The sequence below is a fragment of the Macrobrachium nipponense genome, chromosome 15, assembly GCF_015104395.2.
Source record: "Macrobrachium nipponense isolate FS-2020 chromosome 15, ASM1510439v2, whole genome shotgun sequence".
NCBI classification, from domain to species: domain Eukaryota; kingdom Metazoa; phylum Arthropoda; class Malacostraca; order Decapoda; family Palaemonidae; genus Macrobrachium; species Macrobrachium nipponense.
The window spans coordinates 54206499-54273392 of NC_087208.1; the positions used below are offsets into that span (position 1 = coordinate 54206499).

The 66894-nt window shown below is 43.4% G+C and overlaps 1 protein-coding gene across 1 annotated transcript; it reads right to left on the reverse strand.

The window, feature by feature from the left end:
* Positions 1-18580: 18580 nt before the first annotated feature.
* On the reverse strand, positions 18581-60412 carry LOC135194942 (uncharacterized; the record flags this gene model as incomplete). The annotated part of the gene is given in 3 exon segments (XM_064221165.1): positions 18581-22050; positions 27504-27585; positions 59803-60412. Coding segments are annotated over 3 exon segments (3741 nt in total), but the record flags the coding sequence as incomplete, so codon positions are not given.
* Positions 60413-66894: the final 6482 nt, after the last annotated feature.

Genomic DNA, 66894 nt, shown 5'->3' on the forward strand with positions numbered 1-66894 from the left:
GGTGCGTGTGTACTATCCTGGATTTATATTTGTGCACAATCATCTGATTATAATATATATATATATATATATATATATATATATATATATATATATATATATCATATATATATATATATATATATATATCTTTATCTGGTAACAACTATTCTTAAACGGTTACCTATTATCATATCTGAATTATATATCTTTATCTGGTAACAACTATTCTTAAACAGTTACCTATTATAACCATTCATGTATACATGCTAACCTTTTATTTTATATGGTACCATTCATTCATTTAATCACATATGCATTTTAGAATGTAATTCTTATGTCATGCAATTATCAGCTGAACTATAGTACTTCTGTTGTGTATGTATCTCATGACTAACAGTATATATAACATATTCCATATGCCATTTATCTTGAACACGGATCTGTATTTTCCATGCATTATTCTTTACTTATGAGTATTTCTATTATGTATGTATTTTTTTACATATAATTATTTGCATATTATTCCTTAATCACTTGATTATGGCTAGGACTAATTATATACTATCACACTCCTATGAAACATATTTAACGTAAGCTTTAATGTTCAGTGCTTGGCTGGTAGCTGACCGAGCTAATGTAATGAATACATTATCAAATACAGATATTTTCCATATCTGTAAATAAACCCATGACCTAAGGGGTCACTGGTGAGGTAGGAGTGTGATATGTAGTCACAACAGGACGTAAACTAGACCATGCCATACAATATTCATCTCTTGTAAACAGGTCACAGCACCTTCCATGAGAAGCTGGTGACCTATCACCTGTAGATGAAACACGTGACTTCTGAGTCATATGCCCATGTATCTGTTATTTGTATATGCTGAGATAGCTATCGTCAGCTATCGATGTGACACTCTTTTAAGATGAGTTCTCTCCTCATCTTCCAAGAAGGCAGTCATCTGACTAACCCTTCCTATACTCCTGTGATGGATAGGTTATAACTAAAGTTGTTGAAGTTAAACTCAGGAAATAAGTTGAAGTCATATCCCCTTACTCTGAAGAAGAAACAAAATCTACTTGATGTCACTCAGACGAGAAAGGGAAAAGGAACCACAATGCTTGCGTATCACAGTCGCGAGATCTAACATACAACTGGTCGCCGTCCTATACCATTATAAATGGTGGACAGCAGACAGTTATATATACTGTGTCATAAGCAGAGTGGAATATCTTAACTCTTATCTACCACAGCCTACATAAAATACAACTTGGGAAGTTGCGAAATATAGTAAAAAGAGTGGTAAGGGTAATAACTGGTCTTGCAATGCTGTACCTATCGCTTGAGCTGCAATGTCTCCCTATATATTGAAGCTAAAATAATGCTTAAAATATGTGTAATGACAGATCTGAGTACTAATTAAATGGCGTGAACACATGAATAGCTACTGCAGATGGACTCAACTTTCAAGCCAAGATGCTATTCTAATGTGGGCTTTAGCTAGACTCAACTTTCAAGCCAAGATGCTATTCTAATGTGGGCTTTAGCTAGAGTCCTTTTATATTTTCTTCTAAGAGATTATTATTATATATAATAATAAATTAGCTCCCATCCGATAGCAGGAGGACTGAAAGTGTCAAGTCGCTCAAGGAAAGTTTTAGATAATTATTTCTGAGTGCTATAAATATAATATGGACTACTCCGTATAATAAAAATAAACCCAAAAATGCCTGTGATGAATTGAGAGAGAGAGAGAGAATTTGACTTAATTGTCTCTGATGCTAGTGCTATGACTATTAATATGGACTACTCTGCATAATAAAAATAAACCAAAAAATGCCTGTGATGAATTTGAGAGAGAGAGAGAGAGAGATAATTTGACTTAATTCTCTCTGATGCTACCGTTTTCTTTTTCTCGTTCCTTACAGAAAACGTAAAAAATGTTATTTGGTAAACTTAAATAATTTTACCGGAGATGTTTTGAATCATTTCTCTTCTATCTTATCGCACACATTCCAATTTTTTTTTTCTTTTTTTTTAACTTCTTAGTGTACTTTCTTCCTAGAATAATTTTATGAAACGTATTTTTAAACCATGGGTAGCAAATATGATTAAGAAAGAAATACGAAAATTTTTAGGACAGGGCTGACAAAAGTGAGATGGGGACAACAGGATGCTGCAAAGAACCTCAAGTACTACTGACTACAGTGCAATGCCTGAGATGCACTGATGGGTTATTTGGCAATAACCCCCAATAGGGAAAAGTAATCTTACAGCTAACTTTAAATGCTCGTCAGATAAGAAGCAACTAGGATACGGCCTCTCTGGTTTTGGCTCTCTGACAAATGGCCCATAGTCCTCCCCAAATTCATCCTATTCTTCCACTCTTGTCAGAAAAGGCATAACAAGCACATACAGCACACAGGCATTTAAGGAAACACGTCCATGGTTATCGTCTGGTTATCCCTCTGAATAGTCCAGAACAAGGGATGACCTACGAATTCCTACAAGTCTGGTATCCTCCTGGGTCTCAGCTCACCTGTGCACTTTGCATCAACGACCTGTCATCAGATTGGATGACATCATTGCTGGGGGTAATCAACCTGAAAAAATACAATGAAACTTGTATGTGAGAAGCTTATGAATAAGGGAATCAAATGCAAATTCTAGCTTTGTCAAGAAATGAAACAGTTACTTGACAAAACTAAGGACAAAAACTAAACAATGCAATCATTAACTCATCCTGCAGTTGACTAAGTGGACAAAAAGTGAAAAGAGCCACCGTTCAAAGAACCACAAGCATCACATTTACATTTATTGCTGACAGGTCCAACTTACATGTTTTCCACTCTGGGAAAATTACTATTTACAAATATGTGCAAAAAGCAAAAAATAAGGGAAAACTCCAGCACCAATCTATGAGAAATGAATTAATCATATAAAATAAGCAAGGGGATACGAAAATAAAGAGAATGTCAACAAAACTCTTGCAAGTCAGATTACAGGTCTTGAAGACTTTGGACATGCACATAATGACCAATTCCACTAGGTAGCAGAAGAGTTTAGATGCACAATCAAGAGAGATGAAACCATAACCTAGTTTAACCTTTACATAATAGTTTACCTGTATTTCAATTTTTTACTTATAAAATTATGCTATTAAAGAAGCACTAGGGCACTTCCAGCCATTCAGCAATCAAGACAGCAAAAAATTTAAATTGGAAGATAAAAGAAAAGAAGTGGGGATGTTGGTAAAGTAAAAGGCTAACAGTGAGTGAAGCTTTGGGCTGAAGGGAAGCTGCATACAACCTTTAGTAAGGTAGTACAGTGGCACCTCGACATACGAAAGGCTCAACTTATGAAAAATTCGAGCTACGAAAACAAATACAGGCGGTCCCCGGGTTACGACGGGGGTTCCGTTCTTGAGACGCGTCGTAAGCCGAAAATTGTTGTAAGCCGGAACATCGTCAAAAATCCTAAGAAAATCTTACTTTTAATGCTTTGGGTGCATTGAAAACTATGTAAACTGCATTCTTATGGCATTTTTCATCAAAAAAAAACCTTCAAATATTGATTATTTTGCATTTTTGGTGTAATATTTCATCTCCCAGATGTGCATTGTAGGCGTCGTAACCCTGGAACATGCGTCGTAACCCTGGAAATAACGTCTATTGACAAGCCTCGTAACCTCGGAACGTAGTAAGCCGACACCGTCGTAACCTGGGGACTGCCTGTACGAAGATTTTTTTGGCTCTACATACAAAAATAGTTCAGGATACAAAAGATTGTTGTTGTAAAGTCCCAAGATTCGCCCGGACCACTGATAACAATTTTAAAACTTGCGCGCCGCCAACTGAGTAGACTTGCCACCATCCTCCCGCTCTCCCATTGGTTTCTGATGCTAGTCACCGCCATAAGATCCTGCTCTCCTATAGGTCAGCATCTCTCCCATGATCCCATCATGCATCTACGTAGCGGCATGCTTTTACGGCCACTCGGTAGCAGCATTGTTTCTGTATGCATGCCGAATTCGTTCGTTCTATATGATTTTGTTCACGGAAAGAAGAGGATGCTTTCTTTGGAGACAAAGATGGAGATTATCAAGAAGCATGAAGCTGGCATGCAATTGAGTGTGATCGCTAAGGAATATGGCCAAAATCCATTGACGATAGGCACCATCCTTAAGCAGAAGGAAGCCATCAAAGCAGCTACACCTTCCAAGGGTGTGACTATTTTGTCTAGCAAGAGGAGCCACGTGCACGACGAGATGGAAAGGCTGCTTCTTGTCTGGATAAAAGACAAAGAAATCGCTGGTGATATGATATCCGAGACAGCAATCTCCCACGAGGCCAGCGCTATTTTCGGCGACTTGACTGCCCAGGCCGAAGACGACGGAGGAGAAGGGACAACGATGCCAACCCCAGACTTCAAGGCTTCTCATGGGTGGTTCCAAAGATTCCGTAAACGGACTGGCATCCATTCGGTGGTGCTGCAGGGGTAGGTTGCCTGCTCGGACACAAAAGCGGCCGAAGCCTTTATTAAGACATTCAACGAGATGACGATCAAGGAGGGCTACAGTTCTCAGCAAGTCTTCAACTGTGATGAGACTGGCCTTTTTTGGAAAAAATGCCTCGTCAGACGTACATCACGCAGGAAGAGAAGAAGCTACCTGGGCATAAGCCTATGAAAGACAGACTTACGCTCGCACTTTGTTCGAACGCCAGTGGGGATTGCAAGGTGAAGCCGAAAGCCTGGGTAATGAGACTTTTGTTCACCGAGGGGATAAATCTGTGTTTCGGCCTGACAGTGAAGAAATTCTTGGAAGAGAAGCGCCTCCCTCTGAAATGTCTGCTGTTGTTGGACAATGCCCCTCCTCACCCTCCTGGCCTTGAGGAAGATATCCTAGCGAAGTATTCTTTTATCAAGGTTCTTTATCTTCCACCTAACACTACCCCTCTCCTCCAGCCCATGGACCAGCAAGTGATATCGAACTTCAAGAAGCTGTATACAAAACATCTTTTCAAGAGATGTTTCAACTTGCATGAATTTTGGAAGGAGCATTTCGATGTTGTCATATTCATCCGACTCATCGATCAAGCTTGGCAGGAGGTTTCAAGGCGAACCTTGAATTCTTCATGGAGGAAACTCTGGCCTGATGCCATATCCGCTCGAGACTTCGAGGGATTCGACGTGGGCGAAGCTGGTGCAGATTCAGAAACAGTTGACGATCCTGAAACTGTTTCGCAACCAGATCTAGACGAGATCATTGCACTCGGCAAGTCCATGGGGCTGGTCGTTGATGAGGACATCGTCAATGACCTTCTCAAGGAGCACCAAGAGTAGCTTGAGACGGATTACCTGAAGGAGTTGGAGGCCATGCAACATAACGTCGTTCAAGAAGAGTTCTCTAGCAGCGGCGAGGAGGAGGAGGACAACCCTATGACAACGGCAGAAATTAAGGATGCTCTAGCTGCTTTGCATAAGGTGCAATCATTTGTAGAAAAGAGACACCCCGAAAAGGCTTAAACAGGTCGTATGCTTGCGCAGTTCAATGACATTTGCCTGAGTCGCTTAAGGAACATTGTGAAAAGTAGGCAGAGGCAATCTTCCTTGGATCGTTACTTTTTAAAGAGGCCTTTAGTAGGAGTAAGCAAAAAGGAGATCCAATTGATACTACAGAAAGTTGAAATTGTTGAAGAAATGGAAATTTTGTAAAAAATTAATAATATATATATAATATATATATCTTATTATATATATATATATATATATATATATATATATATAGATATTATATATATATATATATATATATATATATATATATATATTATATATATATATAGATAATATATAATTATATTATATATTTATATATATATATATATATATCTATATATATATATATAAAATGTAAAAAATAAAAAAAAATAAAAAAAAAAATTTAATTTTAAAGTTTTTTTTGTAAAGTTAAGTGTTACGGCTTTGTTAATGTGTTTCGTAAAGTTTAGTTTGTTTCCTGACATTTTTAATGTGTTTCGTTACGTTAAGTGTACGTACTACATAATAAATTTTCTGCCGTTTGTCCTCCTCCTCTGTCGCCACTTTCGGAGATAGCCTCACTCGAAAGGTAAGGTTCCACATTTTACTACATATGTACGTACAGTACTTCTTGTATACCATGTACACTAATACACTTTATATACAGGTACATAGAAGTAGTACGTATTAAGTTAGGTATTGAATGGTCCAAATTGTTGTATTTTATTGTTTATTGGTCAATTTAGCTTTATAGTAAAATTTACGGGGGTGTTTTTGTAGGGCTTGGAATGAATTAGGCAATTTACATGTAAAATGCGGCTCAAGATACGAAAAGCTCAGGTTACGAAGGCCGCCTCGGAACAGATTAATTTTGTAGGTCAAGGTACCACTGTATTACCCTTCTGCGGGGACATTTCCCTTTCCAAGCCCAGAAATTTATTGCTCAAGGACTTGTACTGTTGCTGGAAATTTACATTTACTTACACAAATTTGCTTGCCTCCGCTTTTATTTCATCAGCACAATGGTAAATAATCACACTGTGCACTTCCATATTTATAAGAAAGCTGTTCATACAGTTTATGTTATTTAAAACACAGGAGTAAATGACTAAATTGCACAAAACCTAGTTCTACCTTTACCTAAAAATTTAACAAACTTTTCAAAAGGATATAAAAGATAGTCATGAATAAAAAAACTTTAAATTGTATGTATAGCATTTATTATAAAATTCAGCATGTGCAAAAAATGAATACTACTAGTTTTAACAGAGAATTCAAACAAATATGGATGGAATAGTTTTTGATACAATACAGAGCACAAAACAGTTAGTCATGAAATCTATTTAAAATATAACAATTCACTTATTGTAAAAGTATGTACTGTATATCATTGAATTTATAAACTACAGTACATCCTGCTACATGTGACTAAAAGCCATATGAACACTGTAAAAACATTTCAAGCATCCTATCTTTAATATTTGTGCACTACTGAAATTTGTGATATTTTGTTGAAATGATTAATCTCAGTTTGCCCACACAATGGTGATAATACACATACATACATAATACACACAACTAATCTGCTTTTGTTGGCGGTTATCAGCACTATTCCCCTACATCATTCTAATTTAGTGGAATATGGTGAATAAACAATTATTATCCACTGTATGAGCAAATAATTCAGTCAAAAACAACTGTGAGAAACAGGAATTTTTAGTTTAGCAGTCTGGTCAAACTACCTTACTTCCATCAGCTTAGCATCTTGAGGAAAACAATCAATATGTACTGGTGTCAAAAGATTCATTTTGCAATATTGTGAGACAGCAGAAGATAAGTTCACAACAAAATGCAAGATAATCTTGCTTTGGATTTCCCAATATTACTATAGTTCTTGGAAATCCATTCATAAGTAGTTAATATTGTTTAGCCAAAGAACTCCTTGGCATAGAATCCCCTCAAGGCTAAATTATTATTGTTTTGTTGGATATTTTAACTGTAAAAGTGAGTTGAAATTATTATTATTTTGTTAGGTATTTTAACCACAAATGTGAGTTGAACTGCTCGATTCGAGCTGGAGTAATGCCTGAGGAAGAATATATTTGAGAACTGAAAACAGTGATGGCAACTATGGTTGTCTATGAATTAACTACACAATATCACCTTACTTGTCTTGATTAGATAATATGAATAATGTACCTAGTGTACTTTAAATCTTTATATGTACAATAAAATATAATAATGAAACAATCTTCTTATACAAGTCCAAGAAGGCTATATAAGACTCACAGGTCTGTAAAAATAAATCCTTCAATTATTTATTTTAATAATCTTCTAAACTCGACACATCAACCTTTACTTGTTTCTACAGACCTTTTACTGTACTCTTGTACCCACCGAGGAAAGTACAGTATGTACACACACACACAAATAGAAGCAAGCAAAATTATATCTTTATCATATGTTTTCAAATATATACTCTACATACTCGACTGCTGATATTTTTGGTAACAAAAAACCCGTGAAAAAGAATATGGAACTTGCCTTCACTTCTACTGATTATTAACATAAAGTAAATCTAACCATACTAAAGTGCAATTTTAGTGCCTTCAAAGTTCCTACTACATATATAAAAAATTTTTAAAAGGTATTTTTGTACTTTTCCAATTTTTTCATTCACTTTGTAGTTACTAACAATGCTCTTGGAAAACCATTTTTAATTCTTGACTCCTTACAGATCATGGAAATAAAGATTATAGAGGATTATTCTGTATGTAAGTAAGTCCTGCATGTATGGGAGGGAGAGTGATTCCAACCTACTCCAACACATTGCTCCTCCAATCTCATACATAATGCATTTTGTCCTGTCGCAAAAGTAAGACTCATGTAACTAATGGATTTCACAAAATGAAAAACAATTCAAGGTGAAAGGTTTTTCTCTCTCTCTCTCTCTCTCTCTCTTTTTCCTTTCGCTCTCTTCTCTCTCTCTCTCTCTCTCTCCTCTCTCTCTCTCCTCTCTCTCTTCATCTCTTCGGCCTGGATTTAGTGCAAATGGTAGCATACTACCTCCATGGGAAGGCCTCCGTGAGGTAAATTTCACCTCACAAAGGTGTAAAAGCTCATAAGAATTTTATTATCATTACTCACAATATGAACTTTATTCATATCGTACAAGTCTCATAGGCCACTAACTCGAAATTCAAGGTTCCAAATAATATAGTTCATTTGAAAGAAGTTACAGAAGGTATACATATTTTCTTAATATGAAAATGTAGACCTAAAACAACGTAACCATAAGTCCAGCTTTAAAATCTAGCTGAAACAACCTGGCATAACAGAGTAAGTTTTACCTATGAAATCAACCCTAGCCTCTTAACTTATAGGAACTCATTCTCCCTAAACTGGGAAGAGGACAAGGTTACAATACTAGCCAAAAGAGTCATCATGAAATTATGGGATTGATCTATCCAAAAAGCTTTCCTTAATCTCTTCTTAGTAAATTGCATAACAAGTTAGACACAAAACCATTCTATTTGAGATTACAGGGAAAGTATGACTTTTTTATGATAAAATAAGATTTTATGTATACTTACCAAGTAGTTACATAGCTATAATTTCTAAAACCGTCAGCAGCTAGAATTTTTGAAATTCGCGGAAGTGTTACTTTGTTTTGGTCAGGTGATACCGCCCGCCCACTATTGGGGGAGTGAGGAACCAACACCGTCCAAAAATCAGTTGTTTATGCCCTATTATCCATGTGAGGGGAGGATGGCAGGCTTTGATCATGTAACTACTTGGTAAGTATACATAAAATCTTATTTTATCATAAAAAAGTCTTTTTTATGTATGCAAAAAACTTACAAAGTAGTTACATAGCTGAATCCCACATTGAAGGAGGTGGGATCCAAGGATATGCTCATAACTTTTTTAAAATTTAATAAATACAACATATATATATTTAGTGCTAGCATCCATGCAGATGCTTGTTGGTTCCTTACCTGTTAAGAGAGCTAAACAGTTAATTATTGCCTCTGGAAGTTGCTCGTCTTAACTCATAGGGACGTGGCGGTATAGCCATGGTTCGTCCTCTAAACAGTGGGACCCATGCAACTTAGGAATGTCTGTGGCTAGCATGGTCAACCAAAGGATGCCCCCGCCCAGGGCGCAGTACCAAATAACCAAATATTACCAGAGTAAAAAATATATCACCTCAACCATAACATTCATACCAAACTCTATACTTAACTGAAGGGTACTCCTAGTACATCCATAGTACCTCCAGGCTCCCCTAAAAAACTCAACAACCTCGTTCAAGGCGAAGAGATAGGCTAGGAAGGTATGACTTCCTACACACCCTTACCCAATGCTGTGCCCGCCGCTAAATACAGACCCAGGGTACTGCAATTTTCATATACTGTTTCAATATTACACAAGTAATGCGAGGCAAACACTGATTTACATTTCCAATAAGTTGCTTGAATAATCGAGTCCAATGAGAGATTGTGTTTAAACGAGAGAGAGGTTGCCACTGCTCTTACCTTGTGAGCTTTCATTTTAATTTATTAAGGTCGGTTTCTTTCACTTGTGAATGAGCATCTACAATCACGCTACGTAAGAACGCCAGGGCGTTTTTAGACATCGGGCGCGCCGGATTCCTTACTGAACACCACAAACGATCGGACGGGCCCCGAACTTTCTCTGTCCTTTGTAAATAACATTTCAGAGCTCTGACCGGGCAGAGCAACCTCTTCTTCTTCCGGTCCTACCAAGTCCGTGAGGTTTTTGATACTGAACAAACAAGGCCACGGTTTGGACGGGATCTTGTTTTTTGCCAAAAACCCCAAGATTAATGCGCAAACTGCATTACCCTGTGCAAAGCCTATTCTCTTGTCCATGGCATTTATTTCACTCACTCTTTTAGCTGTAGCCAGGGCTACTAGGAATAAGGTCATTCTCGTCAAATCTCTCAACGATGCTCTTTGCAACGGCTCACACGGAGTTTCCGACAACCACTCAAATACTACATCTATGTTCCAAGATAATATCTTCGAACCTTTGGGTTTTTCTAATTTGAGGACACTTCCAATCCTCTGTGCTTGAAAACAGATCCCAACATCACCTTACAGCCTTTGATAGTCGCAGTAGACAGATTTCTATCTGTTCTCAAATATAAAAGAAAATCTGCTATTTCTGTTATAGTTGTTTTAGAAGACGAAACATTATGCTCTTTACACCAGGCTCTAAACACAGCCCACTTTGCCGGATAGGATAGACTTTGCTTGAAGTTTCCCTTCTGCACTGCGCAATAGCTCTCGCCGCTTGTCTTGAAAACTCCTTTGCTCGTAAGAGTTGTCAGACAGTCTGTAAGCGGTTAGAGACAGAGTGGATAGTCCTTGATGGAACCTCCTGAAGTGGGGTTGTCTGAGTAGATCTGTCCTCTGAGGAAGTAACCTTGGCCAATCCACTAGAAGATCTAAAAGATCTGGAAACCATTCCTGCGCTGGCCAGAATGGAGCAATGAGAGTCATCGAAACGTTGTGATGCGTTCCGAATTTGTTGATGACTTCTCTCACCATCTTGAATGGAGGAAAAGCGTACAAGTCTTTGTTCGACCAGTCCAAAAGCATCGCATCTGTCGACCATGCTTTCAGGTCCAGGGCTGGTGAACAGTAAAGGGGGAGACGATGGTTTCTTGCTGTGGCAAACAGATCCATCATAGGTTTCCCCCAGAGTTTCCACAATTCGAGACATACCACTGGATTCATCGTCCATTCCATGTGAAGTACTTGCCTCCTGCGGCTCAGTTTGTCAGCGAGAACATTGAGTTTCCCCTGAACGAACCTCAGAATTATTGTGGTTTGATTCCAATTCGCCCATACCAGCAGGCTCCTTGCCGTCTCGCAAAGAGAAAACAAGTGTGTCCCTCCTTGTTTCTTAATGTAGGAGAGCGCTGTCGTGCTGTCCAAGTGTATCGCCACTACTTTGTTGCGAACTTCGTCCGCGAACTTCAGCAATCCCCAGTGGATGGCGGTGAGTTCCTTTTGATTTATACGCCACCGTTTTTGTTCTGCATTCCAAACGCCTGATACTTCTTTTTCCCCCAGAATTGCTCCCAACCTTGATCTGATGCTTCTAAAAAGAACACTAGGTTGGGGCTCTGCGGGAGGAGGGATCTCCCTTCCGCAAGTCTGTCTCTCAACTTCCACCATTGCAGGTCCTCTTTTATTTCCTGTGTGATAGGGAACACAAAAGAATCTGGAAACTTCTTTCTGTTCCAATTCACTCTGAGGAAGAACAGTAGGTTCCTCATATGCAGTCTCCCTAGTGTCACGAACTGTTCTATTGAGGATAGAGTGCCCAAAAGACATCCATTCCTTTGCAGAGCATTCCTGGAGAACTAAAAATTTCACAACCTTCTGTAGGCACACTCGTTTCACTACCTTCTGTAGGCACGACTCGATTCTTTGTGGGGATGGAAAAGCCCGAAAACTCACTGAGTTGATCCTCATCCCCAAATAGACTAATTCCTGACTGGGGAGTAACTGCGACTTTCGTCTGTTTATTAACAGTCCTAGATCCTGAGCTAAAGTCGGGGTTTTCTGAAGGTCCTCCATGCACCTCTCCTTTGTTTGTGACCGGAGAGGCCAATCGTCCAAGTAAAGGGATATCCTTATTCCGACTAGATGTAACCATTTCGCAATGGGAGCTAGGACTCGGGTGAACACTTGTGGTGCGGTCGAAAGCCCGAAACACAGCGCTCTGAACTGGTATATTTTGTCCCTGTAGACAAAACGCAGAAACCTCTTTGAGTTTTGGTGTATTGGGATGTGAAAATATAAGTCCTCCATATCGATGGAGATCATCCACTCCCCTTGTCGGATTGATGAAAGGACAGACTGATTCGTCTCCATCTTGAACTTTTGCACATAAAGGTTCAGAGTGCTTACATCCAATATGGGTCTCCATCCCACTGATGACTCGGGGACAACGAACAGACGATTGTAAAACCTTGGTGTTATTGGCTCCTCTACTAACTCTATTGCTTTCTTTTGCAAGAGACACGAAACCTCTTCCGAAAGGGCAATGAACTTCTTTGAATTTTCTGAGTAAGCTGTCAAAGCTATGAGAGCCTGATAACGGTGGCTTTCTCTTGAACGCAATATCGTATCCTACTCTTAAAACCTTGCTTCCCATTCTTCCCAAAACTGATGAAGCCTCACTCCTATTGGCGCACGAAGGACTGATACACTACTTCTTGGTCGAGGGGTTGGTTGAGGATTTATTAATAGATTTAAGGGTGAAATATGCTCTGCCCCTTGATCTTGGGAAATATCTACCAAATCCCCTGCCCCGAAAGGGTTGTCCTCGGCTGGCTGGCAAGGGGGGTACACTAGGGATATTTTCTCTAGTCCGTTTAGTGGAATGCGAGAGAGGATCCTGTGTTGCTTTCTTCTGCAATTCGGAGGCAACTAGCACTACTGTCTCTTCTGGAAACAGGTTCTTAGCCAAGGGCAAATATAACAAGGCAGACTTTTGGGTACGAGATACTCCCTTGGATGTAAAAGAACACCATAGTTCTCTCTTCTTTAGGATAACTAACATGAAGAGAGATCACTCCCGAAATGTCTGTAAAAGCTTCCTCACTCAACATTGAATAGCTCTTCAGTTTACGTCCCAAGGCTCTTACTGTCCAGTCCAGGAAACTAAAAACTTCGAATACCTTAACCCTTAAACGCCAATTGGTCGTATTTTACGTCTAGATAAATGGTCTGTCGGGTGCCGATTGGACGTATTTTACGTCGACATAGAAAAGTTTTTTTTTTAAATTTGCGGAAAAATACTTATAGGCCTACCAGCCGAAAACTTTTGAATCACGCGCCTTGGGGGATGCTGGGAGTTCACGGATCAAGGTGTTGTTTTGTTTACAATCGTTACACAGGCGCGCAAGCACGAATTTCTTTCTTATTGCACTAAAAAGTATCAGTGACACATCTCAGAAATTATTTAGTCACTTTGACATAATTTTTGCACCATTTCAAATTAGCTGTTACATGGAGTAATTATATATGAAAATGTGCGCAATTTCATGTAGAATACAACAAAAAAATACTCATGATTTTAGCTTTTATCAGTTTTGAAATATTTTCATATAAATAACGATAAGTGCCAAAATTTCAACCTTCGGTCAACTTTGACTACCGAAATGGTCGAAAAACGCAATTGTAAGCTAAAACTCTTATATTTTAGTAATATTCAATCATTTACCTTCATTTTGCAACAAATTGGAAGTCTCTAGCACAATATTTTGATTTATTGTGAATTTATGAAAAAAACTTTTTCCTTACGTCCGCGCGGTAACTCTTCTGAAAAAAACATACGTGCGATTGTCGTAATGTTTGCACCATTTTAAATTAGCCGTTACATAAAGTTTTATATATTGAAATGTGCAAATTTTCATGCACAATACAACTAAAAACAACCCATGGTTGTAGCTTTTATCAGTTTTGAAATATTTTCATATAAATAACGATAAGTGCCAAAATTTCAACCTTCTGTCAACTTTGACTCTACCGAAATGGTCAAAAAACGCAATTATAAGCTAAAACTCTTATATTCTAGTAATATTCAATCATTTACCTTAATTTTGCAACAAATTGGAAGTCTCTAGCACAATATTTTGATTTATGGTGAATTTATGAAAAAAAAAAAAAATTCCTTACGTCCGCACGGTAACTCTTCCGAAAAAATCATACGTGCGATTGTCGTAATGTTTGCACCATTTTAAAGTAGCCGTTACATAAAGTTTTAATGAAAATGTGCGCAATTTCATGTAGAATACAACGAAAAATAATTGAAGATTGTAGCTTTTCTCATTTTTGAAATATTTGCATATAAATCACGATAAATAGAAAAAAACCACGTTCGGTCAACTTTGATTCTACCGAAATGGTCGAAAAACGCAATTGTAAGCTAAAACTCTTACAGTCTAGTAATATTCAGTCATTTATCTTCATTTTGAAATACATTCCAAGTCTCTAGCACAATATTTAGATTTATGGTGAATTAAAAAAAAAAACTTTCCTTCCCTCCGCGAGCGGATTCTCCGCCGCAAATCTCCGAAATGCGTACTTCGCATTCTCGGAATATTTGCTCCATTTCATATTAGGTGTTTTATAGAGTTTTATATATGAAAATGTGTGCAATTTCATGTAGAATACAAAAAAAAAATAATTGAAGGTTGTAGCCTTTCTCATACTCCGAAATGGTCAAAAACTGCAATTGTAAGCTAAAAATCTTACAGTATAGTAATATTCAATAACTTATCTTCATTTTGAAACAAATTGGAAGTCTCTAGAACAATATTTAGATTTATGGTGAATTTTTGAAAAAAAAAAATTTTTACGTCTGCACGTTACTAATTCATGCATCATTTTGTGATAATATTTTCTCTGTGTTGCTTTGATTGTTTTACAGTGTGTTATATATCAAAATGATAGCAATTTAGTGTACAATACAACAAAAAATTAACTCATTAGCTTTAACCGTTTTGCTCACAGCCTGATTTGAGTACAATTATATATGAAATTTTGTTTTCGCGCTATCATATATCGCATTATTTATATATGATAATGATATTTTTTTTCATTTCTGATGGTTGCATACTAAACTTCAGGCAATGACAAAAAAGGAGCCAAAAATGAACTCTTAATCTTGAAAACTAAGCAAGCTGTGATTTTTTGAACAAAATATTTTTTCCGCTTCGGCGCTCACTCCGAGGACCCCTAGGCATACGGGAGATGATTTTTATGATACCCCTTAGGCGTTTAAGGGTTGAAGATATTCTTAATGAGGTGGTCTAATTCTGACTCCGTAAACATTATCTAAGCCGAGTTGAAAGCCGATCTTCTTGCCGAGTCAATAAGCGCGGAGAAGTCTCCCTGGGCGGAGGCAGACACACCCAAAGAGAGAGCTTCTTCAGTAATTTCCTGGAGTCTTCCTGGTTGTCCCTCATGTAAGAAGACACTAGAGACATGGGGGTTACTGGCGAGAATGAATCTGAAAAATTGTCTACAAAGTAAAAAAGCAAGGCTTTGTAGGCCGTGAGAGAAGACTCTTTATCCTCCTCTCCTTCTTTCTTTTCTTATTCGGCTGAAGAAATAGGTGATAAGTCTCGAAAGGTTGGATAGGGGCGCCGCAGATTGAATAAAGCCCAAAATGCTGTCTAACTTATTCTGGATGGCTGACAGAGAATGATCGGGGGCAGCCATCATCTGAAGTCCTGTCGGTAGGCCCAAAGCTGAAATTGATGACATAGGCTGTCCGGGCGCTTCAGACTGGTCCCTCTGTGCACTTGGTTGCATATATACCTGTGGATGCTCAGGCGCTAGCGGGCGCTCGGGCGCTAGTGGGTGTTCTTGGACGCTCGGGTGCTCATGGATTCCCGGGAGCTAGTGGACGCTCGGGAGCCAAAGGTTGTTCTAGCGTCGCTGCGGAAGTTCCGGGCGTCAAAAGCTACTCTGGCGAGTGGGCAAACTGTGGCGCCGATGGGCGCTCGGGAATTGTCGGGTTCTCATGCTCCGAACGCTGAAGATGTCTCCCAGGAGTCTCAGAAATTACAGGAGGGACTGATGGCGGTCTTACCTGTCCTTCAGTATTACATGTGCGGACCGGTGCTGAAGACATCTCCGAAAGTCTACTCTTCCCCGTACTCTTCACCTCTGAGCGTCTGCTAGAGGAAGACTTTCTCGACGACGACTTTGACTTAGAGGATGTGATCCTCTCACTACGACGTCCCTCTCCTGCCGTAACCTGAGAGAATCCCTCCAGAGAGTCCCAAAAACTAAAGGAAAGCTGATCCTTCCGTAAAGGGCTTGCCTTTTTACAGGGGACTGGAGAGGGAGGCAACTTATGAGCCCTCCTTTTCAATGGACGGGACTCGTCATGGAATCGCTACTGGCGCCTCTGAGAGGACTCCCCTTAGCTGGAAGCACTAGACGACAGCGGTACTCCTTTAGAGACGCCTTTCGAATGGCGCTCTGTTGCAATCTGGGATTTGTCAACAGAATCGCCTGAGGGGGCGACTGCTCGTGGGCAGACCCCACTAACCTCCCTTGGGCTACCAGTATGCCTCCTCCCAGGTTCTGGGGAGCTTGACAGGGACCTTTGCCTAGGATAATCAGTGGGCCGAACAGCCACCTCCTCCACCACACTTACACTTGTGCTCACTTCACCACTTACCTTGTCCATTAGGGTTTTCACGGACGCTCCTAATTTCTCCATTGCTTGGAGCATGATCAAAAATTTCTGATCGACTCTTGCCTCTAAATTGGTCACAGCATCGGGTATGGGTGTGAGGAAGCCAAGATTAGGACTGGGAATCACAGGTGGAGGGGAAGGTTCAGAAGAGACTAATTATCATTAGACAATTCCTGACTAATTAAGTTTTTTGCTTTAGGTCTAGAAGCCGCTTTTCTCTTTTTATCTCTCTCTAACTTGTTCGTGTAACTAGTCAAGATCTTCCAAGTCCTTTGATCCCAATTAATACACTCCCCACAAGTTTGATCTGGTGTACAAGTCTGTCCCCTTACAACCTGTGCAAATTGAATGTGGATCATTACCCACTTTAGCGATCCTAGTATTGCAGCCTTTACTACAATACCTAATCCCAGATGAACTAGTGTCTGACATTATGTAGACCAATTCAAACCATGTGAATTTCGGTGCAAAACTATTTAAAACTATTATCAATTCCTAAATAGCTATCACCGAAAACAAAACTTCCAATGTTCAGAGTACTTTACCAAATAACTCCAACAAAGAGCGATGGCAAAGAATTCCAAAAATTCCGCTGCTACTGAAACTGTGTTGACAGTACCAGCCGGCAGAAACAACTGATTTTTGGACGGTGTTGGTTCCTCACTCCCCCGATAGAGGGCGGGGGGTATCACCTGACCAAAACAAACTTGCGCTTCCGCGAATTTCAAAAATTCTAGCTGCCGACGGTTTTAGAAACTACGTACGTATAGCTATGTAACTACTTGGTAAGTTGCATACATAAAATTACCATGTTATCATCATCTCAAAGAAAATCCAAGTGCTCCACCAGGGCAACCAAGAACTTACCCATGTTTAAACCTTCAGCAGCTGACTCCCAGCAACTCCCTTATACAGTTGGCAAAGCAGGATCAGGGATACAAAAACAGAAGGGTAGGTAACTGAAGTGGGAACACTATCCCATCCTGGGCGGCGAGCTGTTCAGTCACCCTCCAACCCTTCCCATCTCCCTTGGACTGAGGGGCATCTGCATATAAGTACCAATCCTGAGGCAGAAGCACGGGGCCCCAGCAAGAGATCCTTGAAGGATTCCAAAAGAATGGAGGGTGTTACCTCCTGAACCATGCAATCAACACAGGTAACAGCAAAGTTCCCACCACTGTTATACCCTGAACATCCATGCTAATAATATTTGAGACACTCAGCCATAATCATTTTAATAACAATCACACTCATATCCAACAAAAAGCCAGTACAGCAAAAGCCAAATCTTTAACATAAAACACCCATGTTAAGGAATTCTTGCAACAGTGGAGATATCTTACCAAATGCACAACCACAGAAAAAGTGACCATCCACGGTCAAGTAATTGGGGAGTACTCCAACCTTCCCAATTATCTAGCAATTTACCAAACTAAAAACGAATGGATCAGCTTTACAAAAGGTAAAGCCATACAAATTACAGAGATCCATATCCTCACTTATGTGCCAGTGAGAACATGAATCTCTATCTTCACAGGTACAAATATCATATCATACATAATTTCCTCGTTGGACGAGTGGTTTGCGTGCTTGGCTACCAATCCGATGGTCCAAAGTTCGATTCTCGGCTTGGCCAGCGCATTATCAGAGGAATTTATTTCTGGTGATAGAAATTCATTTCTTGATATAATGTGGTTCGGATTCCACAATAAGCTGTAGGTCCCGTTGCTAAGTGACTAATTGGTTCCTAGCCACATAAAAATATCTAATCCTTTGGGCCAGCCCTAGGAGAGGTGTTAATCACCTCAGTGGTCTGGTAAAACTATGATATACTTAACTTAATATCATACATAAATACTAACATGAAGGCCACTAGTATTACAATTTGGAAAATTCATGTAGTATTTTGGAAGGCAGAAACCCCCATACATGCTAAAATTTACAGTTACAGTAACTTGTGTCAAATTTTAAATAAATGGTATTTATATCAATGTGGTCAAAGTCTCATATATTGTACAAAATTAAACAGTTAACAAATGAGAAGTAAATGAATGTAGGCAACAACATAACTAGTAAGATGAACAATACATTTGTGGGAATATTTTCTAAATATCACTACATAAAAGTTCCTCCACTAAAAAAGGATAGCTCTCACTAAAAATCCAGAAGGTGCATACCACTTTCACTACATAATCAAATCACCCGGTGTAAAACTATATTCTCAGCCATTTTGCAAACGGTCATTATACATCATCTTACCATTGAATGTTTTCTTTATTTTAAGGCACTTGTTTTCACATGAACATAAAAAATTGAATGTTGAAAACACACTTTCCATCCTGATCATTTCTATAAATGGATGTATGACCTCATCGTCAAAAGGATGATAAGAAGATATAATTGTCAGAGAAAAACGCTCTGTGCATGACTTCTTTACCTGTTTAAGATAATCAACAATATTCAACACACCTTGAAAGGAGAGATGAGTTTGTTCTAAAGAAATACTCTGTGCCAAAGCTAATGTTTTAAAGAACCTGTAGAATAAAGATTGATCTGAGCTAAGATTATGAGAGGTTTCATCCTTTAACCCAGGCAAGGCACAGTGTACTCTCAAGTCTCCACACACATCCTTCCTGATAGTTACAAATTTGCTTGAGTAATTAAAACTTACGATGTCATACAAATAAACATCCTTAAGCAAATTTGCTAGATCATCAAAGTTCTCCTTCCTACTCAATTCAACACTGGCACATACACAAGGGAACAGACTACAAGACGTACAAATGTCTATCTCGGACGTAATTACAATCTCCTTGCCTTTTGGTTTGTCAATCTTTTTTAGCTCACGTTCATCAACGCTCAGTCTTGGCCTTTTCAGCAATTTCTCGTCACTGTCCATTTCCAACTGGTTATTCTTTAGTTTCTTGGTCACAAAGTTTATGTCGTCGCCATCACTTGTGTGGGAGCTTAAAACCTTTCTAACTCCTTTCAGAGAGAGTTGGGAATCCAATATGATTAACTTCTGTATTCTGTATAGTTTCAAAATATTTAGTAACAAATTATTGTTGGAATCACCATAAAAATCCATATTTCTTAAAAGCAACCTCTCTAGTTTTGGTGGCTGGTTTATTTTAACAGTAATAGAGAGCATCCACCCTTGTCTAGGGATTGTGTAATTCTTGCCAGCTGCAATAGTATTGCTATCAATATCCATGTCTTCATGGGCTGATTTCTGATGGAAATATTCATCTATAAAACGATTCTGGGCGTGAGACTGATCGGAGTCAGAAGGCTGAAATCTTAAACTCAGGTTTTCCATTTCTTCAAAAGCCATCAGATTTAAACTGAACTCAACAGTGATATATATATCATAAATACTTAATGACCTGACATGACCAGGAAACCGTACCATATCTAGAAATTTCTGGATATTGTCAAAATATTTGATCCTTAATTTAAGTGAATGATGATCTGGAACACTGAATGGCTTTACTGATGTAAGGAGTTGTTCTTCCATTGTTAATTCAATTGTTACAGAGATATACTTGAGGTCTGGTAAGTGGTCACATTTCAAAATCTCGATAAGAGAAGAAACATCATAGACAGTAACATCAATAGTGTCCAAAGTCTTCAGTGAGAACCCTTTTAAGAATTCAAGAGTTGTAGAACATAATAAAGGACCAGTATAAGACGTGATATATATAGGGCAACAAGCACTCACTAATGTTCTGCAAAGATCTCTAAGAGAATCTTGATAAGCGTATGGGAAACAACTATCTCCAGCAACATAAAACTTTACTTTGGTGCAATTTTGTAAACTTTCTATGTTCTTCAATTTATTCCACATCATTATGAGCATCCTGACATCCAGAGTACTTTCTAACTTGATAGTCACTGGATGATCCCTATCCAATTTCACTTTTTTCAGCAAAATAGCCAATCTTCTTAATTTTCTATCATCAAATTTCTCTGTATTTATTATCCAACAAGGTGTTGAAGAAAGCAACTCAACAAGTAAGTTTATCACTTTTGTTTGTTTACAAACATCGTCCAGTGCCATTATAAAGTCCCAGTTTGACATGGCATTTCTTAATGGATTTCCAGATTTTTTTTTTCCTTGTTCACTGCTGCACATCTTGCTCTTTGATCCTTCAACTTCCATTGGCTCTATTACTCTATTTTCCTTACATTTTGTCAGGCTTTTAATATCAAGAAGACAAGTTAAATAACCTTCCATGTAAGTCACTACTTGGTCTGAAGGCCTGCTATCCTCACCCCAAAAGCCAGAGTTACACCACATGCCACAAACAAATTTAAATACTCTCATGAAACTTGGAGCACTTGACAACCAATCTCTGCAAGCTTTGGCTGGGTTGTGAAAAACATACAATGCAGCTATAAAATCCTGAACAGAAGAATGCCTAAATTTTGTTTTTCCATGTTCATGGCACAAGAACACATCTTTTACCTCCTCACCTATTTCATTAAGTTCCTTTTCACTGTGAGCATTGCTATTTCCCATTTTTAATGCAAATGCAACCTCTCCTAACTTTAACACATCTGACTGTTTATCATTCCAAAACCAACCCCTGCTTTTGAACTTACCATCAACAAAAGCTGCAATTAAGTCAAAATCAGTGTCGAAATTGACTGCACTCCCATGTGTAAAAAATACCTGTACCATGTCAGGAGATGTAATTAAATCCTGGTATTCACACTCTTCATACAGATCACTTGTCGAACCCCTACGTCCACCACTGTACTTTTCTAAAAGCTGAAGAACATGATGGCGTGTAAATGGTTGTATTTCTAACAACACCCAGTCATTTGTATGTGACAAGACCTCTCGATGAGCAGTAATCCAAGTGCCACACTGCATTTCTTTGAAAAGATTTCCTAAGGACTTCATATTCCAGTCTACAATAAATAATATGTTATCCTTATGTTCCCTGATAACTGCTGCCACTGTCTCCAGTCCATAGTTTCTCACTGTTCTTGCAGCTAAAGATTCAACACAGTGGTGTACTTGGTCCCAAAAATCTGAACTTGAAGTGACAACAGGAGGTATTTTCTGCTTTGGTTTCCTGTATATATCTTCAAGGTACAGCACAAGGACAAATGTATTCATTTCCTTGGCTGAGGCTGCAAGACTCCTAAGCACTGTTGACTTACCCATTCCAGCTGAGCCACAGAGTAGCATGGGATGCCGTTTGCAACTTTTCCAGTCATCAATAATATATTTTGGAAGGTTCTCAATAACCTTTCTTTTCCTGAAATTAAAAGCAAATGAAAATAACACTCATCAAATACAGTAGGTACAGCAATAAAAGATTAATTTTATCCACATGGACAGAATGACAGAATGAATGAGTACACGAAATATGGGTTGTATGGACCAGCGCTGGAGCCAAGGAAGCCATTCACATCTGCTGCCTCAATTGGAAAGTGGAGTATTGAGCTACATCTACCTAGCTGTCCAGAAGCAAGTAAGAAATTTTTCTGCAGCCTATAATTTTCTCAACATGTCTGCAGGTTTGGTGGTTCTTATGAGAAAACAAATTTACAAGACTAAAAAATAATTTTTAACCTTTCACAAGGGAAATATATTTATATGAGGTACAAATCATTGCCTTATTAGTTTTACCTCAGAACTCAAAAGGATACACTAACAATTTATTAGGTATAATTATGTTCACTCCAAGTAGGTCATAACTTTTCTCTGATTCCCTTTGTAAGTTTGCAGTTTCAGTCAAATTGAAAAGAAGCACTGCCTTGCATCATGTACATATTATTTTCCATAGATTTTATTTTCCTTTCTGAAGCACAAGTGTGTTTTCACTTTCCTCATCACTGCTTTCTTATGTAGGAGTACGTATTCCAAAGCATAAGCTAGAAACAGTTGTCCTTTCTCTTCATATGGAATAACCTAAACTCATCCATGAAACTGGTATAAGCATTACTTCACTTATACAAAATAAACCTTTTAACTAATGCAATAGAATTGGATAGACTTATTTTCTATTTACACAGCATTTTACAGTTCACATTTTTGGGTGCTATTATAGTAGGCAGTCCACCTTGCAAAACTCGAGATCCACTGCAGTCTACTGCCTTTGTTACTTTTTAAAAGGGGCTGCTCACTTGTTAATTGTTTCTTTTTTACCACCACCTTATTACTTGCTAAAACAGGCTGTTTACTTATTAAAGCAGGCTGCTTACTTGTTTATTAACCCTCTTACGCCGGAGCGGTAAATAAAAAATTGTCTCCCGTGTGCCAGAGGGGTTTCGGAGTGAGCGCGGAAGCGGAAAAAATATTTTTTTCAAAAAATCACAGCACGCTTAGTTTTCCAGATTAAGAGTTCATTTTTGGCTCCTTTTTTTGTCATTGTCTGAAGTTTAGTATGCAACCATCAGAAATGAAAAACATTATCATTATCATATATAAATAATGCGATATATGATAGCGCAAAAACGAAATTTCATATATAATTGTATTCAAATCGCGCTGTGCGCAAAACGGTTAAAGGTAACAAGTTACTTTTTTTCGTTGTAATGTACACTAAATTGCGATCATTTTGGTATATAACACATTGTAAAACGATAAAAGCAACACAGAGAAAATATTATCACAAAATAATGCATGAATTCGTAACGCGCGGACGTAAACAAATATTTTTTTCAAAAATTCACCATAAATCTAAATATTGTCCTAGAGACTTCCAATTTCTTTCAAAATGAAGACAAATGATTGAATATTACTATACTGTAAGAGTATTAGCTTACAATTGCAGTTTTCGACCATATCTGACGAGTTAAAGTTGACCGAATGTTGAATTTTTTTATATATATATTATTTTTATGCAATTATTTCGGAAATAAGAAAAGCAACAACCTTCAAATATTTTTTGTTTTATTCTACATGAAATTGCACACATTTTCATATATAAAACTCTATGAAATGCCTAATATGAAACAGAGCAAATATTCCGAGAATGGGACGTACGTATTTCGGAGATTTGTGGCAGAGAATCCGCGCGCGGAGGGGAGGAAAGATTTTTTTTTAAATTCACCATAAATCTAAATATTTTGCTAGAGACTTCGAATTTATTTCAAGATGAAGATAAATGACTGAATATTACTAGACTGTAAGAGTTTTAGCTTACAATTGCGTTTTTTTTTCGACCATTCGGTAGAGTCAAAGTTGACCGAACGTGGTTTTTTTCTATTTATCGTGATTTATATGCAAATATTTCAAAAAGGAGAAAAGCTACAACCTTCAATTATTTTTTGTTGTATTCTACATGAAATTGCGCACATTTTCATATGTAAAACTTTATGTAACGGCTAATTTAAAATGGTGCAAACATTACCACAATCGCACATATGATTTTTTTGGAAGAGTTACCGCGCGGACGTAAAGAAAATTTTATTTTTTTCATAAATTCACCATAAATCGAAATATTGTGCTAGAGACTTCCAATTTGTTGCAAAATTAAGGTAAATGCTTGAATATTACTAGAATATAAGCATTTTAGCTTACAATTGCGTTTTTCGACCATTTCGGTAGAGTCAAAGTTGACCGAAGGTTGAAATTTTGGCAATTATCGTTATTTATATGAAAATATCTCAAAACTGATAAAAGCTACACCCATGGGTTGTTTTTAGTTGTATTGTTGCATGAAATTGCACACATTCCATATATAAAACTTTATATAATGGCTAATTTTAAAATGGTGCAAACATTACCACAATCGCATGTATGATTTTTTTCGGAAGAGTTTTACCGCGCGGACGTAAAGGGAAGGAACAAAGGGTTTTTCATAAATTCACCATAAATCAAAATATTGTGCTAGAGACTTCCAATTAGTTGCAAAATTAAGGTAAATGATTGAATATTACTAGAATATAAGCGTTTTAGCTTACAATTGCGTTTTTGACCATTTCGGTAGAGGCAAAGTTGACCGAAGGTTGAAATTTTGGCAATTATCGTTATTTATATGAAAATATCTCAAAACTAATAAAAGCTACAATCATGAGTATTTTATTGTTGTATTCTACATAAAAATGCGCACATTTTCATATATAATACTTCATGTAACGGCTAATTTACAATGGTACAAAAATTATGTCAAAGTGACGAAATAATTTCAGAGATGTGTCACAGATTCTTTTTAGTGCGGCAAAAAAGAAATTCGCGCTTGCGCGCCTGCGTAACGATTGTAAACAAAACATCACCTTGATCCGTGAACTCCCAGCATCCCCCAAGGCGCGTGATTCAAAAATTTTAGGCTGGTAGGCCTATAAGTATTTTTCCGCGAATTTTAAAAAAAACTTTTGTAAGTCGACGTAAAATACGTCCACTCGGCACACGGGAGACAAAAAATGTTGACGTAAAATACGTCCAGTCGGCGTAAGAGGGTTAACTAAGGAGTAACTTCCCTCATAAATTCTCATTTTATTTAGATACAGTCAAACCCCTCAACCCAAGTTGTTCAAGGAATTCTATTCCTCGGTGACTGCTCCAGAAGATAGTGCTATCTCTTTCTTTCATCAGCATAACCTATTAGACACTGTGCAAGATGCTGAGCCATGCTATAGATGTGGCTGTGTAATGCAAGAAAAGAGGAAGCGCGGATGGAATGGTGAATTTAAGACTATACTTCAATGTCCAAAAAAAGGATGTCAGATTTCACAATTTTACAATCAGTAAGAACCAATATGTAACCCATTTTTTCAACATACAGATGGCCATAATCGAGTGAATTCCAAACTGAGTTTGTGTGAAATCCTGGAATTGGTTTTCCCTTTTGTGGTGGAGATTCCCATGTGTATAATGGGTAAATCCCCAAACACAGTCACGGGCAGGTTCAACATGTGCGGGGAAGTGTGTAGTGCAGTTGTATGTGTATCATAAAGTTTTAGATGTCAAATGGAAGGCATGCCTGAAGTGCCAATTCAAATCGACAAGGCAAGATTTGCAGGCTGTAGAAAGTATATTTGAGGATGGATGTTTGATGGTGACTGTGGACCTCTCTTGGTTAAAAACAATCAAAGATTGTAAAGCAAGGAATCTGTGGCATCTGGCAACACATACATATACGTACTACGAGGTGAAAGCTGATCACTGGCCAAGCTTGGGACCTCTTTGTACTGTCTCTAATCCATGCCCACAGTGTTGTTCCTGGCCTAAAATCTCGGTGGAGGACTTTCTATAAGAAGGTTTTTCACCACCCCAAGCAGACATTTCGGCATCTCCTTCTTCCAGCAGTCTTCCTCCTGTATCTTTTGTTTCCGTGTCCCCCGTCCTTTTCTTCCATTGATTCGTCTTTGGAAGTATCGGGCAGTGCACAAGATAATTTTATGTTTAATGAGGATCCCTCTCTTGTGGGAGATGATCACACTCCCTCAGGGGAGGAAGCTCCTCCTCCAGCTTCACCTTGTTTTAGATTTGGAGTCCAACGAAATGTCAGCGGTTTGGGCGTCCCTAGGCCTACGGGGTTCACCCTCTTTGGATAGTTTGCTGGCGCATTTCTTGTCTGCTCGCCAGCCTACCCCAGTCCCACTGGCAGTCCCCCCCTCCTCCTGGCCTACACTACATTAGTACAGTACACGTGTGATGCCTTCAAGGGGGCCGGAGCCGTCAACAACATCATCTGCTGGGTCACTGCTTATCTTAAGACTATGACTTCGACTGTGGTGTCGGTTCTCTCTCCGTCTCAGGCAGTGACGTCATTACCATCCACATCTCTGTCGTCTGCTCGGCCTCCCTCAGAGACTTTCTTTCAGCGATGTTTGATAAACTGGACTCCGTTTTTTGTGAAAGATATGCAGTTCCCCCTACAGAGAGATGGTGTAGAAGGAGAGAGCCTTCCACATCCTCCTCTCCACCTAGCAAGCAGCATCGAAATAGGAGAGAGCCTTCCCCTACTCCATCTCCTTCGCCTCCTACTGTACAAGAGTCAGACGTTAAAGGATTCAGGACTTTGTTTCTTCTTCCGAGAATTAGAGGAGTGTTTCGCTGTCTTCTCCACACGGAGGTGTCTCTCCATTGCACGTACATGTACGTGTTCCAGTTTGTGATGGCTTCCCATCTGTACAGCCTATTTGAAGACAGGCACCAACCAAAAAGACTTCACTTTTAAAGCTCATTGGGAACTAGTCTGGTAGTCCTGTAGAAAAATGAAAGATAGAGGCATTTTTTGGCACAGCAGTTGAATGCATACTCCATAAAATCTTAACCCATAATCAAAGAGCGGTCTTTCTTAGATGCTACATGGTAGGTTAGAGCATCTTGGATACTGGAACCCACCTTTCTGCCAAGCTCTGACAACAATTTCCAGCTTGTGCCAGGAATATTCCTATATAAAAGGTGATGGTATTTTATTTCTGTAAAAATTAATAAAAATACATCTACGTATTGACCTAAGAAAATGTGCAGAATATTATGTAATTAGTCATCTGCAATATCAACAGCAAACATTGTAGCAAAAAGTGTGCTACATCAACTAAAGAGAGAAAGGGAGGTTCCCTACCTCAGGTAGGTAATCAGAGATAACTATCAAGCTATAGTTTGCAACTTTGTATAAAAAAAAAGATTATTATTATTTTGCAATCAGTTACATGAATACCTAACTACATTGTAACTTTGGCCTGGCATAAAATCAAAATACAATGCAGGAATAACATACGTATGAGAGAAATTCATCAATCAATCCATACTTACGAAGTGTCCGAGATGACAGGGTGAACAAAGGTTGGCTCAGCAGCATACATGTACTTTGTATAAATTTCTTGTCGTAGATTTTCTGTAACAAAAGAAAAAAGGATTAATATAAAAATGTTAATAAAGTATAATACTTTAACAAACTTTGAGTAAAACAAGGTTTTGAACTTTCCAACTGTAGTCATGTTAACAAAATATGCTTCATTGGAAAATTGCCATGAGTCATTGATACAGTTCACTTCTTTGGGTATTTTTTTTTCTGTTAGATAAATTCCAGACTTCAAACTAGTATACGTAGAGTGAGATAAACCCCTTGATGGAGTCTCTTACAAAGACTTTCTGCTACAAAGGCTCAAACTAAACATGTGAAATGTTCATAGATACAATTATAGTACAGCTCTACAGGTGGGAGCAAATACTGGCTACCAAGATTCTGCTACTTTACATATAACTGGATCAATTCCAAGTCCTCTACCAATTTGTTTATCTAATATCTAACCAAATGTCTTACTGCATACACAATGTCAACAAAAAACACCTAACAACAACAAGGTGAACCTGAAGTTTCATGATACATGTTGTCACTGAAGAAACAAAAATATTTGCTACCATGATATATGGAACACCCATTAAAACCAAAACCTCTCAAGATATTATTATTATACAGGCGGTCCCCGGGTTACGACGGGGGTTCCGTTCTTGAGACACGTCATAAGCCGAAAATCGTCGTAAGCCGGAACATCGTCAAAAATCCTAAGAAAACCTTACTATTAATGCTTTGGGCGCATTGAAAACTATGTAAACTGCATTCTTATGGCATTTTTCATCAAAAAAACCTTCAAATATGATATTGTTATGATACAATAAAGTTTGTTCATACTTACCTGGCAGATATATATAGCTGTATTCTCCGAAGTCTGACAGAATTTCAAAACTCCCGGCACACGCAGTGGGCGGCCAGGGGGTTAGTACCCATTCCCACCGCTGGGAGGCGGATATCAGGAACCATTCCCATCTTCTATTCAGATTTTTCATACCACTGTCCCCTGAGGGGAGGTGGGTGGGTACTTAATTATATATATCTGCCAGGTAAGTATGAACAAACTTTATTGTATCATAACAATATCATTTTGTTCATGAAACTTACCTGACAGATATATATATACTATAGCTGAATCCCACCATTGGAGGTGGGAAGGGACAGAATAGAAGGATTTTAGGAAACAAATTACATGCAGATGATTGACATCTTGGTTCCTTACCTGTTAGCATAGCTGACTTCGTGATTACTGTCACCCAAGTCTGCTTCTGCTTTACTAGAGTCTCCAGCAAGGTAGTGACCTATATAGCTGGAGAGTTCTAGATGATCTGTCAACAGGAGCGTGATCACAATGTGACTAGACCATATTGACCATACTGTGGGGGCAACGAAGCTAAAAACCACCACCTGACCTAACCTATCAAAGTTAGTCCCATAACTTCTAGGCTAAAGAAAGGGAAAGCGCCTCAAGCAACCGACCCTTCAACTGTAAATCAATACAATAAAATTAAAAGCACACCTATCCCTTTTCTATAGGATAGGATTCGTGCTGCTTCCTGCCCCCAATAATATTTCTGCGGATATGTATGGTCCTAGCGACTCGCAGATCTCATATGTCGTCTTCACATCCCGCCAGGAGTGTGAAGCAAACAGAGTTGCTTCGCTCAAACGTGGCACTCAGGATGTTACTGAGTGTCATGCTCTGTTGAAATGCTTCCGAGGCCGCGCCCTCACCTCGTAAGCATTCAGTTTAAAAGATTTCAAATCTTTGTTCAAACATAATGAATGAGCCTCTTTAAAAGAACTCCTTAACCATAACGCCAGGGCGTTCTTCGACATGGGCAAGTCTGGTCTTTTTTTAATTTTTACGGAGCACCAGCAGATTGTGAGAATGACCTCAACTTTCTTTAGTTTTATCAAGATAAAACTTGAGAGCCCCGACAGGGCACAGGACTCTCTGTGGCTCTTGCCCAATAATTTGTGCCATCCCCTTGATCTCCAGGCCTCTGGGCCAAGGGTTAGACGGGTTTTCGTTCTTAGCAAGAACGGAAGGCTTAGAGGACGCACCGAATTATGTCCTCTAAAGCCAAAACCTCTGATGATGGCTAAAACCTCACTAACCCTCTTTGCCGTAGCTAGAGTGGTTAGAAAATTAGCCTTTCTGGTCACGTGTATTAAGTTTACAGAAAGGAGAGGTTCGAAATGCTTTGACATCAGGAACTTCAGACTACGTCTAAGTTCCATGCCGGAAGCTTCGATCTAGACCATTTCAAGATTTCCACAGACCTCAAAGATCGCTGAAGGGCTTGTTGTTTGACCAGATCCGAATCTCTGAGCCTAGAGGCCGTCAACAAACATATTTCCGTATTCTACAATCGTTGGACTGCTAGCTTATCCCATACTTCAGACGGAAAGGGAAGACGGTAAAGTAATTCACAGAGGTCGAGGTGGAGGAACAGTCATTCTTCCTGCACTATCTCCAGAAACGGCCCACTCCGATTGGTACACTGCAAAATATGCAGCACTGCTTTGCTTTGGCAATGAGACTTGCAATTAATCTTGAAGATCCTATCGCTTCTCGACAGTCTGAACGCATTCAGACTCAGAGCGGAGAGGTTTTAGGTACCTCTCGAAGTGAGGCTGTTAGAGTAGACCGATTCTCTCGGGAAGGGTCCTTGGAAAGTGCTCTCTGAAGGACGTGACCTCTGTGAATCCAGCCTCTCGAAGGCCAACATGGGGCGATCAGCGTCTTTCTCGCTCCCTCTTATGCCAGCGATTATCTTATTATATTTACTAAGCTTTTGATTAGGGGAAAAAGAGACTAACCAACTATCCCCATTGCATACTATAGGATGGCGCCTATTGCTACTGCTCTCGGATCGAGAATAAGGGAGCAACGTAGAGGAAGCTTCTTCGTCTTCAATATTACGAAGAAATCTACGAAAGGACGTCCCCAAAGTCTCCACAACTCTCGACATACTTCTAAGCGAGGATTACTCAGACGTCAGTAGTTGCTGCCGTCGATCGAGAAAATCCGCACAGATGTGCAATCGTGTAACGAACCTCTTGAGGATCGTTACGTTCCGTGCCTATGCTGATAACCATCTCTCTCTTCTTGGGATATGAGAGAGCTGCGGAATTATCTGAGATGATTTGGACCACTCGACCAAAAACTCACTCTTCGAGGAACTGGAGAGCCAACCAAATTGCTTCCAATTCTTTTAGATTATGTGCCAGGACCTCTGTACCTCTGTCCGGATGCCTGGCACCCTCTCGGTATCACCTGAGGTGATCCTCAACCCATTGAAAGATGTTTTAATTATTTCTAGATCTTTGATGTTATTTCAGTTCTCCTGTAGGAAAAACTGTAGAGGTCTGAATTGCAGTCTATTCAGGGAAACAAGCTTCTCCAGCGAGGAAATGGTCCCCAGCAGACTCGTCCATTCCCTCACTAAGCATGCTTCCTTCCCTAATAAGGCTGCGCTTTGCATAAGCAGGAGAGCATTATTATAGTGCTATGCCGCTGTAGACTCGTACAGAATTCTGTTACAGTGTTTATTCATGATTACTAGAAATCCCCTCAACCCGAGGCTAAAGTCCATGATTGTAGGGCAGAGATGCGGTTCGTCAATCAATCCCGCGGGAGAGAGAGATGTAACCGACGGCGCATAACAGCGAGCTACCTGATACTGAGTTGGTGACAGTTACAGCAGCTTACGTTCACCTTCTTGCAGTATTATGCCGAGTTGCCAGCTACTCTATTCTACTAAGGAATAGATTTTCCATTTGAACAGAAACTCTCAAGTTGGCATATTTAAGTGAAACAGAATTCGCTAAATACAGAAGCTGATTTTGTGTTGTCGTAACACTACGCTAAATTAACCAAATGTTAAATCGGAAACTCCTGGAAAGTTGCCGGGAGTACCGATTAAATATACTGCGTCATCCACAATGACAGCAGCCTTCTATCGTCGTCTCGAACTATTCTGCCTGAGTTACCAGCTACTCTATTCTACGAAGGAATAGGTTTGTTACTATTATCGATCAGAAGGAAATTCTCAAGCAGGCATATTTAAGTGAAACATAATTCGCTAGATGCAGAAGCTGAGTTGGTGTTGTTGTAACAATACCTTTTAGCGTTGGCCTTACACCGGAAACTCCTGGAAGTTTGCAGGAAGGACCGATTAAATACACTTAAAATAACAGTCCTTTCGGTTGCCATCTGTAGAGGTAACTACGATATGCGTATATGACTTGAACCCTACATTAGTAATACAGTGGTACCTCGAGATACGAAATTAGTCCGTTCCGAGGCGGCCTTCGTATAATGAGTTTTTCGTATCTTGGAACAAATTTTACTAGTAAAATGGCTAATCCGTTCCAAGCCCTCCAAAAACACCCCATTAAATTTCATAATTAAGCTAAATTGACCTATAAACAATGAAATACTACAACAATTTGGAACATTCAATACCTAAATTAAGAATAAAAATCGAAAAGCTGTAAATAAAGTGTATATTAGTGTACAAGAAATATTATTACTGTAACGTAAAATGTGGAAGCTTACCTTTCGAGTGAGGCTATCTCCGATAGTGGCGGCAGAGGAGGAGGAGGACAAACGGCAGATAACGTACGTACGTACGTACGTACACTTAACTTTACGAAAACACACAAAAAATTTAAGGAAAACCATAAAACTAAAATTTACGAAACACCTTAACAAAACTGTAACACTTAACTTACAAAAATCTAGAAATTACGTAAAAAAAAAAAAATTCTTTTTTTTTATTTTTAACTTTTTTTACTTTTACGTTTTTTTTTTTTTTTTTTTTTTTTTTTACAGAATTTCAACTTCATCACCGCTTTCAACGTTCTGTTTTCATCACTTGGTTCTTCCTTTTTGCTTTCAACTTTCTGTTTTTTATCACTTGGTTCTTCCTTTTTGCTTACTCCTGCTAATGCTGAAGGCCTCTTTAAAAAATAACGATCCAAGGAAGATTGCTTCTGCCTACTTTTCACAATGTTCCTGAAATGACTCAAGCAAACGTTCATCGAAACTGCGCAAGCATACGACCTGTGTGAGCCTTTTCGGGGTGTCTTTTTTCGATAAACAATTGCACTTTATGAAAAAGCGCCTAGAATATCCTTAATTTCTGCCGTTGTCATAGGCTCCTCCTCCTCTTCCTCGCCGCTGCTAGAGAACTCCTCTTAAACGAGGGTTAAGTTGCATGGCCTCCAACTCCTTCAGGTCATCTGTCGTAAGCTCCTCTTGGTGCTCCTCGAGAAGGTCGTTGATGTCGTCCTCGTCGACGACCAGCCCATGGACTTGCCGAGCAACGATCTCGTCAAGATCTGGTTCCAAAACAGTTTCGGGATCATCAACTGTTTCTGACTCTGCAGTACCAGCTTCGCCCACGTCGAATCCCTCGAAGTCTCTGACGGATACGGCATCAGGCCAGAGTTTCCTCCACGAGGAATTCAAGGTTCGCCTCGAAACCTCCTGCCAAGCTATGGTCAATGAGTTCCGGATGCAAATGGACGATGTCGAAATGCTCCTTCCTTCCAAAAATTGACGCAAGGTGAGGTTTGTGGTATCGGTGATGTCGAAAACATCTCTTGAAAAGATGTTTCGTGTACAGCTTCTTAAAGTTCGCTATCACTTGCTGGTTCCATGGCTGGAGGAGAGGGGTGGTGTTGGGCGGAAGAAAAAGAATCTTAACGAAGGAATACTCCGCTAGGATATCTTCCTCGAGGCCAGGAGGTGGGGAGGGGCATTGTCCAACACCAGCAGACATTTCAGGGGGAGGCGCTTCTCTTGCAAAAAAACTCTTCACAGTCGGGCCGAAACACAGATTTACCCACTCCGTGAACAAAAGCCTCGTTACCCAGGCTTTTGCATTAGCCCTCCACATCACTGGAAGCTTCTCCTTCAACACTTTGTGGGCCTTGAAGGCTCGAGGAGTCTCGGAGTGATACACCAGTTAGGGGCTTTCACCTTGCAATCCCCACTGGTGTTCCGAACAAAGTGCGAGCGTAAGCCTGTCTTTCATAGGCTTATGCCCGGGTAGCTTCTTCTCTTCCTCCGTGATGTATGTCCGACGAGCATTTTTTCCAAAAAAGGCCAGTCTCATCACAGTTGAAGACTTGCTGAGAACTGTAGCCTTCCTTGGTCATCATCTCGTCGAACGTCTTTTTAAAGGCTTCGGCCGCTTTTTTCGTGTCCGAGCTGGCAGCCTCCCCATAGACGCACCACGCATGGATGCCAGTCCGTTTATGAAATTTCTCGAATCCAGCCATGCGAAGCCTTGAACTCTGGGGTTGGCATTGAAGTCCTTTCCCCTCCTTCGTCTTCCGCCTGCGCAATCAAATCGCCGAAAATAGCACTGGCCTTGTGAGCGATTGCTGTCTCCGTTACTGTATCGCCAGCGATTTCTTTGTCTTTTATCCAGATGAGGAGCAGCCGTTCCATCTCGTCGTGCACATGGCTCCTCTTGCTGGACAAAATAGTGATGCCCTTCGACGGTGTAGTTGCTTTGATGGCATCCTTCTGTTTAAGGATGGTGCCTATTGTCGAACGGATTACGGCCAGTATTCCTTTGCGATCACACTCAATCGCATACCAGCTTCGTACTTCTTTATGATCTCCATCTTTGTCTCCAAAGAGAGCATGCGCTTCTTTCCGTGAATTTCAACTTTCTTGGGACCCATGACTACGTTAATTTACGTAAAGTTACACAAATACGTAATAATACAGTCTTCGCACAACACGATAATATGGACTGCAACGAAATCACCAACGAATTTACGTTACTAAACGAAATCGTTGGAGTGAACGAATGCCGATTGCGTACGGTAAACTTTCAGGTGCAGAGTGGCCGAGCTAAGGGACGCCAGCGCGTACGTATAGAAGATGCATGATGGGAGGAATGCTGTCCAATAAGAGAGAAGGATCTCATGGCTTGGATAGCATGAGGAACCAATGGGAGAGCAGGAGGATGGTGGCGAGTCTACTAACACTAAGATGGTGGCGTGCGGCGCGAGTTTCAAAATTGTTATCGGGCGAATCTCAGACTTTCAGAAACCTTTCGTATCTTGAAAACTTTTCGTATGTAGAGCAGTAAAATTTTTCGCATTGGCTTTCGTAACTTGGATTTTTCGTAAGTTGAGCCTTTCGTATCTCAAGGTACTACTGTATGACGCAAAGATAAAATACGTAAGTATTGTAGTCACTTGAACATCTAATTCTCTACTACATTCTTTCCTCGACGAGGAAGAGAGAGAGAATGGAACTCGACTGTCTTCGTTCTCTTTGCCAAGAGAACGAATTATTATTATTCGAATGGAGATCCTCAAGTGAGAACCGAGGATCGAAAAGGACAGTTCAAGCTTCTTATGATATTGGACATAAGACTTCATGGACGTAGTCTACAAGTCTTTTTCCTGGATGAGCCTCTGACTAATGAATGAGAGCTCTTTCGAATTTTGTTAATGAGAGCTTATCCGCTTATGCGATAAAATGTTATTAAGATCTTTGTCAATGAGAACTAACCCATTTACATGACAGAAGTAATCCAGGAATTCGAGCATATAGTATTCCTGATTCCCGCAGAAATCGAGGAAGGGGCAGGATTCCTGATCAGAGACTGGGCTTACGACAGGTAGGACCTTAATGTTCCCCTTCGGCAGCGCAGTCCCGAAAGCAGACGAGGCGTTTTATGACACCGAAATCTGCTTACAGTTTTTCTGGAATTCATCAAGTCATGGATTCTATTGAACGCTCCCTTCGTAGAAAGCGAAGTAGACATCTTGACGAAACCAAAATGATATTGTTAAGATACAATAAAGTTTTGTACATACTTACCTGGCAGATATATACTTAGCTATAGACTCGGTCGTCCCGACAGAATTTCAAATAAAAACTCGCGGCACACGCGACAGGTAGGTCAGGTGATCCACCATTCCCGCCACTGGTGGCGGGGTCTGGAACCATTCCCGTTTTCTAAGCCATAATTTCTCTTCCACCTGTCTCCTGAGGGGAGGATGGGTGGTCCTATTAATCGTATATATCTGCAGGTAAGTATGTACAAAAACTTTATTGTATCTTAACAATATCATTTTTGTACATGAAAACTTACCCAGCAGATATATACTTAGCTGATTTGGCCACCCTTGGGTGGCGGGCAAGAGACAGCTAAAAACAAAATAATACTTAAACTAAATACATTAAAAAACAGGGAAAAAACAACCTATGTTCTTGGATAAAATAATCCATGGTTCCTACCTGATTGGGCTGAAGACTTCATGACTACTGTCGATGAGTCTGCCTGCCTCAAGAGTTTCAGCGAGGAATGAACCTATGGCTGAATAACTCTTTGGATCGTGTCAATGGGGGGTAGCCCGCTTACGCGACAGAGCCTATTCTGGATCGTACCAATGGGGGCTGACCCACTTACATGGTAGAGCCTTGACCTTTTTGTCATATCAATGGAGACTCGCCCTCTTACATGACAGAGTTAAGGTTACTAAAAATAATCACAAGGAGCACTGAAGCCAATCCCGATCACCTGACCATGTTAGTACTGTTATAATCTAATGAATTGCAAGAGGGTTCCCTATTCCCTCTGACAATTAACCAATAAAAACAACCACCAATAAAAGATAATTTAAACACTAAAGGAAATTACGAAGGATTAGCCTCAGCCCTTCTCCCAGCACTGAATTCGCCGAAAACATACGCTCCCAGAGCAAAGCACTTTTCGTACGAAATTTTTACGTCTCTTAGGTAATTCGAGGCAAACACAGAATTACATCTCCAAAATTTAGACTCTATAAGTGCCTGCAGAGACCATGTTTTGTGAAATGCCATTGACGTAGCTATGGCTCTCACTTCATGCGCTCTTACTCTGAGAACATTGAGGTGCTCTTCATCGCACTTAAGGTGAGCTTCCTTATTACATCCTTTATGAAGAATGTAAGGGCATTCTTGGAAATCGATCTTTTCAGATCTCTTACAGAGCACCAAAGACTTTTCTATTGTACCTCCCAGCAAACTTTTTTCTTCTCAGGTAGAACTTGAGTGCCCTGACTGACACAAAAGTCCTCTCTAGTTCTCTTCCTGTTAATGAAGATAGTCCTCTTATCTCAAAGCTCTTGGCCAAGGCTTTGAGGGATTTTCATTTTTGCTAGAAAAACAAAAAATGGTTTAAAGGAGCAAATCGCTGAATCCTTACTTAAAACCCACTTTAACCTTCCAAAGCTTGCAACTCGCTAATTCTCTTAGCTGTTGCTAACGCAAAGAGGAATAATGACTTTCTAGTTGTCTCTAAAAGAAGCTGCGTGAGACGGTACGAATTTTTCCGACATTAGGAACTTGAGGACCACATCCAAGTTCCAGCTAGGTTTCTTGATTATATGTTCTTTCGTGGTTTCGAAAGACCTTATAAGGTCATGGAGATCTTTATTATTGGTCAGATCTATTCCTTTATGTCGAAAGACTGAGGCCAGCATACTTCTGTAACCTTTCACTGTTGATACTGCCAGGTTCAGTCTTTTCTCAATATAGGAGAAAATCTGCGATTTCAGTTACAGAGGTACTGGAAGAGGAGATATTTCTTCCCCTTACACCATCTTCTAAAACAACTCCCACTTCGACTGATTATACTTTAGAGGTGGAGATCTTCTGGCTCTGCAATAGCCTTCGCCACTTCTCGTGAAAAAAAGCCCTTGCTCTGACAAGTCCTTCGACAGTCTGAAGGCGGTCAGACTTAGAGCGAGGGGAGGTTTTTGTGAAACCTGTCGAAGTGGGGTGTTTTGAGAAGATCGTTCCTCAGTGGAAGCGATCTTGGAAAATCTACTAACCACTCCAGCACCTCTGTGAACCAACGAGAGCTGGCCAGAAGGGAGCGATGAGGGTCATTCTTTTGTTCCTTCCGAGCAAGCGAACTTCCTCAATACCCCTCCCCTACTATCTTGAAAGGAGGGAAGGCGTATGTGTCCAAGCCCGTCCAATCTAGCAGAAAGCTGTCTACTGCTACTGCTTGTGGATCCGAGATCGGGGAGCAATAGTTCTCTAATCTGTGATTCCTGTTGGTCGCGAACAGGTCTATATTGGGCCTTCTCCACAGATGCCATAATTGCTGGCAAATCTGAGGATTGAGAGTCCATTCCGTGGGTAGGACTTGTTTCTTTTCTGCTCAACAGATCTGCCCGGACATTTCTCTCTCCCTGCACAAACCTTGTGAGAAAGAGAGATCTGCCTTTCCTGAGCCCAAATCAGCAGATCCTTTGCTGATTCGTACAGGGAAAAGGAATGCGTCCTGCCTTGTTTCTTTATATAAGCGAGGGCTGTTGTGTTGTCCGAGTGAATCTGAATCCCAGATCTGAGACCTGTTCCTCGAAATGAACTAAAGCTAGATGAATGGCTGTTAGTTTCTTTTTTGTTTATGTGCCAGGACACCTTGTTCTCCTTCCCAAGTGCCTGACACTTCTTCCGAACCTAGGGTCGCTCCCCACCCTGAATCTGAGGCGTCTGCAAATAACGCTAGGCGAGGGTTCTGTAAGTGAAGGGAGATTCCCTTGCTTAGTTTCTGTGGATCTAACCACCAGCGGATATTCTCCTTGATCCCTTTCGAGATTGGAAAGGTTTCTCCCAGATTGTTGGACTTCCAATCCATCTCTCCTTCAGATAAAATTGACGGGGTCGTAGGTGTAGTCTTCCTAAGGAAAACGAACTGTTCCATCGAGAGAGGGTCCCCAGTAAGTTCATCCATTCCCTCGCGGCAACAATGTTCTTTCCTTAAGAAGACTGCCACCTTTTCTAAGCAGCGTTCTCTCCTTTCCTGCGAGGATACGCTAGAAAATCCCGAGAATCCATCTGAATCCCCAGATAGACAATACTTTGCTGGGGAGTCAGCATGGATTTCTCGCGATTGACTAAAAGTCCTAGGGACTTTGTCAAATTTAGAGTAAATAAAAGGTCCTCCAGACATTTTTTATCCAATTGGGCTCTTATTAGCCAATCGTCCAGATATAAAGAGATCCTGATCCCTTCCAGATGTAGCCAATAAGCTACATTCTTCATGATGTCCGTGAAGACTTGAGGGGCAGTCGAAAGTCTGAAAACACATCGCTCGGAACTGGAATACTTTCCCTAGGAACATGAATCTCAGATATTTCCTTGCTGCCGGATGAATTGGCACATGGAAATACGGCATCCTGAAGGTCCAGGGACACCATCCAGTCCCCACTGGACGAAGAGCAGACAGAACAGAGGAAGACGTCTCCATCGAAAATTTCTTCTTCAAGACAAAGAAATTCAGGGCACTGACGTCTAGAACCGGTCCCCTCCATTCCCCCGATGCTTTCGGTACCAGGAATAGCCGATTGTAAAAATCCTGGAGACTGGAGATCTTGAACCAGTTCTACCGCTTCCTTGGAAATCATCTGTTCCACTGCTTGCAAAATAGCAAGCTTTCGGACCGGATCCGAGTATCTTGCAGTCAACTCCCTTGGAGTTGTCGTCAAGGGAGGATTTTCCCTGAAGGGGATCAAGTATCCTTTTTTCAGGATCGAGAGGGACCAAGAGTCCCACACCCTTCTGGGCTCAGACTTTTGCAAAGTGGAGTAGTCTGGCGCCTACTTTTGTCTGGGAGGACTCCCTGCTCATCTAGACTTCCCGAAGGACACCTTCTAGATGGTCTACTCCTTCTATCTGGTCTGCGACTCTAAGAGGGGTCCTAGAAGAGGAGGCACCTCGAAAGGGGCTGTACAAAAGAGGGTTCTCTCTTTTTTCTCGATAGGCACGGCCGGCCTAAACTTCTTGGCTGAGTGAGTGAGGAGATCCTGAGTTGCCTTCTCCGTAAGAGATTTAGAACAACCTCTTTAACAGTCTCTGTGGAAACAGATGAGGGGACAAAGGTGCAAAAAGAAGAGATGTTCTTTGTAAGGGTGATACGGCTCTTGCTAGAAACAAAAGAGCTAAAGGACTGATCTCTTCTTTAAGACTTCCCGTTCCGAAAAGCGAGGCAACTTCTACGGAACCGTCCATAACCGCTCTGTCCAAGCAAGCCAGGACGCTTGAAAGTTCCTCCATGGAGACAAAGTAAGTGTCCTGAGCTCTCTTAGCTAACACTCCCCAAAGCCCAGTCCATGAAGTTTGAAGACTTCCAGGGTCTTAAGAGGCCCTTTAGAAGGTGGTCCAGCTCACACATTGGCCCATGTTGCTTTAGGCAGAAAGCAAAGACTTCCTCCTGGAAGAGTTCACTAAAGAAGCGAAATCCGCGTCTGCGGATGAAGGGAGGCCTAACCCCATAGGTTCCTTGGTCTCGTACCACCTTCCTGGTTTACCTGTTAACTTGGAAGGAGGGCAGGAAAAAACTGTTTGCCCGCTCCCTTCTGGAAGTCAAAACCACTCTGAAAAGGTCTTTAAGGCCTTTTTCATACAAGAGCAGGGCGCATCTTGACGAAGGAAGACGACTTGTGAGCTTTTGTGCCTCGACAGTCAAAGATCCTGGTGAAGGAGGGTCAGCAGGATGAAGGGGAGTCTCCGAACTCCTTGAGCAGCAAAAGAGAGAGCCTCTTGTAGTCAGAAACTGCCTGACATCTACGGGCCTCCTCCTCCTCTTCCGATACCTGTTCCAACGGATCCACTGAAGGAGACCGTTTGGGAGTGATCGGGCTCTTCCCGGGAGAAGAACTTCCTTCCCGAGAAGGGGAGCGCTGAACGTTCGAACTTCTATACGAAGAATGAGGCTCCTGTCGGTCCGCGAACACTCTTGCGCCTACTAGACTCTTGTTGTCTAGGCCCTTGCGGTTCGCCAGACTCGCGGCGCTTGATAGGCTCCTGGGCAACCCTGATTCAGGGGGCTTGAAAGATCCCTGCGCCCTGATTCCTGACGCTTAACAGGCTCTTGGCGCCCTAACTCTTGACGCCTAACGTACTCCTGGCGTCCTGCCTCCTGGAGTCCTGACTCCTGGCGCCCTGACGTCATGGCATCCTGATTCCTGACCTTCTAGCTAGACTCCTGACATCCTGAATCCTGTTGGTTTGAGAGGCTCTTGACGCCCTTTCTTTCTTGCGTCTCGCTGCCTCTTTGCGCCTGCCTGGCTCCTGGTCCTGTAGTCCCAAAAGGATCCTGATAACCTAAATCGGTTAGTCTATCTTCCGGTTCCTTGAACCTAAAACGATCGAAGACTTCTGCTCGATTCGCGGCGTCTCAATAGGAGAGAGGCTACGTTCTTCCTGTCTACCAGGATTCAAAGCCTTACCCGTCATAGGCGCTTTGGAGAAGAAAGCCTATAGGGCGAAAGAACTCTCCTCTCAGGAGAACAAAACTCCTGTCGGAACGAGTCTCTCGACGAAGGGCGATAAACGCCTGGAGATTGTTGAGGGTTCTCTCCTATACGAAGAGGGGCGCTTAGCGGAACTCTTAACAGGGAGCGAAACATCTTTCCTCCTTGTCGAATCCTTAGCAAAGGAGCCTACTAAAGAGGCTAACTGCTCTGCAGATTTATCAAAAACTTCTTCGTAGGATCCTGGAAGAGAGGGCTCCTCTTGTCTCGTCTTCTTAGGCAACCGAGGGCCAATTCTCGGGAAACGCTCTGGGCTGGAATCAGCCGCGTCTCCTTTAGGAGCCTTCCAGGCTCTCTTCAAGGGCGCGAAAGAGAGGCCGACTTCATCCTCGTTTAGGAGAGGAAGAGTCTGAGGCCGAAAAACACTCCTTAGGACGCCTTTTCATGCGGCAATCCGAGGCAGCCTGGGACTTTACAACAGGATTCTGCCGAAGGGACGCCTGACCGTTGGGGATGTTCTGCATCCTCCCTGCGGCTTTCGACATTCCTCCTCCCCTGGTCCTGGGAGTTGGGAAGCGGTCTAGGCCTCCTAGCAATGAGGGAACCGGTCAGACGCCCCCTCCACTGCACTGGGGACACTGCACAAGTCACTATCACCACTCTTACTCATTGCATTTAGAGCTCGTAACTGAGCTTGAAGTTTCTTGATGGAAGCTTTTACATTTCCCGTCACTGAAGAAGAATCTTTGATTCAGAACAGGAGAAGCAGCTGAGGCTAAAAGGGAAAAAATCGTTAGTAGGAGAATTATTAACAACTTCTTGTTCTAGAGAACAAGATCTACTAGATGGACCTAGCTGAAGCCTTCCTTAACTACTATCTCTCTCAAGCTTCCTAACATATGAAGATAACTCCTTCCATTCAAGCTCTGTTAGGTTCTCGCACTCAACACAGGTATTATTAAAAGAACATTCATTCTCTCTGCAATTTAGCGCAATACTATGAGGATCTACTGCCGATTTCGGCAGCCTAAACCTTGCAACCTTCCCTACTACAAACTCTAAACATAGGTGAAGCCTTAGCGTCAGACATCGTGAAAGAGTAGTCAAAACCAAAGTTGAAAAACAGTCCACAATAAGCGTATGCCAAGCCAGAGAAAAAACAGAATACGTCACACCCAAAAAAAAACCAATCCAAATTCTCGGCAAACGAGTTGAAATCCAAGATGGAGGAACGAACAATAGGTGTTGTCCGTTCAACCGACAGAGAAATTATGGCTTAGAAAACGGGAATGGTTTCCAGGACCCCGCCACCCAGTGGCGGGAATGGTGGATCACCTGACCTTACCTGTCGCGTGTTGCCGCGAGTTTTGAAATTCTGTCGGGACGACCGAGGTCTATAGCTAAGTATATATCTGCTGGGTAAGTTTTCATGTACAAAACTCCTTCCTCTTCTTCGACGACGCCCTCTTGAAAGAAGCGTTTGGCTTGCAGGAATCCTGCCGAACGTCTTGATGCGTAGGACGCCTATCGTTCTGAAGAACGTCCTGGCAAGTGCTCTGCCGAGCATCATGACGTGTAGGATGCCGAGCGTCTTCAAAAGCGTCCTCACTAGCGTCCTGGCGAGCGTCCAGATGTGTAAGACATCGAGCGTCTTCCACAAAGCTTATCAATGTTTATGACGTCAAGCGTCTTCCAAAGCGTCCTGATGAGCGTCTCTTTGTGTAGGACGTCGAGCATCTGCCAAAGCTTCCTCACGTCTCCAATGCGTAGGACGTTTGAGCGTCTTCAAGAGACGTCCTCGCGAGTGTCTTACCGAGCGTATGGTGCATAGAACACCAAGGGTTCTGAATCGGCATCTCAGAGAGGATCTTGTCGAGCGCCCTGATGCATGAAAGGCCACCCGAGAGGCGTCCTGGAGAGCCGCACGTTGCTCCTGAAGTGTGAGAGCACTATAAGAAGACGTACGGCTATCGTCTTCAAGACGGCCTTAAAGACCTTCGTTACCTTCTAACAAAGACAGTGGCCGCCTGTGCAACATCTTGCGTCTTTGTAATGCAAATGAACATATCCAGAAACGCGCTCAAAAAAAAATGGAACGCCGAGCATTCCGAAAGGCATCCTCGCGAGGTGCTTGCTTGATCGTCCTGATTGCATTCTTCGAGCGTCTTGAAGAGCGTCCGGAAAAGGAGAGCGACGAACATCAAGGGAAGCGTCATAGTGAATGACGTGCGTCAACACGAGTAACCTGAGAGGCTTCCTGGCGAGGGGAGAGCCGCTCATGAAACGCGAGCGTCCTAAGCAGAAGTACGGTGATCGTCATCAGGACGAGTCTTAAGGACATTCGCCACTCTTGACAAAAACGACGGCCGCTGTGAGACATCTTGCGCCTTTGTCACGCTCATCGACACTGCAGAAGGGCATTTTTAAAAGATGCCTGTGTGTTCTTGGGTATGAGGAAAGCTTTGCCCCTTTCTCCTGTCGAAAACTAGGATAGTCTGTCCAAGCGTAGCTGCCGAACCAGAGTCATCTCTGTCCGCTGACAGAGCGTCCCTTAGGGACGAGTAAGAGGCGTCTTAGCGAGCTGTTTGACTATGCAGATCAGCTTGAACAATATCCCGTTTCATAGTAAAGCGAACGTCACGTAACGTATACGGAGCGCCATGAGGAGAGCAGGGAGGGGACCGTCTGGAGAGCAAGAAAACAATCCTTGCTACAAGAGTAAACAATGTTCCTTCCTCTCGATAGAGCGTTTGAGTGGTCTCGAAAGGCGTCTTCGTGAGGGTTCTGCCTTATGGCACATCTCTTGACAAAGACGACGCCTGCCCTGCGACATCTTGCGGTCTTTGTCACGCTTATCGATATTAAGTCATGCCGAAGGGACGCCAGATCAGTACCTCTGACGTCACCCTCCTGACGAGAGAGAGGACGTGAAAGCATCCTCTTCTCTAAAGCTTCTTTTTAGAGGGCGCGAGTCCTTCCGAGAACTCCAACCCTGCGGGGAGGACGCCTCGGAGGACGAGAAGCAATCTTTCATGATTCGTGCACGTGCACGATCTTTGGCAGCCTGACGAATGCGTCTTCAGGTCCTGCCCGAAGAAGGGACGCCAGATCGGTGGGGGTTCCTCGTAACCCTCCTTTCGGCTTTCAACATGCCCTCTCCCTGTGGTCCTGGGAGTCCGACAGAGGTTTAGACCTAGAGGCGTTTATAAGGCCGATCTGACGCCCCCTCCACAACACTAGGGGCACTAATTCAACATCACTACACTCGCAACACTGATTGGAGATCGAGTACTTTAGATTCTAATTACTGATGTAATCCAACCATAACAGAAAGGGCATTACCTCTCACAAACACTTCCTCTAGGCCCGTGGAGCCATACCACAAGGTTATTGGCAAAATGATATTGTTATGTTACAATAAAGTTTCATACATACTTACCTGGCAGATATATACATAGCCAAGACTCCGTCGGCCCCGACAGAAATTCAAATTTCGCGCCACTCGCTACAGGTAGGTCAGGTGATCTACCGGCCTGCCCTGGGTGGCAGGACTAGGAACCATCCCCGTTTTCTATTCATATTTTCTCTCTCTTCCACCTGTCTCCTGGCGGGGAGGCTGGGTGGGCCTTTAATTGTATATATCTGCCAGGTAAGTATGTATGAAAACTTATTGTAACATAACAATATCATTTTCATACAATCAACTTACCTGTCAGATATATACATAGCTGATGGCACCCTTCGGTGGAGGGTAAGAGACAGCTACTATATGGAATAGACAGGTAAACAACATATGTTGTAGGTATAAATAAAACCTTGGTTCCTACCTGATAGGTGGTAGACTTGGGTGGGGGTGTTTGCCCAGATAGTCTGCATCACCTCAAGAAACTTTAGCGAGATATGTGATCTATGGCCAAGAGTTCTTGTGGGTCTGCCGATGGGGTCTTACCCAACCCCCTTTATTTTTTTTCTCAGCAGAGCCTAAAGGACTTTGTCAATGGTGCTGATCCACTTATATGACAATACACCTATGAAGGAGCACACAACCAATCCCGACCACCTGATCCTAACCATGTGTTAGAAACTAAGGATTGTTACGAGTTATCCCCGAACTCGTCACAACAACCGTAACTCAAAACCACTACGCACACATACATAATTTTTCAAAAAAAAAAATTATACTCAACTAATTGGATATGACGAGAATTCTCTTATGAACAACATAGACAAGCCGCCCGTTAGCGAGCCTGAATCCTCCATTGTTCGAAGAGATTCTCGACCATATTCCAAACAGAAGAAACAGTATATACATTTTAAGGATTGGTGTCGGCTCCCGTACCCAGAATCGTATCTGCCGATACGATAGGACCTAGAGAAAGCACTTCTCATACGTCACAGCGCACGTCTTTCAAGTAATGAGATGCAAATACTAAGTTGCATCTCCAATATGTCCGTTATCTATTAATGTTTTAAGCGACATATTCTTATAAAACGAGAGAGACGTCGCAACCGCTCTTAACTTCATGAGCTTTACCCTCAGTAGTTGTAATTGTTCGTCAGGACAGAACCTTATGAGCGTCCGTAATGACGTTTTCTTACAAAGAACGCTAGAGCATTCTTTGACATCAGTCTTGTGGGGTCTTTTACCGCGCACCAAAGACCCTTGTCTAGAGCCTCCCAACTGACGCTTCCTCTGAAGATAGAACTTCAGAGCTCTAACAGGGCATAGAGACCTCTCTGCTTCTCTGCCTACGAGACTAGACATTCCTTTGACTTCGAATGACCTAGGCCAGGGATTCGTGGGTATTCCTCGTTTTTCGCTAAAAACAGAGTCTTAAACGAGCAAATCGCCGAGTTCTCCCTTGAATCCTACTTTATCCTGCAGAGCTTGTAACTCACTAATTCTTTTGCCGTCGCTAACGATAAAAGAAAATAGGCATTTTCTAGTTAGTCTCTAAATGATGCCCGATGCGGAGGCTCGAATCTATCCGAAGACAGATATTTGATGGACTACGTTCCAGTTCCAGTTCGGAGGTACTGGTTCCTTAGACTTTGAAGTCTCAAAAGATCTTATGAGATCGTGGAGATCTTTGTTATTTGCCAGATCTAAACCTCTGTTCCTGAATACAGCCGAGGAGCATTACTCTGTATCCCTTTATTGTGGATACGGCTAGATGAGATTTTACTCTCAGGAATAGCAAGAATCAGCAATTTCCGCTATAGAGGTAGAGGAGGAGGACAACTTCTTGGCTCTACACCACCTTCTAAAGAACCTCCCACTTCGACTGGTATTACTTTCGTAGTGGAGGTGGTCTGCGAGCTCTCGCGATCGCGCTTGCCACTTCGCGAGAAAAGCCTCTCGCTCTGACAAGTCTTTCGATAGTCCGAAAGGCACGTCAGAGCGAGAGCGGGGGGGGAGGTTTTGATGGTACCTCTTGACGTGTGGTTGTTTTGAGAAGATCCGTCCTTTCTGGTAGGGATCTTGGAAAGTCTACGATCCACTCTACCACCTCCGTGAACCATTCTGGGGCCGCCAAAAAGGGGGCTATTAAAGTCATCCTCGTCTCTTTTGACGCCACAAACTTTTTCAATACTAACCCAGGATTTTGAATGGGGAAAAGCGTAAACGTCCACTCGAGACCAGTTTAGCAGGAAGGCGTCTACCATAATTGCTTCTTGGGTCTTCCACGACCGAGCAAAACACTGGGAGCCTTTTTTTGAAATGTATGTTGCGAAGAGATCCACATGAGGAGTTCCCAACAGAGACCAGAGATCGAGACACACTTCCTCGTGCAGAGTCCATTCTGTATGAAGGACCTGGTTTCCTTCCTGCTGAGCCTGTCCGCCCTCCCTCACATTCCTTACTCCCTGTACGAACCTTGTCAGCAGGGAGATGTTCCTGTGAGAACGTCCAAAGTAATAGGTCCCTCGTGAGTTTCGTAAAGGAACGAGGAGTGTGTCCCTCCCTGTTTCCGAATGTAGGCAAGTGCGGTGGTGTTGTCCACGTTTACTTGCACTATCTTGTCTCTCACCAGAGGTTCTAGGCTCTTCAAAGCCAGGTGTAACGGCGAAGAGCTCTTTGCAATTTATGTGCCAGGACACCTGTGCTGGTTCCCAGGTGCCTGACACTTCCTCCGAGCCTAATGTCGCTCCCCAACCCGTCTCCGACGCGTCGGAGAACACACTAGGTCTGGGTTCTGTGATCTTAGAGAGATCCCTTTGTTCTCTTCCAGAGGTAGCAACCACCACTGTAGGTGTGCCTTTACCTCCACTGGAATGGGAAAAACGTCCGACAGTTGTCCGTTTTTTCCAGCTCCAAGACTTCTTGAGGAAGAATTGAAGTGGACGGATATGAAGTCTTCCGAGAGGGAAGAATTGTTCCAGCGAGGAAAGCGTCCCCAGAAGGCTCACCATTCCCTCGCTGACGTTTGCTGCTTCTCTAAGAAGAGAGAGATTATCCTCAAACCTTTTGCGGTTCTCTCTTGCGAAGGAAAAACTCGAAAACCCCGAGAATCCATCCGAATCCCCAGATAGACTAGGTCTTGTCTGGGGGTCAGCTGAGACTTCTCGAGGTTCACAAGCAATCCCACGCCTTGGTCAAATCCAGAGTTAACTTTAGGTCCTCCAAACACTGTCTCTCCGATCTGGCCCTGATGAGCCAGTCGTCTAGGTACATCGAGACATTCACTCCTTTGAGATGAAGAAATCTCGCCACATTCCTCATCAGGCTTGTGAAGACCTGAGGAGCTGTGGACAGGCCGAAACACAAGGCTCTGAACTGAAAGATCCTTCCCCCCGTCATGAAACGGAGGTACTTCTTCGACGAAGGGTGGATCGGGACGTGAAAGTAGGCGTCTTGGAGATCTAGAGACACCATCCAATCTCCTTGTCATAATGACGCTAGGACTGAAGCAGAAGTCTCCATGGAGAACTTCTCCTTCTGAACAAATTTGTTCAGAGCGCTGACGTCTAGTACTGGCTCCAGCCTCCGAGGCTTTCGCCACTAGAAAAAAGGCGATTGTAAAACCCCGGGGAGTTTTGATCCAGTACTAGTTCTACTGCACTCTTGTCCCACATTTGTTCCACCATCGATCGAAGAGTATCCCTCAGCACAGGATCCTTGTACTTGGCTGATAGTTCCCTTGGTATTGACGTTATGGGGCGGAGTATTCAGGAAAGGGATACGATATCCCTTCCTTATGATATTTAGTGAAGACGCGTCTGCGTCTATCAGTGTCCAGGCCTCCACGCAATCCCAGGAGCCTGGCACCTACTGGTGCTGGAGGAGAAATGTTTCATTTTCCCTTTTTAAAGGGACGAAAGGCGGACCTACCTCTTCTCTCTGGAGCCTTCCTTCTTGCGGGAGGTCTGGAGATCGGACCACCTCGAAAGGGCTGCATAGAAGTGCTAGGTTCTTTCTTGTCCGAAACTAAAGCAGGTTTCTTCTTCCTAGCTGACTGCGTCAGAAGATCCTGTGTCGCCTTCTCAGTTAAAGAGTGAGCTACGTCCTTCACTAACTTAGAAGGGAACAAATAGTCCGACAGAGGTGCATATAGTAGAGCTGCCCTCTGAGCATGCGAGACTGCCTTTGTTAAGAAGGCGCCATAACACTGTCCTTTTCTTCAAAAGACCTGCTCCAAATAATGAAGAGACTTCCAAAGATCCATCCTGTACTGCTTTGTCGATGCAAGACAAAATGCATAACAGGGCTTCAGGTTTCGATTCCCTGCGAATCGTGAGCTTTCTTGGACATCACCCCAAGGGACCAATCTAAGAAGTTGAAGACTTCCAATACATGGAAAGTCCCTTGAGGAGATGATCCAGTTCTGAAATACTCCATGTAATGCGAGCAGAATTAAGACTTGGACGCCTTGAAGCGTCAACTAACGTCGAAAAGTCTGCCTCTGTAGTAGAAGGGAGAGCGATACCCATATCCTCCCCCGTCTTGTACCATATGCCTCTTTTCCCAGCTAATCTTGCTGGAGGCATGCAAAATACTGTCCTGACTAAGTCTTTCTTCGACTTCATCCAGGAGTCTAAGGCGTGTAAAGCCCGCTTCATCGAGATGGTGGGCTTCATCTTCAGAAAAAGACGAAGGCTTCTTCGCCTTCGCACTCGAAAAGAGCAGCGCGGAGAAGGGAGGAGCAGCCGGAGTCAACTCGTCTCCGTATTCCTCCAGAAGCAGGGTAGTCAACACCTTTATATTGGACAAGCCCCTCTCTTCCATGATCGTCATCATCCGAGTTTTGCTCCAACTCGTGATAATTCTGAGTTCTGTTCTCCTTTCAGAACTTTCCTCTTCTGGGAGGAGACAAACTCCTGATCGGAGAGGGGCTAAGGGAATGAAAGTCTTTCCTTTTTCCCGTTTTGATCGACCTGGAAGGCGTCACAACCTGCGGCTTCTCTTGCGCTTTAGAAGACGTCTTGTATGACGCTTCCCGCTCTCCGAGCGTCATGTATGACGTCTCTTGTTGACGTTTGATGACGCTTCGCGTCTGGAAGACGTTTCGCTCTCTAAGGGCTTCCTACTCGGCGTCACAATCTTGGACGGAGCGTCACGTCTAAGATCCGCTTGAAATGACGCTTCACTTCTAAAGACGTCTTTCGATCTTCTTGTCTTACTACACTCTCGTCAGCCCCCGTTCTTCGAGCAGTGTTGCGAGAGGACGAGACTTCTTAATTGGAAGCGTCACGTCCTCCGACGAGGCGCTAAAACTCCCACAAGAGATGACAGTTGTTCCTGAACGCCATAATTATCTTTCTTGAGGCTTCTCCTACGTCTAGTGCATGACGCCTCTCGTCATCACTCGGGGAAGAAGCATGATGTGGTACTTCCTCATAAGCGTCAGGTGACGCTGACGCCACCTTCGCCTTCTTAATAGCAGACGGGGCGTCATCCGAGAAGCGCTCTGGGCTTGAATCAATGTCTTGCTTCATATGACGCTTCAGCGGTCTCGATAATTTCGACTCCTTCCACCCTCGTTTAGGTGAGGGAGAGGGAGAGGACGAGAAACACTCGCGAAGGACGCTTTTTCTATAGCGCCCTTGAGCTGGCTGCCATGAAGCAGAGCTAGCTGAAGGGACGTCTGACCGTTGGGGATTCCCCACGACCTCCTTAAGGCTTTCGACTTTCCTTCTCCTCTGGGCATGTGAGCTTGGAAGAGGTCTAGGCCTGGGAGCGCCGCGAGGGACGATCAAACGCCCCCTCCACAACACTGATAGGACTCACTTCACTAAAATGTTCACTATCACTAGCCTTACCTTTCGAGTCAGCCATCTTGGTTTTCATGTCTCGAATAGTCGCTTTCAGATTGGCGATTCCGATGCCGAATCCGAAAAGACACTCTGAGAATGAGATTTATAGGGAGAATCTACAGTAGTAGGGTAGTTAATTATCCGTGAAAGGCTCAATAGGCCTTGAATTCCCACACCTTTCAGTCGTCTAACTCTATCCCTCTCTAACTTCTTCAAATAAGAAGTCAAAGTCTTCCATTCTTCTGCATTCAAACCCTCGCATTCCTTACAAGTGTTAAAAGCAGAACACTGAACCCCCCTACATTTACGGCATACAGTGTGAGGATCAACCGAAGCTTTCGGTATCCTCACCCTGCAGCCTACATTCACACACATTCTCACACTCACATTAGAATCAGACATACTGAGAAAATTCCAAAGAGTTATTCCAAAAACCAAAAACAGTCCACAGTAGCGAATGCCAAAACACGACCAAATACGTCACCAAAAAGCCGAAAAACGTTGATCAAATGTTGAAAAAAGAATCCAAGTCAGGAGGTAATAACAACAATGTTGATACCACCGGCGACAGAGAAATATGATAGAAAACGGGGATGGTTCCTAGTCCTGCCACCCAGGGCAGGCCGGTAGATCACCTGACCTACCTGTAGCGAGTGGCGCGAAATTTGAATTTCTGTCGGGGACGACGGAGTCTTAGCTATGTATATATCTGACAGGTAAGTTGATTGTATGAAAATAAAGTTTACAGGAGGTTAGTAGGTTCATTACCCTGACTTCTGTTTACTGATCTTGGAGAAAGACCTCCTGATTCTATTACGCTCTAATTTGCGTACATACGAATCATACACATACATCTTCCTTCGGAATCAGTCAAATATCACACTAATTACATTGATGTTTCAACAAGAATTATGTACACATCGTGCATATTAAGTGAGAATCTATCGAAAGTTTCGTTATTCTCACCTAACCCCTTACAGACAACAAAGTCTGAAACTAGCCTAACTAGATTCAGACGTCTTATGTCAAGAAATTCAAAATTAAATCAATTTATGATAGCGTATGCCTAGCCGCAAATCCAAGTTAATAAACCAAAAAGAAAACAACCAAGATACTTAAGCGGCAATGAAGTTCCAAAATCCTAGGCGGAGGTAATGAAAACGGGTGTTTACATTACCGGCGACAGAAAAAAATCTGAATAGAAGATGGGAATGGTTCCTGATATCCGCCTCCCAGCGGCGGGAATGGGTACTAACCACCTGGCCGCCCACTGCGTGTGCCGGGAGTTTTGAAATTCTGTCGGACTTCGGAGAATACAGCTATATATATATCTGTCAGGTAAGTTTCATGAACAAAATTGAGTATTTTGCATTTTTGGTGTCATATTTCATCTGCCATATGAGCGTTGTAGGCGTTGTAACCCTGGAACATGTGTCGTAACCCTGGAAATAATGTCTGATGAATATAATTGACAAGCGTCGTAACCTCGGAACGTCGTAAGCCGAGACCGTCGTAACCAGGGGACCGCCTGTATACACCTTCACAACCCACTTGAGAACTGTGACCACACAGAAAACTGAGACATCTTGACTCAAATGCAGTCAAAGAACAAGTGACAGGTTACTGACATGCAACTGACTAAAGTGACAGCCTCCAGTTAGTGCCAGGAATGTTCCTATATATATAAAAAAAAAACAAGTTTTATTCTTGTAAGAGCAATCTGATCTCTCTCGGAACTACAAACTTGAGGGTGTCCTCCTCCCAACACCACCAACTGAATCTCTTCCACAGTTCCAGCTCACAAAGGGTCATAACTTCATCTACCAATGAGCCATTTACACAGAAAGTAATTTGCACAAGAAAACAAAGAAGTTTGTCAAACGAACGTCAAATCTATGGCACTTCATCAACAACAATGAAAAAAAAACATTGACAGTAAATGGCTCACAATATTTAAAAACTGAGAATAATGAGCAAAAAATGACAATTTGTCCAAAATTGCATTTTTCCTAACTATACAAACCTGAGGTCCTTTTACAATAAGAAGGTTACTAGTGGCAGCTGGATAGGTCGTAAGCTTTCGAACAAGGGGTTCGGTAGTTAACTGCTTGTCCGACAGGCGCGCACGCGCGACTGGGAGGTAAACAATCACTTTTGCTTTTGGCCCAAGCAAAAAACTGCAGAGTGAGGGTGGCATGAGGTGGGTACTATGTGTAAAAGGACCTCAGGTTTGTATAGTTTGGAAAAATGCAATTTTGGACAAATTGTCATTTGTTCCGACACGGCATACAAACCTTATGCTTTTACAATAGGAAGACTCACTTCTTGGTGGGAGGAATCTGAGTCTTTTGTGAACAGACTGGTGTTCGCCCAACCTTGGAATGCCTCCCGGGTCGTAAGAGCGAGGGAGGGATCCAAGCCTCTGTCCGATTGATCGGGGTGTGCACCGCAGGATCAATGGTCAGACCTCTGGACCAAGTACTAAGAGAGAGGCAAGCGTGTCTCTTCGTACCAGCAATGTAAGAACTTGTTCCTGTACAGGAGCAAATATAAAGTCATGGGTTTGTCTCTTGTTGGCATCCACTTCCCCCCCCTTGTAGGAGGAAGTGGTGGATATTTGCTTCTATCCCTAGTGAAAGGGATAGAATGGGGCTCTGTCATATAGCTCACCTGCATCTCGTCCTCATACAGTGTAGTGACGACCGTGACCCTCTGCCCACAGGTAGAGGAGGAGAAAAAGATGGGAAGAGAAGCCAGTCACTCACTCATTCACACATCCATCCGCACAGTCACACCAGGGCTCGATGCTGTTCAGCCTGCGAGGGTCTGGGTTAGCTACACAACTTGTTGAGCAGCCACCACGGGTCCCAAGGAAAAGGTATCCAAGGACCTGTGGGCAATATCCCGAAGGTAGTAGGAGGTGAAGGTAGTCTGGTTAGACCAGACCCCTGCCTTCAGGACCTGCGCCACGGAGAAGTTCTTACGAAACGCCAACGAGGGGCCAATACTTCTGACTTCGTGAGCTCTCGGACGGGACGTACGGATGTCGTCACTACCATCAGCCTCATACGCCCTCCTGATGACCTCACGCAGCCAGAACGAAAGAGTGTTCTTGGATACTTCTTTCTTGGTTACCCCGGTGCTAACGAAGAGCTCGACACTCGGGGCCTGAGGTGCCGAGTTCTCTTCAGATAGCGCCGTAGCGCCCTCACAGGACAAAGCAGCATCTCATCCGCATCATTATCGGTGAAGTCCATTAAGGAGGGAATCGTGAAAGACTCGAACCTGTCGTCAGACACCGAAGGTTTCTGAGTCTTTGCAACGAAGTTCGGGACGAAATCGAGCGTCACAGATCCCCATCCCCTGGAGTGTCGTACATCGAAGGAAAGACCATGAAGTACCCCTACTCTCTTCGCCGATGCCAGGGCCAGCAAGAAGAAGGGTCTTGAGGGTCGATCCCTGTCTGACGACTCTCGGAGTGGCTCGAAGGGTCTTCGAGTCAAACTCCTAAGGACGAGAGTCACATTCCCCTTACTCAGGGTGGGGCCTGAGTTCCCTGGGTGGGCAAGACCATTCAAGCTCCTCATGAGCAAGGAGGTCTCGAACGAGTTCAAGATGTCCAATCCCCTCAGTTTCAGACTAGTGCCCAGGGCGGTCTCTATATCCTTTGACTGTGGGGACTGAGAGGAGCTTTCTCCTCGCGAAAGAAAAACGAGGAAATCCGCTACCTGCTGAGAGTGGGCTCTGAGAGGAGATATACCCCGTCTACGACAAACCAACCACATAAAGAACGGCCCACTTTCCCCCTGGTACACAGCTGCAGAGGACTGACGGACGTTTCCAGCCATCTCTGTTGCTGCGCTACAAAGAAAAGCCTCTCATTCGCAAGAGATGGTGGATAACAGCCAGCCGTGAAGACGAAGGGACTGGACTGTTTGGTGGTACGGCCCGCTCTACGTGGCTGGACGAGAAGGTTGTGCCAAGGGGGGAATCTCTCTCGGTTTCTCTCCTGCTAGAAGAGCCAGCAGGTCCGATACCAGATGGCCTGGGGCCATTTGGAGCCACCAGGATCATCCTGATATTCGGGTGACCAGTGCTCGACTGATCACCTTGCAATCAGGGCTGAACGGGAAAAGGCGTAAGCGAAGAGGTTGTCCCACGGTGTTTGAAGAGCGTCCTCTGCAGCTGCCCATGGGTCCGGCAAGCTGAAAAGAACAAAACCTGAAGTTTCCTGTTGTGCCGGGTTGGCGAACAGATCCACGACTGGTCACCCCCACAGTCGAAGAGCCTTTCCCGCCACTCCTGGTGTAGAGACCATTCGGTCCCTATCACCTGATCCCGACGGCTGAGCTTGTCTGCTACTACATTCCTCTTCCCTGGAATGTAGCGTGCTGACAAGCTCTATTGAGTGAGCCTCGGCCCACTCTGCCACCTGCCGAGTCACTGGTACGACGGGAGAGCACTAGGGGCCAAGGCCCACCCCCCTGTTTTGTTGACGTAAGCCACCACCGTGGTGGTTTGTCGCACATCAACACCACTGAGTGTCCCATTCAGTCGGTCCTGAAACTCTTGGAGCGCGAGAAAACGCTGCCTTGAGTTCCAGTACATTGATGTGAAGGTGCTTGTGCGTGCTCGTCCCACACTCCTGAAGTCAGCAACTCCTCCATGTGTGGCGCCCCACCCCTCGGTTGATGCGTCTGAGAACAGCTGCATCTCCGGGGGGGGAATGCTAGAGGCACTAAACCCTTTAAGAGGTTCCTGTCGTCGAGGTTCCCCTGTCGTCCAGTCCACCAGGCTAGGTCCTGCTTCCTCCGGTGTCAGCGCACTGGAAAGCTCGGGGGATCCGTTGCCTGTGACCCAACTCTCCTTTAGTCTCCACTGAAGAGACCGCAGGTGAATACGCCCGTGAGGGACTAGCTTCTCGAGTGACGACAGGTGTCCGATACGACTTGCCATCGCTGAGCTGCCTGTTCCTGCCGCCGACAGGAACTGGCCGGCTGCCTCCCTGAATCTGCTGATCCGCGAGTCTGCGGGGAGGGGAAGACCTCCTCGCCCCTACCGTGTCGATCAGCATACCCAGGTACTTCATCCTCTGCTTGGGCTCGAGAACGGACTTTCTCGAAGTTCACAACGATCCCCCAGATCGCGAACAGAACTCGAGTAGGCCCGATCCCTGTCCTGCGCAACTGCGAGCGGGAGCTCGCCAGGACTAGCCAATCGTCGAGATACCTCATCAGACGTATCCCGTGCGAATGGGCCCAAGCAGACACCAGAGTGAACACTCGCGTGAACACCTGTGGGGCGGTTGAGAGACCGAGCAAAGTGGCCCTGAATTGGTACAAGTCCGTCCCTCGAGGATGAAGCGGAGGTACTTTCTGGAAGACTGATGAATGGGTATTTGGAAATACGCATCCTTCAAGTCCACTGAAAGCATGAAATAGTCTCCCTGATGGAGTCAGCACAGAGCGTGCCGTCTCCATCGTGAACCGGGTCTGGCGAACGAACCGGTTCAGGGAGAGAGTCTATCACCGGGCGCCAGCCCCCGGTAGACTTTTTCCACCAGGAAAGTCGACTGTAGAAGCCCGGTGCTGATCTGTGACGATCTCTACAGCTCGTTTGCTCAGCATGGTCTTTTGATCTGTCTCAATGCTACGTCCTTCGAAGATCCTGGAACGTACGACTGCTGTTGGGACGGGTTGGAGGTGAGGGGTGGCCGAGATTTCAAAGGGTAATAAATATCCTCCTTAAGGACATCTACTATCCAGTCTCGGCGCCGTAGCGCTGCCAAGTTGCCCAATGGCTGGCCCAGGCACCCCCCCCACTTCCGGCAGCAGGTGAGGGGGAACGCCGTCCCTACGTTTCCCACCCCCTTTCTTCGACTTCTTCCCAGAGCTCCTCGCGAGAAGGAGGGCTGGTTTACGGCCCCCCTTTGCAGAAGACGAGAAGACATCTTTCCACGGGGCTTCGACGCGACTAGTCTTAGCCACCGTGGAAGCGCTAGCCGAAGCTCTTTGGCTTGGCCGCAGTTCGAGGCTGCCCAGAAGCCTTCGAAACTGCCTGGTGTAACCAGACGGTCACTGTCATCAGTGCGCCGTCTGTCCCACCGCAGCGTCCCCACCCTCTCTCCTGGGAAGAGAGATGAGGACTCCGTAACGTCCATTACGAAGCCCCAATGCTGCTTCACGCCCCCAAGCCGCCCTGGATACTCGAGTAAGGACAGCGTCCCTACGTCGGAGAACCAGGTTTGGCCCACAGGTTTTACCGTCTGGTGGGCTAGGAAGGAGATGGCCTCTTCCCCCAGGCTGGCAAAGCCTCCTGAAGGCCGAGTCTTCTTCGGGAGAAATTCCCCCGGAGTTGGCTGCGACCTTAGACACCGTGAGGGACCACAGATCTATCCAGGAGACGGCCTGGAAAGCTGCCATGGCAGTGGATTCCAGACCAAGTGCCTCTTGCTGCGAGAACCATAGGTTCTCGGACAGGAGCTGCTGCAGAGACACCCCGGCGTTAGGCCTGGCTAACTCCGGGTTCACCTGTTTGGGGCGGCATCGGGTCTTCAGACGGCACGCAAGAAAACGCCACTGTCGCAGTAGATGAGAGCGGAAGCAGCTTGCTCGACCTGCTGGACTTGAGAGAGCTGTCTAGCCCGAGACAAAGAGCTCAACCTGGTCCAGCACCGAGTCGGCAAGCTCCGATCGCGGCAATCCCACCGTCGGTCTGGGTTCCTCTTCGGGCCCCAGAACGACTCGAGCCGGGACGTGGGCTCGGAAGGTGGGAGTGGCGATCCTTCCCCGAGGTCGTTGTGCTGACGGATCAGCGCAATTACCTCGGCAAAGTTCCTCTGGATCTCCGGAGTGACTGCATCCTGAGGAGTAGGACCATCCAGTCCCTCGAACAGGAGCAACTCCCGAGACCCTCCCCCCTCGAGGGGGGGAACAGCGACAGACCCCTTTCGGTCTCCTCCAGCCACTTGCACATATGTCCTGGCCGGTCCAAGAACCGTGCCTGGCACGTAGGGCGTCGTGGTGGGATCATGAGGGGCGCACCCCTCACGATCACTCCTCAATACCTCGCTCCTCCCGGTGTAACCCGAGGAGGTTGAAGGTACGGGAGAGGCAGACCTGAACGCTCCACTCCTCGCTCGCTGGCAGAACCAGCAGGCTTGGAGGGCTGCAGGCGATCGTCAACCCGCGGTGGCGATCGAGCTGCAGGCCTCGTCGAACCGTCTCGCTGCGGAGAACGGCTGGACTGAGCACAGCGGCCCCGATCTCGAGTGTCAGAAGAGCTGGTGCTGGTTGCCGTACCCGATCGCTCTCTGTGAGAGCGACGGTCAGGCGACCTACAGGCTCCACTGTCACGGTGAGACCGGTGCTTGTCCTCACGGCACGTCACGTCGCTGGACCAGCGAACGGGGGGACCTCTTCCCAGCCTCAGCCCGTGGCCGGTCGTGGACCGTCACGTCAGCCCGGGTAGCCAGCTGGTCGCCGCGAGAGTGATAGCTGGTCTGGTGAGAGTCGCGTGAGCGGCTGTCACCAGTCTTCCGCTCCGTGCCGTGAACCTGACGCTGAGCGGGCTCAGAGGTCTGGTTCCTGGCTGCACGGTCGCTGGTAGGCGACCGTACACTCGGTACCTCCCGCGAACGAGAGGCCGAGACGGACCCTGATGCAGTGGCAGAACCACTGACAGCAGGCGAGGAGGTGCCAGTGTTAGCCGACACTCCTCTGGTCCCCGTAGTCTTTTTCCTTGCGGAAGAAGAGACGGGCCCTGCTCCCGAAGGAGCAGGATGACCAGCGGAAGAACCCCCGTCTCACCGGAGCGAGACGGGCCCTTAGAAGTTCCCGAAGGAGACTTCTTAGGGGGGGAGGAGGCGACCTTCTTCTTCTTAGGCTGTGAAGCCTTAGAAGATGAAGGGGGAGAGGCGGCAGAGACGACGACGACGACGACGACGACGAAGAAGACGACGAAGACGACGACGACACCTTCCTCCTCTTCCTCTTCTTCTTCGTCAGCTTCCTCAGGACCGATGTCAAGTCAGCCATCCAGGGCGGAGCCGGGGCTGCTGTTGCCGAAGCAACAGGGCCCGGACGCACCTGTCCAGACAGACCGACATCGGGAGCAGCGGCGCCACGAACAGGAACGACATCAGCAGGTGCAGGCATCACAGGAACAGCAGGAACGGAGACGGCAGGAACGGGTACAGGAACGGCAGCGGTGGTCGGCAACATCACATCACTCATCAGCGGCTGGGTAGGTACGGCAGGAGGTACAGGCAGGCCAGGAGGACGGACCAGCGACACCGACATCCTAGGCACCAGCGGGAGGTCCAGGGGCGAGCTCTTCGGGCACACGAAGTCCGGTCGAGGCAGCACGGCAAACCCAGGCGGCGGCGGCATCACACTCCCCCGTGGTACGGCGATCGGCCCCTGCACCGATGAAGTTAGTGTTACAGACACCGCGTGCGGGGAATACACCTGATGAGGGGGTGAAGCATAGCCAGGGGTCGACAAGGTCGTGGTAGTGGTGGTCACCGTGGCATGCGTGACCGCAACAGAGCCAGCTAGATGGTAGAGCAGCCCCTGGACACTCGGCACGCCCTGCAAACCCAACGATGCCCACACCTGTCCAAGGTCATCCTTCGCAGCAACAGCACCTAAGGAAGCAAAGGTCGGGTGATTAGCAGGGGCCTCTACCCGTCCGCGCGGTGTAGACGAACGGATAGAGGACCCAGAGTACAACTCAACGTCAGGGTACCTAGCGCCCTCCTCCACACTCGACAGGTCGGGTGAGGAGAAGGACCTGGAAACCCCCCCCCCCCCCCCCCCGCAGGGGAAGGCGCCAAACGTGGGAGCTGAGCAGGGGGCAGGAAAGAAGACGAAGTGTCCGTAACCAAAGGAGTCGCGTGAGAGCTCTCCGACGACTCCTTTGTCAGCCTTCGTTTCTTCCTACCCTCGTACAAGCCCCACTGCGCCTCCGACCAAGACACACAAACATCACAGGGCTCGGCGCGGGTACACTCACGCCCCCGACACCGAGCACACAGAATATGAGGATCGATTTCTGGGAATGAGCGGAATTTTCCGCATTTACGCCCTTCGGTTCCCGGGCACAATCGCCGGATGGTAGCGGGGCGTGGAGAATCCATAATCGATCAGAAATTCACTTGAATAATGAATAATAATAAAGAAATGATTGTACTTACAATGATTCTTCACAGAAAGAGAAAACACAACCATACAAACGAAAGAAAGCAAACGACGAGAAGCGGGCAGAGAGCGTAGAACACACACGTCCACTCGCTGTGAGGCCGAAAGCAAAAGTGATTGTTTACCTCCCAGTCGCGCGTCGAACAAGCAGTTAACTACCGAACCCCTTGTTCGAAAGCTTACGACCTATCCAGCTGCCGCTAGTAACTTTCCTATTGTAAAAGGACCGAAGGTTTGTATGCCGTGTCGGAACAAATCAATCTCTTGGACATTGATGAATGACTCGTTAATTGCAAAAGGGAACTGATACTCTCTATAAAACAAAGCAACCTAGCTACCTGTAATTGCTGTTAACAGTTTTTTGCATTACTGTAAATAATTTCATTCTGGTGGCTTAAACACCATCATAAGAGGAGACAAGAGATTTGTATTGGATTTAAAAACATAAGAGAGATGTATGTACTCATTTCCATAACAATTTCCAGTATATAATTGATGCATGTGAAATACTCACCAAGTATACTGCGGCCTGAGTTACAATCCAGACCTTGTTCCTTATATCTCTTCACCTGATTTTTGAGACTTGTGATCCGATTTGGATCCACTTGCTTATAAAGTATCTCACAAGATGTTGCAAGTTTTGTTAAATATTCATCAAAGTTCTCTGCAGAAAACTTGTATCTTGGATGGAACACCTTATTCCTGATTTCCTTGATATCGTTCAGTGAATCAAACACAACTTGGTCTATTCTGTAACTCAGCTGTTCATTGGCGATGATGTTCAGTAACAATGACAAATCCAGACTTTTCAGAACTCTGCACTTCTCGTTTTGGTCCCTCAAGTTTTGAACCGTGACTTGACTCAATATGTCTCTGTTTTCATTAAGATTGTGTAAAGGAGGAGATCGCTTCTGCGTCTGTGATGATCCTTGGTTGTCCCTTTTCCTTGAGCTATTCAGTCTTAATAAAAAGTCACAGAAAGAAAGGTGGTTATCATTTGCTTGTAATTTGTCCATATAACCACAGTTTCTGAATTCTTTAATTAGTATCAGATAAGCTGCATCAGCACATTCATTACGAAGGAGCTGGTATAGGGGCAACAGGAATTTAAGGCCAATGTCACCCTGAAAAAATAAAACTATATTGAAAAAATCCACAGACAAATATTTTTATTAGTAAAATCATGTTAATTCTCAACTTATAACAGTATGATCTAAGCAAATATTAATACAGTGGAATACATATACTTAAAGTAGCAATAAACATGCAGATGTACATGGAGAGAGAGAGAGAGAGAGAGAGAGAGAGAGAGAGAGAGAGAGAGAGAGAGAGAGAGAGAGAGAGTGTACAGTTGTGGTAGACATCATATTTACTTTGCACATTACACTCATATCAACCTGTCTTGGGTGCTTTTTTTCTGTACATATTTACAATTTAATTATTCATTCTTGTACTGAAATACAATTTTGATGACAGATTTTTATGTGATTCTGATAAATATGGCATTCATTTTCATTGAAAATGCTTGATTCATCCACTACATCTTATGATATTGGAGGCACCTCAGTGGCAGCCAGGAAGTTTTGAGTTGGGGCATGGAATAAAATTATGTAAAAAATTTGGATATCAGTTAACATTCCTAACTTAAGCTAATTTAGAAAATCGGGTCTTACTTGGCTGGAGGTGAGTTGCTCCCTACACTAACCTGACCCTACAACCATGGTTTCTTATCAGAGCTCCCCTCCCCATTAGATATGTGGGGGGGGGGGGGGGGGGGGGGTTCATAGGTTAAGCATATATTTACAGAGGAAGTAGACATCAGTAACCCTATAAAGTTTTCTCTGACCATCACTAAAACTACATAACTGCTGCTCTAAAACCTGTCTTGATTTCAAAAGTTGTTTTTTGCAGTTGTTCAGTGGTACTATACCCAAAAATCTATTAAATCATTATCTTTTATTGCTTCTGTCACATTGTTCAGTATAACAGGAATACTTGAACAACTTGCCTAATCTAATTGTGTTTCTCTTGTCACAACCATGATCATAGTCCATATAATTTACTAACTCATCTTTACAGCAAGATGTGGGTTTGCATATTAAGGAAAATTTCTTCTACAGGTATAGACTGTCAGAATTTTCCAAGTGGCTGGATTCCAGTCTATCCTTCCGCTCTCTCCTTCCTTCTCAGTCATAGGGCTGCAGAAAAAGGGTGGATGTAAGTCTTCTCCTTGGGTTATCCTTTAGAATTTACGCTGAGAATCCTCTTCTCATGTTAAAGAAATGCCAGTCTTTGACCACTTCTTGGGATTAAAACTCTGGAAAAGCTGTAAACTTGTTGCAAAAGTTCATAACGGATTGTCAGTGAGACTCTCAAGTGGCTCAGTCTGGTCCCCTCTCTAATTCTGAGGCATCCAGGAAGGTGACCCAGTTGGAGACTGTAGTACCTATTGCTGAAGTTCACCTTCATCCTTGGAGGTGCCAAGATGTTGAAGGAGGGTGTTAGTAAAGAGTTTTGCAGTCTCCCTGGGTATGAGCCATAGCCCAATTACTCTTACACTACACAGTTCCAACAGGCACTCAGGAAGTTTTCACAAATACACTCATATTCAAACACAACCTAAAGAACATGAATGTGTAGTAGGGACAGCAACAAGGGGAAGCACGAGCAACAAAAGAAGTCTGTAATAGTCCTCTCTAAGAAGGGTTGGAAGGGCAAAGGGTCACAAGCACACTAACAGACTCCAGAGGCAACGCTAACTATGACCAACTTCTTATTCTCAATTCAGAGGGAAAGGAGAATCTTCCACAAAGTCTGCTTGGGTTCCTTGTGAGAGCTCTTCTAAGACTTCTGGTTCCTATAGGAGACACAAGGGGCAGAGCTGATGAACAAAAAGAGGCAGAAGTTAAACACTCCCATTTCACCACCTTGCTCCTTTCATCATAAGTCTTTTTCTTTCTGATAATGGCTGAGGGTATTGTTAGGGCAAGCAGTCGAAGATCCTAAATACCATCTGGATTAAAAGCAATGCAACATCTCCTACAGGCATAACAATGACAAGAGGATCAGCAAGGTTGACCTCCTTAACAGGAGAGCAGCAAGAGGAACAGAAGTGGCTGGCAGACCCTTAGCTTTGGCTAAGTGATCCTAAAAAGCAGCAAAGGAGGGTTAACTGAGAACACCCAGACAAGACTATCTGTTACGGCCTCTGAGAGAGGTCCGCTTCAGGTTCGATATGAAATAAATAAAAAAAATATTTCAACACCAACAGTTGAAACTGGGGATACGAATATAGAAAGAAACACTAACACAACAAAGGTTTATTTACAAGCTTACTAACAAAGGTAAATGCAGAATGGTATCTCCTATTTACATAAAAAGATAGAATCTTACACTGCATGAACTGGGGGAACAGTTAGGCAATTCAAATACTTGCTAGTCAATTTGGCAATTCGAGGAGATGGCTTCTCAAAAGGAAAACGGTGAATGCAGACGTCCTCTTGACTCCGTATTGCAGAAACTAGTCTACTTGTAAGGCAGGAACTCACCAAAACCTCTAGCAGGACCTTTTCTTCTCTGAAGTCTGCTCGACGTCGAGATAACATGGACGTGCACTCCTGAAGACGACTAGACCAGTATCCAACCAACTCTCAAGCAACTTTTTTCCTGATCCTTCGTCGGTTCCTTTCTCTCTTATCTCTCACGGATGATCTCTGCTGCTGCTGATCTCTCACTGATAATCTGATCTGTGGCTCTTACTGAGGATATCTCTCTGTGACTAACTGGAGTCTCTCTTTTACGATCTCTCTTTTCTCCTGCTACGACCGTCGTATTTATACGGCACTCTGGGGGCGGAGCCTACGGCAAACTTCACAGACTCCAGGGATTTCTAGAATTTCTTAGATAAATCTAGTCGAGGTATTGCATCAGAAATCGCGGCATTTCTCACATCCCGACGAGTTCCACAACACTCCCGCCGATTCTGGAACCCTCATGATAACAGGCACCTCCAACACAATGCGCTAACGCCTCCTTGCTGCCGAACTTCTCGAAAATGCGTTCTCCTTTCCTTTATCTTTCTTTGCTAGGAAGCAATTACATACCATCACACGCCCCCCCAAAAGAGAAAAAAAAATGAAATCAACTGATTTTAATTTTTTTTTAGAGAGAAGCAAGAATTAAACAGCGGGGAAACAATTCTGCATAAAGCTTTAATACTTCTTCATTCACTCAACCACTCGTGCCAAAATAGAAAACGGTTATTAGGCTACTCATTCTGAGAAAAATCTCTAGAGGCTACTAACTATAACATTATCCTTCTCTCTTACTTTTTCCGTTTTCAGAACTCTGGTTAAAACTTATAAATACTAAAACACCTCTTGTGTTTTTTCTCAAAAACTAATCTCACTCAGTAACACTGTTACATGGGCGGAGGCCACGGCACAGGGCGTTGTTTATAATTCTGAAGCAAATTTACATTCATTGCCTTTGCTCTACTCTTACCCACATTAATTCTATAATGTATATTTCCCCTCTTCTCTAAAACTGAAAAAGGACCTTCGAAATTATAAGGTAAAAAGGGACTTTCTCTCCAGACTAGTACTAAAACTTCATCTCCTACACACAAACTCTTGTTTGCTCTAAGATCATGTTTCTCTTTAATTTTCCCTTGACTTCCTCTCGCGTTTTCTTTCGCTAAGTGCCAAGCACTTCCGTTTTCCTTCGCTAGTTGCCAAACATCTCTTAGATTGTTTTTATAATACTCAAGATTAGTTATGCAATCATCTCTACCCTTACTTCTAGGCAAAGTTCCGACCATATTGATAAATACATTCTCAAAAGATTCGCCTACTGAAAGAATATTACACAACTGAACTCTGGGAATTACTTGAATTGGTTTCCCTGCAATTTGATATTCAGAACAGCTTAAAACATACCTCTTAAAACATACATCATTTTTCATCTTAGGCCAAAAGTGTGCCCTACTAATACACTTGAAAGTTTTATTTACTCCTAAATGTCCTTGCTCATCGTGTACTAACTTCAAAACTAGTTCATGAAACTTCCTAGGAACTGCTAATTTTCCTGTGATTCCCCCTTCACTACCCGACTTAGGACGAACATGACACAAAACTTCGTCCTTTAAACAAAAAGTTTCCTTACACACATCATCGAGATCATCATCCAGCTCACTTTAAAAAATTCGGGTTAGTGTCTCATCCTCTCTCTGCAACTTGACTAGCTCATCCTAATCCAAAATGTTAAAGCCTAATTCATCACCGTAACTAGTAGTAGGTACAGGTACATTTACTACGTTACTCTCGACAGCTACACCTTCCGTTTGGCTATCACTGTCAACGATAAAGATAGGTCTCTCAGCCACACTCATGCCAAGATCAACCTCGCTACCTCTATCACACTCGTTCGAATCCACGAACTCACTCACGTTTGAATCCACGAACTTACTCACCTTCGAATCCACGAACTTACTCACGTTCGAATCCACGAACTCACTCTCGTTCGAATCCACGAACAAATTATGACCGTAGTCTACGTCTGTATCTAAACCCGACCTAGTTACTACCATTACAGGCACTGGAATATTCCTCACAACAGGATTCACATTCTTGGATAAAGCTAAGTCATTACCGACAATAATGTCAATGCCTTCGACAGGCAAACTGTCCACAACTGCAAGTTTCACTTCTCCTGACACTACCTGACTTTCTAAATTCAACTTCAACAAAGGACAAAGAACACAAGTGTTAGGATATCCACCTAACATGACTTTCTCTTCCATATTGATTTCTGCCCTGTTCGGCACACTCTCTTTCCGAATCAGTGAGACAGCAGCGCCTGTGTCTCAAAGCAAGACTACTTCTCTCGAATCTACTCCTCCAAGAGAGGAAACTACGCCTTCTGACAGAAATTCACCAAAAACTTTCCTAGTTTCTCTCATCACATCATTCCTACTTGATGAAAGGTTAACTAGAGACACTGGTTTCTTACCGTCCTTCCTTTCTACTGCACAATTTCTCGCTAAGTGCCATTTCCCATTACATCGGAAACAAGTTAATTCTGAGCCACTAGATGCCACCTTACTCTACAAACCTTAGATGTATGACCAGGTTTTCCGCAGGTATAACGGGAATAGTCACTTCTACTCACATTGCTATTACTAGGACTGAAACCTTTACTGTTTTGTACTCTACCAGACGAAGGATCATTTCGTTTCTTACTAACACTCAAATCATGAGTTAGACTATATTTGTCAGCTAGCCTAATTGCTCCTGCAAAAGATACTTCTCGCCTATCCTCTATACAAAGCTTAATCTCAGGGGATACGTTATCTTTGAAGTTTTCTAACAACACTAAGTTCTTCAAACCGTCAAAATCCTCAACCTTAGCAGAAGTTAACCAATCAAAAAACAGCCTTTCTAACTTCTTACCGTATTCTACATATAATATTTTTCATCTTTCTCAAATTTCTAAAGTTTCTTACGGTATGCCTCCGGTACTAACCTGTACGCGCTAAGAACAGTTTCTTTCACGATATCCTAATTATCACATTCCTCCTTAGACATGCAACTATACACAGTTAGTGCCCTACCACTCAAAACTGACTGCAAATATAAAGTCCACATTTCTTTAGAACCTACTTGTTCCATTAACTTCTCAAAACACATGAAATATGTCGTGACATCCTCCTCATCAAACTTTGGTACTAATTTCAACACTGAACTGATACCTAACCTACCACCTCCGTTTTCGTTTTCGCCTGTCCGACTGTTACAAGTACTTTCCCTTAACCGAGCAATTTCCAACTCATGCATAAGTACTTTTTCTCTTTCTTCCTGCTGCATTACCAACATTTCTCTCTCTCGCTGCATTTTCCTCACTTCTCTCTCAGCTGGTCTTTCATCTCTCTCATACTTTTCTCTTCTTTCCTTTCCACATATTCACGGAGATCACCTCCCCTCTAGACCTAGTAGCTTACCCGACCTCAATAACTCTTTTTCCACCATCTCACTCATTCTGATTCTTTCTATATCCTCCCTGTTTCAAACCGTTAAAGTGTTGATAGCCTAGGCAAGGTCCCACATGTTACGGTGCGAAATATCCTGGACAAAGGTTGGCACAATGTTACGGCCTCTGAGAGAGGTCCGCTTCAGGAAAAATAAATATTTCAACACCAACAGTTGAAACTGGGGATACGAATATAGAAAGAAACACTAACACAACAAAGGTTTATTTACAAGCTTACTAACAAAGGTAAATGCAGAATGGTATCTCCTATTTACATAAAAAGATAGAATCTTACACTGCATGAACTGGGGGAACAGTTAGGCAATTCAAATACTTGCTAGTCAATTTGGCAATTCGAGGAGATGGCTTCTCAAAAGGAAAACAGTGAATGCAGACGTCCTCTTGACTCCGTATTGCAGAAACTAGTCTACTTGTAAGGCAGGAACTCACCAAAACCTCTAGCAGGACCTTTTCTTCTCTGAAGTCTGCTCGACGTCGAGATGACATGGACGTGCACTCCTGAAGACGACTAGACCAGTATCCAACCAACTCTCAAGCAACTTTTTTCCTGATCCTTCGT